The sequence below is a fragment of the Saccostrea echinata genome, unplaced genomic scaffold, assembly GCF_033153115.1.
Source record: "Saccostrea echinata isolate AGI-Se365-2 ecotype Australia unplaced genomic scaffold, CSIRO_AGI_Sech_v1 ptg000027l, whole genome shotgun sequence".
Classification (NCBI taxonomy): domain Eukaryota; kingdom Metazoa; phylum Mollusca; class Bivalvia; order Ostreida; family Ostreidae; genus Saccostrea; species Saccostrea echinata.
In genome coordinates, this window is record NW_026889776.1 from 6,166,227 (window position 1) to 6,222,190 (window position 55,964).

Genomic DNA, 55,964 nt, shown 5'->3' on the forward strand with positions numbered 1-55,964 from the left:
GTAAAATTTTGCAAAACTGGGTCAAACTCCTAGGTCAAGGTCAAAAGGCCATAGTTGTTGATATCCAAAGAAAGGTTTTGTCACAAGAAATACACATGTGAAATATAAAATTCATAGCTCCAACCAATCAAAAGTAATGGGCTAGGTTAAAGTTTTTGCGGACAAACAGACAGCTTGACAGACAGACGGACGGACAGGGCAAAACTATATACCCCCGAATCTTCGATACGGGGGATAAAAAATTATTGACTTTTATTTTAAAGGAATTTTATTATGTTATATAGTATTCTTATTTCACATAACCCCCCCCCTCTCTCTCTCTCTCTCTCCGTGCGTATGTGTGGGATGCTGTGTGTGGGTGAGGGAGAGGTGTGAGGGTGAGGGTGTGCGTGTGTGTGTGTGCAATAGACAGATACACATATTAAAAAAATAATACATAATATAACCGAAAATCGCTACATTTTCTATAACTCTCCCTTAAGGATTTATTTAATTTCTTCCTTGCATGACACGCATTTTTTTTGATGTATTAAAATGTGTCCTGGTGTTTTCATTTAATAAAGGAGATGAATACTATCTAAAGTTAAGTCTTTCATAAGTAGGAAAAAGAAGACAATAACCATTGCGTGTATATATCATTCTGTTCAACATCGTTTTTGTAAGTATATAAAACTTATACAAGGAACCCTTGTTTGGCACAAAGAGTACAATTTATCTACCGCAAAAGGTAATATATCATTATGTTATCCTGAATAAAATTAAAATTTTATTTAATTTGATTTGAAATTTATAAAACTCGTTCTTGTTAATACTGCTAACATGTTCTATTTAATGATTATGAAAAAAAAAATCAATGTATGTGTCCTGAGTATCGGATAAAAATACATGTACACAATTATGAAATATTTTTGGTGCTACATTTGTCTTCCCTTTCTTAAATTGAAAAATCAAAGTACTGTAAGTATTGATAGACCGTGGCATGACTGATTTGTTTGTTTAACGTCCCTCTCGAGAATTTTTTACTCATATTGAGACATCACTATTGCCGTTGGTGGGCTGCAAATTGAGATCTATATTCAGCACTCCAGGCCATTTAGTAGTGAGGGATCTTTTTCTGACCAGCACTTACTGCAACACGGGACCTCGGTTTAACTGTCGTCACGTCCCGCAGTGGGATTCGAACGTAAGGACCGACTCCTTCATGTTCGTGACTCTAGAACAAACGCTAACCACTGCGCGACTCGCATTGAATGAGATAAAATATTATAAGAATCTGTAAAATGATATGATTGAAATTATGAAAGTTTATTGTAAATTTTCACGATACATGTTTTTAATAAGTAAATTTAATAAACAAATGTATATTTCCGAAGTATAATGAGGACATGTATTAATTGGAGTTGTTAATTTATTTAATTTTCTACATTAGGTTTATTATAAAATAAGGATTGAATACAAAAAAAAAAAACTCACCCGAAATGCCAGAAACAAAACTTCGATCATTTCAGTTTTTTCCTATATGTACTATTGTGGTGTACAGTCATAATTGCAAATTTAAAAATGAAAACATATTTGAGGCTGATGGACAGATTGAAATTATATATTCAAATAATAAATTTTGGGAAGTTTTAGTATTCTTCCCCATAATTTAATGCTTAAAACGTGTCAAAACCAGTTTATCCTAAATGTTAAATCATAAGGCAATCAAGGATCCTAATATACTCATGCAGTAACCGTACATTTTTATTCTAAGATGCATGTTTTTACAAAAAATGTGTAATGAAATCGTGGTGTTTTGAAGCTAGAAATTTTGACTTTATAATTTCAAACCTTTACTCAGTGATCAATAATCAAATTTTGCACCTCCCCCTCCCCCGCACCCCCCCCCCCACACACACACACAAAAAAAAAAAGAAAATATAAACAATTTTTTCTTAACTTTGGAAAATTTTTTGAACTGTTGAATATAATTGAACCCACAATATTTTTAACAAAAAATTACTTTTCATAAAGCATATGGTAAAAAGGGAAATGATGAATCGCTTTTGGCCATGTACTGTAGATTGTGCGACAAAAATCATATGCTGAAAGATAATGAAATAGACTTTATCCTTGGAATCCCATCTTTGCAAAATTCCCTGGCTGTAATTTATGTAACATTTATAAAAGCTTGAAAGACTCCAGGAATTGTACAAAAGTCTTACTTCTTTGTTTGATATATACTGTTCGAAAAGAAAAAAAAGAAGAACAGAAAGACAAAATATTTGTCAGCCTCTATTTCTCCATCGTCTGAAGCCACGGTTCGGAGTCCGCATATACATGTAGTTCTCTTCAGAATGGGAGAAGATCGTATATTTTGGCCGTGGTTTGTGACGATGCTATTTCTCATACATAACTTTAATATGCACTGACCCTACTTATTGCTGCTAGTCATTGCGCAATACGAAATTTAATTTGTGAACACACGCAGGAGAAGACTGGCCTAAATTAAGCCCACTGAATCCGCAAGAAAATCCTAATATTTCATGCATTCGTGTATTTTAGTACCTTTTTCGTACACTTTTTAAAGGGTAAATTTTATTCGAGGCACGATAGAATTTTCAAATACAAATGAAATATATTGTTAACTTTTTCCGTCACAGTCTTTTTAATTATAACTTTGATAAATTAGCATTCGTTCAGTAGTTTTTGTGTCCGAGGTAATAAGGCAATGGTTTATTAATATTATTTTTTAGATAGAATCGTAATAAACTTTACAAATTTTATGGCATCGTATCTGTCTCCAACAACTCTTTTATTAACTGATTATCGATCAGATGTCGTGACTTTTTTTTTTCTTTCCGAAAATATATATATTTCAAATATATTATCGTCAACAGATATTAGAAATTCAAACAATCAAAAGACATCGTAAAATTACAGTTAACTTTAAAAGTTTTATTGTATAAAAATTCCACAAAACGTTTCAAATTAAACATTTATAAAACCAAGGAATGCGCAGTCCTCGAATCATATTGTACCGGTACTTTTGGATTTGGAGAAATTTGAAGATCGACGCTTTTCTAGCGTGGAGTATCCCATAATTAGGGAGTATCAAATTGAGAACGTCTCGTAATTACCGTTTGTCGCATACATGTAACTAAGAAACCACCGTGCGTGTATTTGATTTCAAAGTTAAAATTAGCTGCAATAATGTAGCCTTCTCCATTTTTTTTTTTTTGGGTGGGGGGAGGGGGAGGAGGGGGGGGGGAGAGAGAGAGGACTGCAACTCCTTAGGATCTGCATAATGGTGCAAGTGCGGGAGTGATTCACTACCGCACAGATTTCGGCTCTAATTATCAGTAAGTGGGTATTTGTTTAACATATCTCACCTGAACTCATAAAATGTAGTTATGCAGGACATGAATTGATCCAAAAATATACAGAACAATCCGTATATCGGTTATATTTCGTGTATGTCAACATCACAACTTGAATTTATCCGCCATGTTTACTGACCTTGATCGATTTTATTTTGGGACAACCAATGAGAATTTGGGATCTAGGGGAGCGGACCTGTATGGATTTCCCTTATTATAAGCATAAATCACTGTTTATGATAAAAATGCCACATGGAATGCTTTTATTTATCGATGATTAGTGATATCATACAACATTAACATTTATCAACACCGACATTTACATTATCAAGTGATTCTAAATTTCAAGAGCAAGTCTCAGTACATCACGCGAGAACTGTCATGGCTGCTGAGGTGAACGACTGGAAAACACGCAGATTTATTTTACTTGGTTTTCGCGCATAAAGGGCTATGATGTTGATAGTGAATAAAAATTCCGTCTTATTGGAAGTAAGTTGAATGCAAAAACAATTTATTTTGCCTGCATTCGCCCGTATCTAAAAAATATATTTGCACCAATACGGAGATGCAGTGGAATATTGTAGCCCTCTCCTGAAAATATCAGATTAAAAAAAAAATCGGAGAGGGGTACATTATTGCAGCAAAGTTAAAATGTGAAACCATTATTCTCAAATATTTTTCCCTTAATAGTCTGACTATTAATAAATATTGTTTAAATTTTACATTAACACAACGTTAAAAAAAGCCGTGTGACTTCTGTAGTTTGCATACGAATATACGAGTCGGTCTGTGTACGAGTTAGTTGTAGGTCGGCGTAATTTGATGAATATTCATGAAGCAAGAAATATCGATAACGGCAAATATCAGGAATTAAGCTTTGTGTCCATCGACAAAATGTCTTTGAAATAAATTGAGAGTATTTGTTAATTATGTGCATTTTATTTTCAAACATCAAAACAACCCTATTTTCATTATTTTGACTCTGCAAAAATCGCCGCTAGGGTCCCCGTGATTTTACACTGTTGTTATTTACAGCCCAAAAGCAGCAGCAATAGCCTGTGGCTATAAATAGTCACCGTCTAAAAATCAAACATTTAAATCTATTAAAATGCACATGGTTGCATGGTCAATACTGATTTATTGTAATTGTAAGGCAAAATCACTTGTGAACGATGATCCAGAATTTCTTACACGTGTATATTTTTAGTGAAATAATTGTCTTAAACTATATCTCTTTTGGTGCCGTAGGGGAACGGTGTCTGTGCAGACTAAAAAATAAATTTTTTTTATCGATTACGTTTGGATATGTGAATGTTTTATTGACATTTTCTTGATTGTGCAGCAAGGTCCACGAGCACTGTAGATGCAAATTACTTATTATTAATTTAGGTGTGACTCTCAGAATATCACCTATTTAAAAAAAAAATGATATTTGAGTTTTCTCTGGAGATAATCATTAAAGCCAATAAAGCTGGTGAAAAATTATGAAAAATTGTATGATAGAGTGCATACATCGTATTAAAATCTTTTTCCTTGCAATTGCTTCATTGCTAAAACTTTTTTCTCTTATGCAAAGGAACAATTTTAGCAAAGACACACTAATAATAAAAACTGTCAATGGTACATGTATATCAAACCTTATTTTTCTGTATCAGCAAATTATGAATTAAGTCCTAATTGATAAATAATAATGATACTGTAATTTGATTTTGACCTGACCCTTTTATAAAGTAAACAGATAACAGTTGAAGAAGTAGTAAGTATTAGAAATACTTCCCCGTCCCTGTCACACTTTTAGTCAGACAAGTAAGAGATAACAAAACAAGAAGAATCGTGATATGTAGTTTTAGCAATGTAGCAATCACAAAAGGAAGAAGCTAAAACACAGACCCCTTGAAGCACCAGACATTGGATAAGGTCCCTAGAAGGAGTAAGTATATACGTAAAAGGACAAAAAAATGCTCTTTCTAGATCAATGCAAGATAACAAATATTTCGAAGCAAGTTGATTAATTAATGTAAACTAAAAATTAATTCAAATTTACAAAGCATTATGAAAGATTTTAACTCCATCTATCTGAATAGATTTTTGATAATAAAGTATTACAAGGAATCTGAATTTTCTTCTTCTCTGTTGCACCTTTGGTTTTACTTTTGCTTGCTTTTTATATGCCTGGTGATTTCTTGTTACAAAGGTTTGATTTGTTTACATTCAAACTGTATTTTTTAAACTAATTATTGTGTAGGGATATTCCGTTATTTATCGATCATGACAAGGCGCACACGGCGGTTGAGAGCGGTCGGTAAGGGATGCTCACTCCTCCCTGGCACCTGATCCCACCTCTGTTTTTAGAGTCCGTGTTTGCTCTGCTCCCTATTTGTATTGTTTTAATTGAGTTTGAGCTTGAATATTGTTCGTTATCTCCACATTTCACTCAGCTACTTACGGTTTCAAACTTTTTATGTCAAAGTTGTCTTATCAAGTGATTAATCGGAATTGTAAGTATCAATGATTGATTTTGCTGGGTTTTTTTTTTTTTTGTTTTTTTGTTTTTTTGTCCCAAGCGAGAATTTTTCCCTCATATGTACCGTCAGGTGAAGAAATTCAAGATATGACCTATACACGTCAATTGGTCAGTGAAGGATTTTAATCGTGCCGACGCCTACCGTGACTTACATGTACGTTTTTAAGGTCGTATCCGAAAGACTCGTGACTATTACTTCTAATGCCGGGCGCTTGGTAAATGAACTTTCACTACTATTATAAGTCTCATGTTTTATGCAGCGCCGGAAACACTGAATGAATGAAATCCGGACCTCCCAACCACGAAGCAAACACTTTGCCACTGGGCTACCTCGACAGGTTGTAAGTATCAATGAAAACAGTGGACAAAAATGTACAATTGATACCTGTATTTCTAACAGAATTTGCTAATGAACATTTTCAATTACAAATCTCCGAGGAGTTTTTTATTATAAAAATACTGCTAAAAAAAAAAAGCACCAGTATACCAAGGTGTTTGGGGGGGGGGGGACCCACCTAAAATGATGGGTTGGTTCTGAAAACGATTACTGAAGTAAAAACTCCTGACTCCTGTGCAAATACAAATACAATATACAACCGTTTTTGCAAGAGAGGGTTTCAAGTTTGTTTTTTTTTTTTTATTTATAGATTTTATTTGTGCTTTCACATATACAGACTATACAATATATTAGTTAACATTCAATACATGCTTTCATTTCTACTTCCTGATACTTCATATTAAATACATTTTCTTTGTAGTAAATATATGCTGCATTTCAAAATCGAACTAAAATTATATATGACATATTGTACATTTATATGAATCTTCACTGTGAAAGCTTTATATGCAGAAATAAAATTAAAGAAAGAAAAAAGGGGGTGAAAGGGTGCAAAAAAGTGAAGGGGGGGGGAACAGTATTAAGTATTTTAACATTCTTGTACATCTGTATATAAACTTAAGAAAAATAAATACATTATATCATATCACAAATAGTTTTCCAATATTTTTCATATTCTGAAAATTTACGGTTTCTTAAAAGTATAACTTTTTCAACTAATATTCTATCAACAATATTTTTTATAGCATTGAGATGCTTAGTTTCGGCACATTTTTAAACCTACTAGCAAAAAGAAATTGTTTAACAGTAAATATTAATATATTTTGTAGTATAAACATGTTTTTGTTGTTGAATTTGCCAAAAAGTATATCCTTTCTATCAAAATTAATGGTAAAATGAAACTTATTTATAAACCATTCCTCAATGTGACACCATATTTTTTTTAACGCAGAAACACTCGAAAAATAAACGTTCAATCGTTTTGACATCTTGTTTACAAAAGGAACATACAGATGAATCAATTAGTTTGAGTTTATAAAGGTATTTATTTGTTGCGATAATCCTATGCGGAATTTGAAATTGCATCCACTGAAGTTTTGCTTCTTTTGTTACTGTAAAGGGAAGTTCAAATATTTTGTTCCAGTCTATATCGCCAAAAAAAATTCCATTATTTTCCCATTTTTCTAGTGCCTTAATTGCTTCCTTTTTCTTCTTAATGAGTATACTATACATGACTTTACAGCTTTTTGTACTTTTATAAAAAATATAAAGTGAATAAGGGATTAGTATTTTTTTTTCAGTATCAATACTTTTCAATATTTTTAAAACAGCTACTTTTAAACCTGCATATCCTACAAAATTTGTTTTTACATTAAGATTTGTGAGGTACTCAAGGCTTACAAATTTTCCTTCAGAGTCAAACAGATCTCTTACAAAAACAAAGCCTGCATCGAAATAACGTTTCAAAACTATGGATAATTCTTGGATTAAACCATATATTTTCATGAAGAATTTGCATATTATTTTGACCAGAGTCAATGATCTTTACTCAATTATAAGTAAAACCTCTTTCCAAAACTTGTTACTTATTTTATTAGACATATTAACAGTAAAGTTTAAACCTCCTACCCATAGAAATTCAACTTTCATTCCTAATTCTGATTCAAGAAGTTTTAATCATTTTGTATCTGAGTTAATCAGTCTTCGGATCCATGTTGATTTTAATGCACATAGAAAATCTACATATTCAATCATTTTCAACCCCCCCCCCCCCCACCTCCCCATTTCTATAATCTTGAATCATAACATTTTTCTTAACCTTATGAATTTTACTTCCCCATAAAAAGTAGTAAAGGTCTGTTGCAACCACTATTGAAATAACGACCACTATTGAAATAATTATTTCAATAGTGGTTGAGAGTGCATTTCAAAACTAAACACTGGTTGTAACCACTATTGAAATAACGTTCACTATTGAAATAATTATTTTAATAGTGGTTGAAAGTGCATTTCAAACCAAAAACTGGTTGAACCACTATTGAAATACCGTTCAATATTGAAATAATTATTTCAATAGTGGTCGTTATATCAATAGTGGTTGCAACAAAGGTCTTTCTCAAATTCGTCTAGGAGTTCCTTATAAGGGTTCGGAATAGTCAATATCAAATGGTTCATTTTTGGTAGAATCAGGGATTTAATCACTGCTAATCTAAGTTTAAAGTTTATTCCATTCAACTTCTATCGAGTCAATGTAACATGTAATGTGTAAAATGCTGCTAAAATAGTAAATTAGAAACCATAAATGATTAATAGAAGTGAACCTATTAAGGTATTTCAAACTGGAGTAATATTGATAAGTAAGTGTCTTCCTACAATTCTTGGGTTTGAAATTTCAAAAATAAAATAAAATAAAATAAAATAAAAAATAATAATTATAATAAAAAAAGAATAATAAATTTGAAATTTTGCATCTTTTTAAAACACTAGTTAATAATTCTACTTTCAACTCCAATACTGTATTGCACCATTGGGTCAGTTCGGGGTTATAAATGCTTTTGCTTCCAGTAGCAAATTTGTTAAGTTTTATTTTCCTCTTTTGAAAGCGTCACTTTTGGTATCATTTTAAACCGATAGTTACTTCCTCAAAACTACTTTTGATTTAACATTGACCATAGGACGGATCATATAAACTACTAAGAAACACTTCGAACGTAAAGTTTTTGGCGTAAGTTAACATTGGGTAAGAAAACAAATTACAGACATCGATAAATCTACAATATTTAAATACTTATGAATTAATAAAGGAATGGACTTTTTCTATGTCTAATTCCTTCGTTTCGAGATTTTTTATTGAGAAATGATATACACAGCAGTAAAGTTGTCGCACTGTTTAGGTTATCAATCCTGAGGATACAAAGGGGATTTGATCTTCCGAAACTGAAACACATGTATGTTAATATACGATTCAACAGAGCAACAAATATTTGAGTGTACTGAAAAAAGTTGCAAAGAAATATAGAGTGATATATTGTAATTGGGTTCCATGCTTTGTTTCTAGTATTATGCGCTATTACATGTACCACTAGAATTTTTAAAGTTATTAGTAAATCGGTTATAAATTACCTCCTCAGACTGTAGGAAATGTAGGAATTATTCACTTGCGTCTTTCATACAAATTGTTAGGCCATAATTTTTACAATGAATAGTGTACGGATTTTTTGTTCGCTTCCAAAATAATACCAGGGGTACACAGCGGGTGTGACCGGTCGACAATAAATACGTTTTCCTCCATGACACCTGATCCCACCTCTGTTTTCAGAAGTCTCTGTTGGCTCTGCTCATAATTTGTACATGTACTGTTCACAATTGACTTTTAACCATGACCACTGTTCGTTTTCTTTCCCATTTTAAAGCAATTCACATTTTAGTCTAACAAAAATATAATATTGGATCATTCTACTTCAAATTTTAATGAAGAAATAAAACTGAAATATATTCAATTTCTGGACATAGTCATACAAGTTTATATTTAGTTGATAAAAATAGAATATATTTAAAACATCTTCCTTTTACATATACAACTGTTGGAAAAACCATGGGGAAAAAAGCTTATATTTTTCCGTTCTTTGTGAAGGAAATATTTCGAAGGTATACATGTAATTATACATGAAATATCTATCGTATATTGCTTCCTAGTCCACATACAACAGGAAATTTACTTATTCCTTTCCATAAAAATTATTTATCCAAATTTTTTCACAAGTATATAATGGACGTTTTAACCGTTAGAAATGTTAAAAAGAAAAACTTCCTGTCACAGTTCTCATAAGATACAACTACATGTAATACCCAGATAAAAGGAAATAAATAATTGCTCTTTCTTTATAATCACAAGTCTGCGTATGATTTCAAGCAGGATGATTTATGCAGAATGCATTTTTTTATTTAAAAAAAATTCAAGGAATTAGGAGAGAAGCCGTCAACCCAAAAGTTCTCTTTAGGGCTTATCCTTCTCCGCCTGTTATCACCGACCAAATTTCAACCTAAATTATTGAATTTTACATATATATATATATATATATATATATATATATATATATATATATATATATATATATATATATATATATATATATATATATATATATATATAGTGATTTTTATAACGTCACAATCACATGCCTATTTAAAGTGAAGTCATTTTTTGAATTAACATAGAAATTTAAAATGTAAACAATGCAACTGTGTCCTGGCCCCTTTACATTAAAATAAAAAAAGAAAGAATAATAAGTATTTCAAGTATGATAATAGCGTTTTAACCATTGCATTTATTTCCAGTTTCTAGAAAGTAAGGCAAATAAATTTGACTGATTAGAAGATTTAGGATGAAGAAAGATGTGGACAGTGTGAAGACTTTTGGTAAATTAGTCGGATATATAACTGGACAGGGAGTGATGCTTGGTGCGTATGAAGCGGGTCCTCTTTTACAATCAAAATTTTGTTTAAATACTGATATTCTGTAGTTGCATTTAAAGTTTATAACAGACCCCTGCGTATCCACATAAAAGTATAGATGTAGCAATGTACTCTTAATGATTGAGTTTCTTCTTTGCAGACAAGTAAGATCTATAATAATGGCGTGTTCAAAATACAAGATAACAAAGCAAACATCTAATGGAGCAAGATTATGTTGTATATTAGCTAATCCATGCACGAACTTGGTTAGAGACATACTTCGATTCCATGTGTCAGAGATACAGTTTCCATTCCTCCTGGAATACCACAAGGATAAATTATGCACTTATCTAAATGTGACTCAAAAAAGGAAACTTTATCAAAATGACGTTGTTTTCATGGGTTTATATACAGAATTTGATCTTTGCTTACTTTACACATTTCTGCGCAATATCTGTAGAATAGTGCCACATAGAAATGGGTGGGGAACTCTCCCGAACAATCAGATAGATCTCTTTCTGCAAATATTGATCGCCTCAGAATAATTCGAAATTTGTATGTTGGCCATATGGACCGTATGTCGGTTACTGACATCGAATTTGAAAATGTTTGGAAAGAATTACTTTGTATAGTGGGAGAACTCTTCATCCACCGATAACAACATATACAGAGGCACTAAAGACACTTAATACTCAAACAATGGATCCCCAGCAGATGGAACATTACCTTTGTGAGGAGTTTGCTTATGTAACATGTAAGAGTTCTTTTTCTAAAGAAAGATTATATTGATATTTTAGCTACTGATACTATTTAAGTATTGTTTCCAAGATTTAAATATTAAGTAAAGATTGACATACAGATAGACAACGAGAGCATGATAGGAGAATGACCGACATTGAAGAAGAACAGGAGGAAACTAACAAATTATTCAAACGTCTAAGCAGTCGTCTAGGTAAGTATAATAGTAATATGTATAAGTATTAGAAATTAAAATTATTCTTTGTATGATTACAATATGTTTAATCGTTCATTTAATTTAAATAAAACTTTTACTGGAAGTGTGTATTTTAATCGTGAAGCAGCATTGCAAGATATAATTTGTCTGATTCCTTCTGTGAGACAGTATATTTTCCCTTTATGTGAAAAAAACTTTCACATCAAAATAACCTTGCTAAGTTACATCTCAGTATCTCCTCGCAATGTAATATAAATCAGATTTCTATTTCTTTTTAAAGTTTTACAACTTTTTCTCATTAAAAAAATAAAAGTATATATAATTGTTATAATGTTTTCTTAGCAGAATAATTGCTTGATCTTGTAGGAGATGAGAACTTTGCCATGGAGGGAATATACACATTAGGTTCATTTTTGCTTTATACTCAATTTCAAGCAAAAAAATACAAACCAGCAATTAAGATCATACAATTATGATCCCAAGTGGTCAATAATATAATATACTTGTTTATGTCTCACGTTAGTCATCAGCCATGGATTGAAAAAAAAATACATTTCTTTTTTATCACATGGCAATACTCAAAGATTCTTGGAGAAAAAAAAATGTATCTGCATTTTAAACAAGACCTGCTTAACCAACTGACATATATGTATAGCCTTTTTATCATTAACCAGCATTCACTGCAATCCCTTACGCTTCTGCAAATGCTTTGCGGGTGGACTACAAGAAAGACAGACGGAAAGGGGAACAATGGCTCGAATTAAAGAACAAAGATCTGATCAATTAGAACAAATTTATACACAAATATATTTCTCAAATAGTAAAAATAAGTTTTCTGTTTTAGTCAGCAGTGTAACAGTGTTAAAGGATCGTCAATTTTGGAAGACGTATATTAGAACCTCCGCTGTTTCGGGAGCAATTCAAAAGCTGATGAAACACGGAATAGTCATTCTGACTGGCGATAAAGTTGGCATTGGAAAGTCAACAACAGGGAAGCAAATTCTTCGTGAACTCTCATCAGAATCATCGGAATCTCCTCGAATCCCTGCCCTGATACACAATCCAGAGGAATGGAACAAAGTGGTAAATCCAAAAGGCCCTTTTGTTGTTTTCCTAGATGATTTCCTTGGAGTTTCAAATTTCGCGATTGATGCTGCAGATAATTGGAAAAATCATCTCGATATCATACTCGCCTCAGCACGGGAAGAAAATGTCTTTGCTGTTATTGCATTGAGAAAACATATTTTATATGAGGCCAGGCAACATTTTACGCAGGCAGAACTTTTCAGTCATAAATTTGAAATCAACCTATCAAATGAATTTCAACTCACATTGGAGGAAAAGCAAAGGATTGTGGAGTCCTTTGAACATAATTTTAAGTACCGGGCTGACGAGATATTTGGATCCCAATGTAAGGAATTAGAAAACAACTACAAACCAAATGACTTTGTCATTTTATCTGATATAGAAAAGAACATTATTGTGAGATCTAACCCATATTACGGATTTCCGGTGACCTGCTTCCAGTTCTTTACGAGACCTGAGTGTTTTAAGCAGGGTCCCAGCTTTTTCAGGCGACCAACTAAACCATTGCTTTCTGAAATCGAAAGCAAGCGCAAGTCCCAGTCTTTTAGGGAACAAGTAGATTATTGTGTTCTCTCGTATGTTCTTGTGAATGGAAATATCCATTCAGATAACATTGACAGAAATTTATTTCAAACAATATCTTCTAAACTAATGTTATCAAATGTCACGGATATTAATATAACTGATGCTATTGAAGATCTTAGTGGTTCTTTGTTAACTAAGGTTGAGGAAAGTAAAGTCTTCAAATTTTCCCACGAAACAATCCTAGAGACCGTATTGGTATCTTTCGGGAAACTAGCACCTGATATCGTGATAAAGAAGTGCCACAAAAGGAAGATTCATGAACTTATACGTACCCAGAATTAACAGGTAAAGGAAAATGAAATTGTTCTACAAATCCCGCGAAAAAACTACGAGGATTTGGCAGAACGCATGTTGCGAGGTGATGACGGTGATGGTGTAGAATCGGAAGCTTGGGAGGCAGCATTACAAATAGTATTCCATACTTCTTCATGTGATGCTGAGTTTGTTGCAGTCCTTCTAACTCGCAAACCCTCTGAAAGGTTTTTGTCTATCCTATCCTCCATTTGGACATCTTTGCCAATTACTTTAGAACACTCAAAAAAGGAACCAGTTCTCTTGAGTGAAATGCTACAACGTTACGGACCTCATCTTGAAACATCTATTAAATCTCAGGACCAACCCGCTGTGATGCCTCATTATTGTATTACTTATGAGGACATTCAGTATTTTTTAAGACGCTGTTTACTATTCAAACATCAGAATGAAAATTTTATTCTATTCATTGTGCAGTATCTTACGGAAAAGAAATCTCATCAAAAGGTATTTACGGATAATTGTGTATTTTCCGGTTGCTCTTTGACTTTTCTCCATTGCTGTGTTCTTCGAGGATGGGAAACAACAGTTGATATGATACTGAAGTCCCAGTCCCCAACAAAGACAGGGAATGGCTGGACATGTACTCATATGGCTGCTTTTGCCGGACGTCCGTCGTTGTTACGGAAGTTTGTTGCCATGGGTCAGAGTGTTTCTGAAAAGACTAAGCAAAACTATACAGGTTTACAAACAACTTTGTTAGGAATGAGATATGGCAATGAAGATATATGCTTTGCAGAAAACAAAAGCAGTCTGGTGCCCCTAATGGATATGCCAGATTTTCATATTTCTTTCCCCCCAAGTTCTGAATTCAAAAACGTTCTAGAATACGAGCTAAAAAACGAAAACGAAGTTAAAAGGGATGAAATAGCAGTACCACTTGACGAATTTGGAAATAACATCGTTCATTACTTAGTTATACATAACGATATAGATAATCTCGATGTTGTCCTCGGCCATAACAAAAGTATTGCATTCCATCGTAACGACACTGAGTTACCCTCTGCCTTACACCTAGCAGTGTATCTGGGTAGACCTGAACTAGTAAAGAAAATATGGGAGCTGGGAAGAAAACTGATCTGTCTCCAATGAAAACATTCGATAGTGGTAAAAAGCATTCTAGCAAAAGGATATGCTGTTCCTTCCAAACCTCTGGGGAAAATCAAAGATACTATTGGAGTGACGGCAAGAACGAAATACTAGACGTGAAAATAAGAGCTGCTCAGTTTGTTTTCGTATTATTTGGAAATGAAGATGACTTTAGAAAAGTAAACGATTTCTTACAAATTGAAGATATCTTTGTATCTATTCAAAACAACCTTATGTTTAGATCGAAAGCAGAATGAGAAGTCATATTATTGCCTGGTTCTGATATTGAACGATCTAATATAATAAAAGTTTCATTGCCTTTGTTGTTAATCATAAGCTGATATTTGTTTTGATAATTTTTATTTCGCCAAAGAAGGGAAGGAAAGAATTATCAATGTTAATTCAAGTGTTATTTACACATTTTTTGTGTGGTGCTCTTTTAAATAACAAGAGTAACTCTTAAGTCCACGTGTCAATGATTTTGTTTTAAAGTTGTAAACAGAGCAAAGCAACAACTTAAAATCGACTCATATACTATGTTTTGTGGTCCATTGATCACTAACTTTGAGTTGGAATTCATGAGTTGATGATTACAACTTATGCAACATAAAGATTTTTGCCATTTTATATCTCAAAGCAGTGACGAATGCAGTGACAAAAATATATACATGTAGCCCATTTTTTAAGATCTCATCGACAATTTTCTTGTCAAATGATACATTCGTATCGGTTTTAAAATAGTATAACATGCCAGTTTAGCTCGTGTATTTTGGGTCTCTTAATTTTCTTGAAATGGAGAAAAGCTTCCATTTTTAGCTATGCATAATTATGCTTTAAAATGGCATCATTTGTTGAATAAAAATAGGGGATCTTGTTGGTTAAAAAAAATGGTCGAAGAGCATATAAACTCACATCAAGTCAAACATGCATTTCTTCGAAAAAGAAATTCCCCGTTACCGCGTACTTGTGCAAGAAAAACAAGATCAAGAGAAACACATATGTAAAAATCTTTTTTTAATTTTTTATTCTTAAGTAGGCAAAACTCATTTTTCTAATTTCATATGCCATATGAGGTGATACATTTTTTTTCTATGCCTGGTTATTAAATATTTCAGCATTGTCCTTCATAGAGCTAAGTAATTGTCGAAATAGTAGAAGCGTAGCTCGATAAGCTAGGTGTAAGTGAGTATGTGTACTGGTTGCTTCTTCTTTCCGTTACTTCATTGAACGATGGAGAGAGTATGTGATATTGTGCGGTATAGAATATCGAATTAACAGTGGGCTCTTGTGTCGAAACAAAACTATCAAATGAGTCCAAAATAAATATTGAAGACACACTAAAGGTTGTAAATGCATTTGTTGCCAAGAACTGTGTTGTCTTCGTGTCAGTTGTAATTTCCGGCGACATTTGATGAGTTGAATAACGTACTTCAGACGGACTGATCGCTAATTCTGGAGAGCTAATCCAGTTAAAGTAAGTCTCTGGAAACCTTTCATTGTTGGAGGTCAAAGGGATGTTACTAACTCCTGAATGTGAATAAATGCTAGAAAAACTAATGATTCCAATTTTATCCGATTCCACAGAAGATAAAACAGGTCCATTTGGGTCCCTACATCTGACAATCACTGTTACCAATACAGACTCTCTGGAGCGTTGATTAGTTATCTTGACAATAAATTCATACTCTGTTGCTGTTAAAGCACCTTTTACTAACACTATTCCTCGTTCATTCACTCGGAAAGGAATCCGATCTGCATTAAATACTTCGAAGGTAAAATCTAGAGGATTCAAATATGGTGGCAGCAGTTTTAGAACATGATAGTTGATCGCAGTGTTAGTGAACAGTGCAGCTTTCACTAGCTTCCGTATATCTGGAATAAAATAAATCTGAAATGTTTCTGAAATTAAGTTAAATATCAAATTAATGACTGGGAAATGACGATTTAGGAGAGTTTGGCATTAAGTGTCTTAATAATAAGAGTTGTGTATTTTTGATAAAAATATATAGCATAGAATACCATGGCACAACTTGCAGTAAAACCAAACTTTATCATATTAAGCAAAATAAAAGTAGTAGAAAATTTCAGGTTTAATCTGGTGTGTTTAGACGGAAAATGAAAGTTAATGGCTTTTTTGGCCATCATTGCTGTTCTTTGGAGTTAAATGTTGCATCGAAAATTAGTCCTGATTTCATCTCAGTAAATCTATCTTGATCATACAGCGGCCGAATTTCGAGGTATCGGGTTGAAATCCATAAAAAATTGGAGAGCACCTTAACAAATAGCGTACAATCACCATCGATAATTATTACTATTATTAAACTCATAAATAATTTTAAAGCCTTGAAAATAAAGAAACTATACTAAAAGCATAAAAAGAATAAAATTTCTAGGTATGTTTGAATGTCGGCGAATTTGGAATACAGTGATCAATAAAGAAGTGTGCATTTTTATTAAGGCAAATCAATTCTACTTAAGCAAAAGCTACTATCATGAGCTTTTGATGATGTGTTTTTACTCCCCCCCCCCCCCCCTTGCTTACCAGGGCTATTACCTTGAGTTTGATATTAATAAAGAAACCTAATTAACATTTAGTATTATTTTTTGTGAATCAATATGCATTGTTTTCAAACAAGCAAGATAATTCAGTTCAACTTTGACATATTTCTAGAAATTTGCGAATACTCCAGTTACAAAACGTCGTCAATTTTTCTCCTAATTGGAAATGGATTTGCATGAAACTTTCTTTATCGCATAATATATTCATCATTCATTAGGAAAATGATATTATAGTGGAAAGCACGAATTTTGAGGTTATATGCAGGTGTCATATTAAACAGTATTTCGGTTGATTTCGGTTAATGTTCACGTCCAAACATGGCTGGCACAAAATCATTCCTAAATCTATCCTCCCAAATCAGGTATTTTTACCCTAGACTGATGAGAAAGGTGTGAGTTAAGTTATGATACACGAAGAATTATAGAATATTACTTTAGCTTGATGGAAATTGTAACTTGAATATGAAAAGAATACAATAAAATAGTAGTTCAACTATTGATAGATAATCTCAATCAGTATAAAGATTGGAAATCTGTCTGAGTAGTAAATACTTATTTGATTAAATGTTTGAATGGCCTACTTCTTATTTGTTTTTTTTTTTTAGATGCAGGCTTTTTATCTGAAAGATGAAGTATTTTTTGTAACTGAAAAATTGAAATATTTTTGAAATAGTATGCAAACACCAGGATTTAAATATTCTAAAAAATTGACTTACCCAACTCCATATCAAAATCTGGATCTGGTTTATTGTTATCACCAGGATCTGTTTCCTTCATTACATTCACTTTGAAAGATAAATAAATATTGAATGTTATTAAACATGCAAGGTCAAACATGCGAGGTCATATCAAATTTTTATATTTCATTTACTTTTATTATCAATATTTTTGAAGTTAAACCTTTTGCATATAAAGTATTAGTATTTTTTTTTTACCTGTATAAATTGTTACTAGCGTTATACCGACCGACAGACAGACGAGGGCCATACCGCACCCTATCAGAAGATACAGTTTAATCCTAGATCCTCCACTGTGATTCGTTGTTCCTTGCCCTTTATTTTGAGTAATAGCTGATGGTTCATAAAGGCGTTGACACGAAGCAGGTGTAAGATAAACGTCAGTGTCTTCAAAATACGAATGAATCAAGTATAAGGAACGTAGAGACGAGGATTGGGGCGGGGAGATGGGAGTGTTATGCCCCTCCCAATTTTTTTTTTTTTTTTTTTTTTTTTTTTTTTTTTGCCTAACGGTCTTGAATATTTTGACCTTTAGTTTTAAAATTGCCTACAAATTCCTTATCACAATAGAATTTTTGTGTTTCTTACATTTAATGTTTTATGTAGTATTACTAATTATATATTATAAATTAGGCAAAAAGTATATTGTAGTATTTGTAAAATGCTTTGAAGTGCGAAAAACTAGCACTTTCCCCGTCTAATCCTATAGAAAATGTACATATACCTGTATTTTGAGACGGTCCCTAAAACTCAGACGATAGATTTTCCCTAAACTTGGCATGTATATTGAAGTTAATTTAACTTACATTTGATATAGAATTAAAAACTTAAAATTTTCTGTTGTAGTTTTCACACAATAAAATCCCGGTTGACTCCTTTTAATTTCGTACCATTGGAAACGTGTGTATGTTTTCCGTCATGATCATCCGCTGGAATGACGTCATAGACACTTTCTATCTCAATATCGAGACCTTGTCTGGTCATTTCAATGTACTCAGAGTCGCTAGACTTGAATTCCATTTTCTCTGATGTCAGAGTAAATATTCTTTCCACACTAAAACAATAGTTAATTGCTAATTAGATAAATTTACTAATAAAAATTCAATTATTTAGTTAGAAGAAACAAAATTGAAATTTTCATAGGCCTAATATAGAAGAGATTTCCATTCATTGTATTTAATGACCTTCTAAATCATGAAAGATTTTTGTATAGCAATATTAAAATATTGGTGATGATATATAGATAATTATACCCAGGCTAAGGGTAAAAAGGTGATGACATTTAATGCAAAGGAATACATACACGTAGTCTAACGAATTCAAATATGAATATCCCGAATTCACAGTTTCAGACACATTCATAATATAAAAAAAAATCTGTATACGACTGTCAGATAAAAGAAGTTACAAGAAAAAAAAGCTTCAATTTTGTCTTGTTAAATTACATCTGATTCAGTGTCTCTCTCATAGTCTCTGGCAACTTTACAAATCAACCTTCTTCAATGCCTTTAAGGTAACTGACCAAACACTGACCCCGTGCAAAGCCCCAAACGAGACACACATGCTACATGTATACACTTATAGAAAAAGCGGAGCATCCCCTTGCAATGGGCGATCGCTAAGGCTTGTCACTCATTTTCAACATTTTTTTTAAATCAATATCTTAAGCCGTGTGTATGGCAATATACTGAATAAAGTTATACCTGAGTCTCATGATTTTTTTTTACACATTTATTTAGCTGTTTAATGTGAAACACGTGTAAATATGTGCCCAAAAGTCATATTTAGTCTAGTCAATTCTTTCGTTTGTTATTATATAACTAATGTTTAATCGTACATAAAATTTGATTGAAAATACGCAAGAGAGAAAATTCGAATTTTATCTTGAACTGCTTTACTGATCATCTCAACACTGGAATGAAATTACGTGATAGCGTGCAAATCTAAAGGGAAAAAGGAGAGAGAGAGAGAGAGAGAGAGAGAGAGAGAGAGAGAGAGAGAGAGAGAGATTTAAATGAAAAAATTAAACGAATACCTAAAAAATAAACAATTCAGTAAAATGAAATAAAAACTTGCCCTTCCTTTACAATGAAATAAACATCGAGGTGACAGCTTCCGGAAAAAGGGAACGGATACATATATTGTTGTTCGGATATATATATAGCTGTGTACTGGTACACGAAAAACATCTTGTCCACATGTACATGTTATTATTTGAAAAGGAACTGTGCTCATTAATAAGTCCTCAGTGCTCACATTCTCATTCATGCGGAAGTTACGACTAGAAAATGTTACTCACATGGAGTTATATTTTCAAATTTGCTGAATTTTTCACCGTTATTTCTTTTTAAAACATTTAAAGCATTAAAAAAGATTTCTAAACCTAGTTAGATCAGGGTTTTGAAAACCATCTGTAACTAAAAATGTTCAGCTTCAAATTACTTGTACTTCCTTTTGATTGTAACGCCCTTTTTAATTGAAAAAAAAAACAACAAATGGAGACTATATATTTTTTGATAACTTATGTTGCCTATCTCACAATATGAAGCATCAAAAATGTATGAATCCGCCGGACTTTTTCCCCCAGTTTGAACAATTTGATGCCATTTAAAAAAAAAAAAATACAGGATTTCTTCTTTTCTTACATTAATGGCAGAAAATTAATATAATTATTAAAATGAACAAGTAGAGCTTTTTCAAAAAGCTTACCGTCTTTAGCAACAACCTTAAACAGTAAACTGACCTAAACCTATCTGGCCGTATAATTCTTGAAAATTTCTTGGCTTTGTATTTCTTCATAGTTTTTTCTGACAAACCTTACCAAGTGAAAGTTAACAGATGCTCGACTGTCTCCGTAAACTTCAACACTGCTGCCGAGATCATTCGGCAAACCTCGGCTGATTCCGTCACCTTTGTGATATGTAGATGAGGCGAATCAGCCGAGGTGTTGCCGAGTTCTGCCGATATTAGAAAGACAGTGCAAAACAAAGGGGAAAAGAATACATACAAGCTGTTAAACTTGCATGCAATAAAGATCAATTCTGTTAACAATGAAAATATGGAAACTTTCTTTTTTGGTAATTGCTATTTAAAAACTAGCTAGCATGTTAATTACTGCCAATTTCCACTGTTCGTTTTGTCATATTTTTTTACGATTGAAAATCTTGAAAAATTGTTAAGTCGTACGAAAATTAGAGCATCAGAAAATTATCTCCCTTGTCTTGAACAGCATTTCAACCAATGAAATAATAGAAAATTTTCTCATCATGCAATTTCTACCAATCACAAAAGAGAGGAAGTGCATAGTCCGAAGACTGTAAAATACTTCAACTCTGTATACCGTCTTCCAAGGAAGACGGTAATTAATTTAAAAGTTACACAAGTAACATGATTTCAACCTCGGCTGGACCAGTTTACGGTTCTTGTATACACTACTTCGTATTATAATTGTATACGTACTATAGGCACCCCTTAAATTCATTCTTTTAAAATACGGCATGACTTCCATGTATGTAGCATTCACTTTTGGAATATTGTAAGGAATATCAACCTCAACTTTTGGAATATTGTAAGGAAAATCAACCTCAACTTTTGGAATATTGTAAGGAATATCAACCTCAACTTATTTGTATTTTATGTATAGTAATAGAGATATCTACACATTAATTATCAAAGTAGAACAATAATAAAGAATATCACAGGTCAATATGAAATACAATAAATAATGCAGCACAGAGTTAGTGTCCTTTCTGACATATTTTATCTTGTCACAGAAAAATCTGTAACAAGACTATTTTAATTGTCATACATCAATTTTTCATAAAAAATATTAAAATGTTTTTTTGTAAAGGGCACTATCAAAAAGAAGCTTTGCTACTAAGAGTCCATGTCCACCCGGGCACAGAATCTATACATGTATCCAATGGAAGCAGATTTTGCAAAAACGTCAAACAGTGCCAGATTTTGTCAGTGTTGAATTACAGCAGACAATTAAAATGGCGTCCTATCATCTTCAATAACTTCTTGTATTCGGGACTGACGAGATAGTCTGTTGTATCTGCAAAAGAAAACAAAAATTTCTTACTTGAGCATGTGGTTGATTTATATTTCTAAAAAAAATGAATTATATATAGAAATTTTCTACAGTAAAAGTCTCAGTATTTTCTTAGAATTACTTGTCCTTAAATAAAGAGAAGAAAAAAACCTTTTCTGTTAAGTACATTGCGACAAGATTGAATGAGTGCATTGATTGTATCTTTTGAAATAACAGAATACCTGTCGTTTTCATAAACATCTGTGCTTCCGGTGGAATTCCATGCCCGCTGCGTATCATCCGGTTCGTCTACTCTAAGATAAAGAATCATACTAAATGCTGATAGTGTATTAACAGGTGTGTTGCTATAATAGTTCTTCGTTAAAACAGAACTTTATGTCAGCTTTCTGAGTATTTTCACTTACATATAACCTAATGATGATTCATTTTCGAATGAACTATCATAACTTGACTGTCTGCCTCTCCAGCCATTATGCGCATGCTCAGTATGCCAGCGTGTCTGTGGATACGCCTCGTTGCTCACATAGCCTGGATTACAGAAACTCTCGAACCGTCCGTCCTTCTGAGGCATATCTATCACGGTTTCCTGATACTGTGCGTCTTGTGGGAAATATCTAATGGAGGCCACAGATTCCGTGCTCTTACCTAGATCATCTCTAGAGCTGAAATGTTAAAAGATTTTTGTCACGTTTTGAAATTTCTAAAAAATTAAACAATATATATATATATATATATATATATATATATATATATATATATATATATATATATATATATATATATATATATATATATATATATTATTACCGTTTTACTGTTTCAATGACTTAAAAACAGTCGATCATAGGTAATAAAACGTCCATAACTTAGGTTATCGCAGTAAAAATCACCATTTAATAGTGATATTGAGAATTCATAGGAGACAACTGTCGAAAAGCTTAACGGGTCGTAAAAATGGATGTATCAAACGTATTTTGACCTTAAATAAATAAACTTTACAGTATGGATTGTAATAACTATGACATCTACGCTATTTTTAAGGAAAATGGACGTACAATCTTATAACTATTCCAGTAGTTAATATCACGTAATAAAAATTTCACCATTTCAATGGCACCGTACGCCAATTCGAGTTAAATACTAAGTAGATTCTATGACTTAGTCATGCCTGATGATATCTTAAGAAATATTCATTTCTTGAAATTATTTTATAAGTAAAAAAAATCGTGTTCGGGGAATAAACGGTGGTTTTGAATGAGAACAGAACCCACGCAGAGGCAAAATAATGGACCCTTTATTCTTCCCGCCAGAGTTTAGGGGAAAAAATTAAATCCTTATTTGTGCTAAGTTGTTCATCTAAACGCAGCAAATTACATCGTCTTAACGGTCAATAATCCAGTTACAACTAATTCGTCATTTCACAGGTTTATTGGACCTATAAGTTCATATCCGTCTTTTGCGATTTTAAACACCACCAACTTCCACTCCCCCGCTTCGATTTTTTAATTTATGTTTTAACAAATAAAATCCGAAAATTTCAATGTACTTGATTCTGATCGGGATCGGCATTCAACTTACCATTTAGGTTAGTTTCCTGCGAAAAAGTAAAAAGAGTACAAGTAATAGCTTTTCAAAAAGCTTGCCTGACTAATCAATCAATACCTATGGAACGTATATTCAAGAGAGGTGCTAAACGTTTCCGTCATCAAGGAGCGACATAGTTGCGATACTTCATTACACAAGATGTACAATTGACTTTCATAAATGTGGAGTCATAACCAAATACTACAGATTAACGAATATCTAAGACATGCCACTTATTGGTCATTTATTAGTTAGCCCACGGGCTGACAAGTTACGTTGGGATGAAACTGCAAGTGCGCTAGCGTAGATTATAATCAAAGGCGGATCCGGCACGCCGGGCGTGCGCCCCCTCCCCCCCCCCAACCCCCTTCCCAACCCCCGTTTGAATTTTTTGTATGTAGAACTTATATGTTCATTTTCCTAAAATCAAGGGGAAAAAAACCTCTTATTTGTAAGAATTCGTCAGCTTCCGGGGTCTTCGCCCCCGAACCCCTATCAGGGCTTTGCCCTGGACCCTCTGGGGTTTCAATACAGCCCCCAGATCCCCTGCCTTTTACTGCGCCCTCCCGTTATGAAATTCCTGGATCTGCCACCGATAATTCTGGGAAAAATAGTTAGATGATTCGTTTAAAAGAAATTCATATTACATGTATTCTCTTACTAGAGGGCGCGCTTCTTCATGCACACTACCTGGTCAGTACGAAGTAAATTATGAACAGTTTTAACTGGGAAAGTTGTCTTGAAGTGTTTGAGACAAAAATGCTTCAATGCTGCCCTAGAAATCATGACCTGTACACTTTATATATAGCTAGCGCAAAACAAGATACTAATAACACCCCCCCCCCCTCCCCCGGACAAAACTCAGGCGATGATGTTCTTACCATATACATGTATTATAAATGAGTTTAAAAATACATCTTTATATACAGTTTTGAAATTGTTTAGTTTTTTCTTTTCAATCGATTTCAGGACCTTTCTCATATTTATAATAACGTGCTTTTATGAAATGAAAACCAGTAGAGATCATGATGTCTTCTTCATTTTACCGATTCTTTACTTAGAACCTTACAGGAGTGAAGACCATTCCTCTACGGGTACTGACCTACACTCTTGTCACTGTATTAAAAGGAAACCCTTGTTCATCACAAAGCATGAAGTAATATGCTACTCACTGACTTTCTAAGCTTTTTTAAAAACCTAACCTTGTAACGTATTGAAAATATTGAAAGAAAGGCTAGGTGGAAAACAGACTGAATCAAGAAGGGATATCCCATTCACTAGGTGGAGGGAGTTTGTTTATGATAAGTCTAGTCCACTTATGGATAAATAGTAAGAATAATCAGCAGATCCATTGCTTTAGTGTTGCCTGTCCATATTCAATGTGTTCTCTTAAAAAATGACTTAAAATTTACCGTCAATAAAAACTCTGGAGCTTAAGAATCATGTTAAAAGAATAAACTTCATTTATTTCCTTAGAAGTTATCACACCCATTCAATAGAACAACCCAAGAAAAAGGCGCGAAGATAATTTACATGTGACATTTGGCGCGAAATGATTGTGTCACCCCTTTCGTAGAAGGCAAATGGACTGATCCAGTAGTTTAGAAACGCAGAAAAAATGTTAGACGGACATGTCTGTACAAAGAATCGCAAAGAATAAACATGTGCAAGCAAAAAAACTGAAGGAATTTAACACTTCATTATTTTGCATCAGTTATATGATTCTTTCTTCTGCAAACTGTATTTGTTTAAATGCAGGTAACAAATTCCGATGTAAATCAGCTTGCATAAAATCTAGTTCATTAAGAATGATCGCTTAGTTTCGGATCCTTGAAAAATTAATCCTTATACTGCCTGACGCACGTGCCGTCAGGCAAAAAGCTTTATTGGTACTGGTATAATAAAAAACGGTAATAGCGAACCGTCAGGGACCGACAATTTTTATTGTTATAAACGTCATTCGCTACATCTGTTAACAATGCGTTTTAAAACCACGGGGAAAAACCACTTGGCTGTAAGCGGGAATTCGTTATAAACGTTGTCGTTATAATCGTGTATTAGTGAACATTATTCGGTAAATATGAGTCATGTTCTAAACCTTGCTAAAGCGCTACCTTTGTGCAAGTGGCCGTCGAAAAACACAGAGAATTCTTGCGATGAGGATGGCAAAGGAGAGTATGACAAGGACACCACAGCTCGCAAAGACAGCGATGTAGAGCTTTGTTGAATCAGGTACTCCATAAGTTATATCTGAAAAAAAATCAGTTGTTATGATGTAACTACCTGTTTTCCCCAATAAAACAAATGGAATAGTATAAACCCAAATAGCAGAATGTTTAGAAATAGCTGAGGCATATGATTGCAAAATCATAAAATGAAATAAAAGTTAGCTTCAAGTTTAAAAACAAAGATATTTAAAATGTCTGTAAAGCTACAATTTATCTGCAGTATTTACAGATTTTTGTTTAATTTTTTGTTATTTCATTTTAAATAATCATATCAAATAGAGATCACACCAGAACAGTGCGGTAGTCTATCGAGATCCCAGCTTCCAGACTCTAAGCATTTTGCAGCGTTTTTTCCAACTACGTGATAATCGCCTGGACAGGAAATTGTGACTTCCGCTCCAAAATATCGATCACGTGTGTTGAGTATGACATTCGGTGTTTCATGAGCCGTTTCAGTTTTTGGCAGGCTTAATAATGGTGGACATTCTGCTGAAAGACAGTGCACATTTTTTAAAAAAAAAAAAAAGTCGTTAAAAATCATGATAAGTTAAAACATGTTTCAAAAAATCTACTTAAAGTTTGTATTTGTATATTAATTATATGGTTACAATATGTAATGAGATGAATAATGGAACTAGGGGAATGTGAAGGCATGGATACATGTATGTGTAATATGTACAATTTTTATTCTTAATTGAAGAGAAGTTTACTCTTAGCCTTAAAGATAAATTTTCAATATACATATACTATCACTCACATATAAAATAGTGTTTAACTAAACAATAAGATTTTTTATGCCATGCCCCCGTAATCAAAGATTCGGGGTTATATAGTTTTTGCCCTGTCCGTCCGTCTGTCTGTCTGTTTGTCCTCAAAATCTTTAGCCTTTTCCATAACTTTTGAATTGTTGAAGCTATGGCTTTCATATTTCACATGTGTATTTCTTGTGACAAGACCTCCTTTTTGATACCAACTTATTTGACCTATGGACCTTGCTCTTGGAGTTTGACCCTATTTTGCAAAAAATTACCCAACTTTAACCTTTGCCATATCTTTAGAACAGTTGGTGTTAAGGCTTTCATTTTTCACCTGTGTATTCACCGTAACTAGACCTTTCCATGGGTGTAAATATTTTTGACCATTTGACCTTGGCCTTAGAGTTTGGCCAACTTTTAAAAAAGTATAACCTTGGTCATAACTTTTGAACAATTAGTACTAGGGCTTTCAAATCTCACAGGTATTTTTCTTGTGACAAAACCTTCATTAGGATACTTACAACTTTGACCTTGACCTTGGAGTTTGACCTACTTTTGAAAAACTTTAACTTTAGCCATAACTTCTGAACAGTTGATGCTAAGGCTTTTAGATTTGGCATGCGTATATCTTTTGACAGGGTCTTTCTCTGTGTACCATTAATTTTTGACCTTTGACATTGACCTTGGAGTTTGACCCACTTTTAGAAAACATTAACCTTGACCATATTTTTGAATGGTTGGTGCTTGGGCTTTCATATTTACCTGGGCTGCGTTCAAGATCGTAGCGGATAACCTAGCAGCTAGGTGGTAGATATCTATCTCTATTGAACGGACACCTAACCTAGCCGCAAAGTGTTAAATTTCGAATAAATATATATTATGAAAAACTTATTTTTGGAACAAAAAGAGTTTATTTCAAGATATGTATAATGTATACACATATATATGTATATATATGTATATGTATATAAGAAAATGTATACATAAATTTACATTTAATTCATTAATAAGTAAAAAAAACAATGTCCCTTTTTGTTAAAATCGTGTGCATTGCCAAGTTGTAATTAAGGAGGCCATCTTGGATTTGGTACTACATGTATCGTATTACATAAATATTTATGCTAGCTCTCCCTACCGAGCAGCTAGGCTCGCTCTCCGTTCAAGAGCGTAGCTTTACGTAGCTACATAGCAGCTACACTGTTGAACGCACCCCAGGTATATCCACTGACACAAGTCCTTTCTTTTGGTAACAACATGCATTTTTGATCTCTTGTAAGTGTTTTTTTTTTTTTTTTTAAGTTAACTTTCGCCTGAAGCTGCCATACGGGAGCATCAGTATTTCACAAACATATCTTTTTTTTATTGTTTGTTAGTGCAAAGAGTAATAGTTGCAGCAATTGCAGAGAAAAATTATAACTCCCTTCTTTACTGGTTGCAACCGTAAATCCTACATCAAAAAACAAAGAACGACATTTTCTTGCTTATATTTACGTCTGTATAAAGTAGATTTAAGTACGTAAAATATTATTTAATTAATCTGTAAGTCATGGTACATGTATGTTTCTTTGATAATAGAGCCCACTGGTTCAGAAATCTTTCATGCTGGTGGCTTTAAAACACAGGTTCTTACTAGCTTAGAGTTAATGGAAAGATTAAGGGAATTAAAATATCTAACTTTTGGTAACTGTTCATATCAATTTCTTGCTTAACCCTACAACTGCACCTTCCATTTAATGTAGTTTTGACTCTCTTTAAATTATTTTATACATGTAGACATGAATTTGATTAATAATTGCTCTTGGCTAAATGCATTGTATTGTTATCCTTTGCTGGGGCGGTATATGTATTGACAATTGTAAAAAAACTTCTGAAATACAGTCCTTTTGTTTTATTTTTTCCGTAAGCGCTATACTAACTATTGTATAACGAATTATTTTCGCTATTATCCAATTTTCACTTTATTTGCTTGCATTTTTAATCGCAGAAATGAATTCGAATAAAATCTAATAAAATTTTCATCATTGTGTACCGTACAGATTGCAAAGATAACTCTTCTTAACCGCTTGATAATCGCAAAATTAGGAATTAGCAAATTATTAAATAAAAGTGTTTTGGAATATTTTCGCAAAATATTGTGATACACGGGGAAAAAAAATTAAAAATGTATTTAATATTGGTTAATTAATCAACTTATTGATCACAATATTGGCTAATTATTTAACTTATTGATTAAATGCAATAAAGACATCCCCAAAAATATGCAAAAATATGCATATAAGAAAAGAGTTATGTAAATAAACATTTGTATTTATTAAAAAAAAAAAACAAGCAAAAGATTTTTGTAGCGTGACACATTTGGACCCTACCTAAGACACTCATGATTTAAGGATATTTTGATCAGCTCAACAGACAGTTTCCTTTCCCTTCAGCACTTTCCTCCCTGGCCAAGTTTGATCCATTCACCTACGACATCCTTGTTAATAACGTGTGGAAATAATCTAAAAGTAATAGAGAAACAGTTAATTGAGGTGCTGTGAACATTTCATGCTGCAAAATCAAACTAAAACATCGAATCAATTTATGCGAATGCTGTAAAACAACTGGACCCCACCCCCACCCCACCCCAAAAAAAAAAGGAAGAAGAAAATGGGAATTATATTAATAAAACTTGTTTATAGAATAAATACCCTTTGTAGTCAATAAGAACACAATATTTTTTTTCAATTTTTGTTAAACGTGCAGTTTTGCTATCAGTTGCTATCAAGCTTTGAAGTCATATCTCAAAGCTCAATATAACCGGGAATTTAGATATTGATAGTTGTCCAACAATTGATTATTATTATTTTTCAAACAACTATCCAACAATTGATTATTATTATTTTTCAAACATTACTACCGATAAGTTTTTCCTTATGACCCAGTTGTGTGTCATGATTTTAACTCAACGTCATATTAAGTAAAAGTATATGTTCAATGCATAAAGATCTACATGCAGTGAAATCCTGTCTGAGCATTTGGGCTATCACAATGAAATCCTTGAATAAGATTGAGTCAAATTCAGACCCTTAGCAACGGGTTTAAAAGCTGTTGTTTTTTTTGGGGGGGGGGGGGGGGGCTCCCAAACAATCCTACAAGCAAATTATAATCATAACTGTCCAAATCCTGGAATTAATTTGCCAGTGCTCGACCTTACAGCAACAAAAAGTGGTGGTCCAACCAGCTAAATGAAAATTAACTTTGGCAAAATACATGTACTATACTCAGAAAAAAGCCCCCCCCCCCCGCCCCCACCCCCTTGTGTTCTACAGGCCTGAAATCAATTGTACATTTCTCTATATCCGTAAATGTGTCATCGTCGCAAGCCACGGGTTTTGTGTCCATTCTATTTCCACAAACCCGGTTTGTGGAAATAGAATGGACACAAAACCCGTGGCTTGCGACGATGTAAATGTGTATGATAATTTTTTGTTTTTCTTGAATCTTCTCTTCATCTCTCGGAGAAAACGGGGGGGGGGGGGGCTCAAATGTCATCACATGCTTTGGAAATGTCGAAAAATATTCAAATCAAGATACTTTGAGTTTAAGTTTACTATAATCTATAAGACATTCAGCCTTTTCTTATCTCACTTTCTCTTAATAGTTAAACAGGGTTTTTTTTCACAGTTCATAAGTTATTTTCATTTGAAAGGCTAACTTACTCATATATGTACGGTGCCACATTTAGACATGACAAATTCTAAACAGTAAATCAATGTCGTGTACAAATGTTTGTTTGTGGTACTATTTATGGGTAAATATGGTTTCCTCCGATTGACAGAAATGACTAAATCGCCCAAATTTTATGAGAAAAGCGGGCAATGGACCTTATACGGACGACTGAGATGTCTAGTCAGCGTAGTAATGCATAACATGAACGATTCCTTACCTAGAGAGACAGAGAGAGAGAGAGAGAGAGAGAGAGAGAGAGAGAGGAACAATAACAGCATAACTCTTAGATTTAGTTTATTTCTTTTTTTCTTGGTGAGCAAGCTTAAAACTAACAAGTTTGAATACTATTTGCCTTCCTTTATTTATTGATATGGGGGGAGGGGATGTCAATTTTATTACAATTTCTCGTTAAGACGTGTTTTGTAAGGAAATTTGAATTAATTATAAAAAAGAATATATATATATATATATATATATATATATATATATATATAGATATAGATATAGATATCATAAGAAAAAAGCTAACATACCAAATAGTGAAACGTTATTGTTAGTATGAATATAAGACGACAAACATCAACAATGCTTTTATTTACACCCTATAACAGTTAATAATATGTTAAGCTTGAAAGAAATTTATTTGAGAGAATCGGACAGTAAAAACTATTTCAAGGAGATATGCTATTATAAAGCGAAAAAGCCTTCACAGAATACAGGATGAATCCAGATTTCTACGGGAGAAAAGGAGAATGGGATGGGGTGGGGGGTGGGGGGGGGGGTTATATTCATGTAACAATGAAACTTAACAAGAATTTCCGTACAGGTACATTCGTCATAAGTGTCTGCATTGTGTACTTCCTCGTGAATGTAACACCTTCACACTGTTACCTGATGATCGACACAGGTATGTACCATAGATGACAGTCACAGGCTACAACAAATAACATGACAGTCAGAGACAGTGGATCTATCCAGAGGAGTATCGAGTGGTGTCAAATTCCTTGTAAATTGTCTTAAATTGTTGGAAATAATCATTCGTATACTTACGATGGACTTATAAATTATGGTTCACATCAAACTTAATATTTGATTAACTTCCGGATTCTACATGTACCTGTACATTTATATATTGCCGAAACATGTATCCAACACTATGAATTAATTGCATGTACTATCAAATCAATATAATAAGACTTAAATGATAATAATTAGATATTAGATTCAGAACACATTAACTAGTGAACTGGTATTAGTTTGTTGAGAATATTTACATATTGTACAATTTTTATAACTATTTGAAACATTTATATGGAGTGGCTTGAAATTCTTATTATATATATATATATATATATATATATATATATATATATATATATATATATATATAATATATATATATATATATATATATATATATATATACAGTGTATATATATATATATATATATATATATATATATATATATATATATATATATATATATATATATATATATATAAAATCGTATTTAGAATATTTGCAACTAGGATATCAGGTTATCCGTCTGGTGTAAAGTTTATACATGCAATAGAATCGTAAACAAATAACCAAGAAAATCGTCAAAAGTAATCTTTTTGGGAAGATGCCTAAAAAAATTGAATGTGAACATAGCGTGAGTCAATTTTTATAGTACATATATCATTTTTTTAATTCGGAAAATCGAGTGAAAGAGGGGGGGGGGGTTACCGTCTGTGCCATTCCCCACCCCACCCCATGTGACCCGAAATCATATTATTATGAAATAATAGTTGTACAGAAAGACTTGATAAGGCGCACTTGTTTTTAATGGCCTGTCATATTTTTTTTCTTTGTACTGTTAGCCAAGATATACAAGATTTTTGTGGAGAAAAAATCTTAGCTTATGAATTAACAACAGCGGACTTTCGACACTGTCAAATTCTGACAGAAGAGAAATGAGTGAATTAATAGAATGCGAGAAATGGACGATGTGATGCGTACTTAGCTTTGACAAAACCGATTTAGTATGAAAAATTACACATTATAACATGATCCGCCCCCCGGCAAAAGTCTTTCATCATCGCCTGTTAACGGTACTTAACAAAAATTATATTTACCAACGTGTACATCCAGGTAGTGTACGTTGAAATACAAGTTTTGGTAATAAAAACTTTCAATGCATTCACTTGAGTTCTGTTTCATTTTTTTCTTCTATATATGTTTCTCTTCATTTAATTTTTACACATAAAAATGTATCAGACGCACAATTAATGTACATTATGAAGTATGATCCTAGACATGCAGTTAAATTTATAGCGCATATGTGTAATCTAAGTGTAATCTGTGGATGTCTTGTCGTGAAACAGCATAAAACGTTCTCTGACAAATGGATTTAATTTTCCATTCCTACAATGACCTGTGCATGACTTGTTAGTGGGGAAAATCTCTTACAGAATAAATTCATGATCATGTAGGTATATCTGAAGAAATACTGAAAAAAAATCTGAAAAAAAACCTACCATATACTTTGAATAAGTACAAAAACTACCATGACACACATGTGATTCAATGCACATTTATAACACAGTCCATGAGTACTTTAGGAAAGAGGGACATGGAAGAAGAGATTTTCAGCCAATTAATTACATGTATATTATCAAAGAGGAAGTTGTTTTCAAGTTGTTTTTTTTATACGTTACAAAATTATCTGTAAAATGCGATATATAATTATATATATATAAAAAACATTTAAGTAGCTATATGGAACAATACATCCATATAGTATTTATTAAAATGGATAATTCAATTAGCATAATATTTCATAAAGAAATATAAGATAATATACCTTCAATACGTCAAAAAATGGCATAAAATTAAAAAAAAAAAGGAACATGCAATAAAAAAAGGAAAAGAATAGAATTCATTTACAATATTAATTCTTTGATATATGATATGAACGTTTCTTACTTACTTGAAATAAGGAAATTAAGCAAATTCCTTAAAATATAGATTGATCCGCAGACCAATACACACGTGTTAACAGTCCTGTTTTTACACACTATTTGTGTTCGACCCCCGGCTACTTCACACTTGTCAACCTTTCACTGTGAGAGAACCAGTCAAACCAACAGACCGTGACGTGTTCCGTGTCAACAATATCACGGTTTATTGATTATTCATAAATTTCCTTTCACATACATGTTAATAATGTAATTAAGCTAATTATTCTATGATAGGTAATTACAGTACATTTACGCAGGATTAATTAGTGAAAGATATTTACATGGACTTTTTTTCTTACCTTTTTCATTAAAAAATACTTTCCCGGTAAAACAAAGCAAACTTTCAAATTAAAATAAAAATTAAACACAATGTATATCAAAATGATTATCTGTTTCATAAAAATAATTGAAAGATCATTTATTTATCATGAGAGAATTATCATAAAAAGAAAAGATCGTATAACACAGTTACTGTAATTGTCGCTTTCAGTCAAAAACAGGCTATTTTGAAATTCTTTTTTTTATTTTAAATGTATGGGTTATAAAAGATTTCTCTTATTTCAAAGTCAGTAAGAAAATCATAAATAAAATAAAACATTGAATGATTAAACAAGTTACTTATGGCCATAACGCTTACCTGGGTTACAGGTACCAACAGCTGAGTCACCTGCCTTTTTCTTCTTCAACAGAATCCCCCCAACCCCCAACCCCGTCTTTAAACCTAGGAAAATTTTCACCCCATTTTGTGACTCTGGCTCAAAGAAGTCAAGACTTGACTCGAATCATCAGAAGATGGAATGATTTTATCTGTCTATATGATTTATCTGGGTTTTTTTTCGTTTCTAGAGAAGAAGCATTTTGAAAGATTTTTTCCCTGTATATATAATTTTGTTTCATTATATATACGGACAAACAGACGGACCAAGAGATACAATGTAATAACAAGTCTGACTAATACCAGTTTTTGAAAAAATGTGCTTACAATGACAAACGTACAAAATATAAATATAAAAATGTGCACAAAGCCATTTTGGGTGAAAAAAAAAATCATTTAAAAACTATAAACATATGAGAAAGATATACAAATACATTAATATTTTGTAATAAATGCTGTGCAACGATTTTAACTTTGCATTATTAGTGTATTAATATTTGTCAAAATTTGTTTAAATTAGTTACATAAAATATACATGTACAGTAGTTTGTGCGATGTTTAAGAGTAGTCTGAGTTACACTCACCATGAATATTTTTGAATTATTTTCACGTGTGCTTGAAAAAACTTATTAAAAATATACTCTCAATTTCAATTCATGTTACATTCTATGAGTTCGAGGAAAAAAAGAAATCCTAAAGGAACAATCTACATATTAACATAATCCTTGTCTGTGGCATTGTAATCATCTTGTTGTTGTTCCAGTTCAATATCTTGAAGGCAAAGTAAAGTAACCTCATGGCATGCTCTGTATTCCTTCTACAAAGGATAATTTTTGATTCATGAAATTTGATTTAATTTTAAAAGACTGAAATTTAAACAGAACACTTACATGAATTTTCAGGTAAACTGTTAAAAAAAGAGCATATTTTTTTTTCATGAGAATGGTCAATGAAACAGGATGCCTTTTTAGCACTGGATTTAATTGCATCCAAAATATCTCAAAATCTAGAAAAAATGTTGCATTTTTATATATTTTTTTATACCTCAGTTTGATCATAAAACCCTAACAATAAATAATTTAACAAAAATAAATAAATAAATAAATAAAAAGTAAAAAAAAATAGAAAAAGGATGATAGCTTTGGCGGAAAATAATGTGCAACTCAGAAACGTCATTTCAAAAGTTGTCGTTCCTTTGTTCTACGCAGAACGGGAAGCGTAATAAATACCTTTCAAGTGAACATATGCATATAATATACTTCGATAAAATTTTAAATTCTTATAATGTACAGTATAACATAAAACTGATAATTGTGGAAAAAAAAAAATAAAATAAAATAAAAATACCAGAGATGAAATCATTTCCGCTTTACGTCTCTGTAACTGCCGGACTATAGTAAATATGTCAACTTCATTGTCCTGTTGTAGTTGTTGTATGGCGTTATACACAGCACAAAAAATTCCACATCCGGTTGCGCCATCTCTGTTAATTTGAAGCAAATATTTCTTACTAATCTGTCTAAACTCGTAATAATATGATAGACACACATATACAGTCACGCATGATTGCAGGAAAGCATTTTGTTTGGGGGATAAGTGACTTAAAAAACAAGTGTTTACTTAGTTTGCCTTACTTTGACAGAACTGTTATCGGCGTGTGTTCACTTCCTTTACTGACATCCATTCTGATATATTTGATGACGTCAGATAGGGCTCTGAGATCGGACGGGAGAAGGTCGAGTATAGTCCAGCTCAGAAGTTCATACACATTTACTGCCATCCATTCAGTTTGCTGTTCAGATAATCATTACATGTTATACGAAAACCAACATCTTCTGGACTATGTAAGTTTCAATAATACTGTAATGTAAATGATGTTACTAAGTTTGAATTTGGCGCCTTTAGTTGGCAAGTTACGTTGGCTTCCGCTCTGAGAGTATATAAGCGTCATACCGCTAGCGTCAGCACATTCAGTGTTAGTTTGGCCTCGGAAGAGGAAGGTTGTGATACAAAGGTTTATAGGTAAGCCGACAGTTTCCCATAAGAGAACGTGGATCAAGTATCCTTACTCTCGTGGGGACAGCTCGACTAGTCCTCGGTGGACATAGTGTATTTTAATTAGTGTTTATAAATAAAAGTACTGAGTAGCTGACTACTCATTTGTTGAGAATTCATTTCATAACGTCTTGGAAGACAGGTTTTACTCATCTGTTGAGTAACATTTTAAGTCGTATAATTTTGTATATAGGTTTGTAAATCTTAGTTAATATTTTTGATAGTGATTTTATTAGTGATTGGTTAGTTAAGTAATTAAGGGTAATCATTTTTATCTTACACGAGAGAAACTCGTATCGCCTTATTTGTACATTTTGCAGGCGATTATTTTTGTACATACGTTCGCCGTATCTGTATATTTTGGCAGGCGAGCTATTTAATCATAAGTATAAGTATTATTTTTTGAGTCTCGGTCTCAGTTTAGTAACTGAAGGAACCATACATCAGAAGAGAACACGTTACAATACGACCCTGTAAGTTTTAAGAATGTTTTTGAATGATCTCATTCTTCTATGCTTTTTCTTGTTAATCTCTCCCTTGTAAGAACACATGACCCTTCATTTAAGCAGTTTTAAATCCCCTTGCCTAAGGATTCTCTGTCTAAAGTTTTGATGAAAATTGAGCACGGGGGATTGGGGGTTGTTAGACGTCGAAAATTATTAAAAACTACAGAAGAATGGTCAGATGGAAAGAAATACGGACGCTCTAAATAAAAACAACTCACACTGAACTTAAAAACACCTCAGAAGAGCTAAAATTGCAAAAATTGCCGCGCAACCCTTGTCAAATTCGTTTCATTAAAACCCCGTATCAAATTATTCGTGCAGATAGTATTTTATTGTGCAAGCTGGAAAAAGCATTGTATTTTAATGTACCTCATTATTCCTAATTTTCATTTTACTTCTCCGAAGATTTACAGAAATTCTAAGTGTTTCCTCTTGTTGAACTGTATACGGACCTAAATCTGTTTTCTGCTGGGTCAATAATTCTGCACACTGTAAAGATTGTTTAATGTGGAAAAAAATCAACTTTTGGAGCGATTATTAGTTATAATATTTAAACTGTTTAAAGGTGTATATACGAACTCTTACCAAAGGTATTTCCGTCATTGGATTTATAAACACCAAAATGCTGGACCCATGTTCAACCAGAAGTCTTATCAGATCGATAGGGTGTTTTGTTTTGGGGTATTGAGCGGCTATTAGCATCTTATTCTCCAAGAAAGTCTGCAATACACAGAGTAATTATGTAATGATACATTATGTCATTGAATAGTGGCTTATCTATTGACATTGTTATTAAAAATTTGATATAGCCCTTCCATCCCATCTTAGATCATAGCAATTGGTGATAGTTTTTATTTCAGGGTTTTATTACATCACATCTTTATGAAGTAGAGACCATTTTATAGTTTTGTGAAATCTCTGTAAACTTTGAATTTGAAGCCGTGTAAATACATTAGGGACACTAAAGGGAGAGAGAAGAAAGGTTTTTGAGGAAAACAATGCATTAATGGAACCTACTTTGAAATAATATGTTATTATATATTTTGAGATATGATGCAAAAGTGACAATTTTGACACGGGGAGACAGAGAACAGTACAAGTGTATGATATTTGATACCGATAACAATGTTGCATTATAATAATCCACTGTGTCGTCCTCTGATGGCGTCTGGACAGCCCTGTACTTGTCGACTTGTAAAAATAATATTAGATACATTCTCAAGGGCAGTCATAGCAAGCACAACAAAACAAACAAACAAACAAAAATACCAAAATTAAAGCAAACAGCAAAACAAACAAATTAATCAACAAAAAGCAAATAAATAGAAAGTACATAAGCTTACTCGGCAAAACATTTTGTTTCAAAAGAAGTTCTCCGTTGTCTATTCCAGCTTTGTTCTCGTCCTCATCAATTTTCTTTTTTATTGAAATCAGTTCCTAAAGCATAAGTTGAACAAAATTCATGCACCCAAGGCAGCACTGTTCAATGTTTTACTTCATGAAATGGAAGTCAGGTTCATGATAAACATAGAACATTATCTGCTTAAAAATTCGTAAAGTCATCAAGAAAGATGTAGCCCATATATTTTTCTACTTGATATTTTTCTTTATCCGATAAACGTATTTCAAAAATCCATTTTTTTTTCTTATTCTGTAGGGCAGTTACTGCTTATGAAGCAAAATACTAGTATGCTATTGATGAGTCATTTATAAATCAATAGATTTTTTTAATTTATTTTTTTATATTGATAAAAGTATAACTTTAATTTCACCGATCAGTAATGCACGTTCATTTTTGGTCTAAAATCCAGACCTATAATTTTGAAGGAATGGCTACATGTAGGTGAATTTACTTACATTAAATTGTGATGTAATCCAGAATGAAGATTCTTCATTTTGTTGGTCAATATTTTGAACTTTTGCCACAAATACCGCCTTACTCATAACAACACTGCATCCTTGGAAAGATTCCAACAATGCAATGTGAAGACAAATGTACTGGTCCTGCAAAAGATAATTATATTAAAACATTTTTCAAAGAAAGGCAATTAAAGGTACTCCCTTAATAAAACTTTACTGTAGTTACTATAGTAAATACTTTGATTTACTATGAAACTTAACTTTAGGACTTTTTTGAGATGTATGCCTAAAATCTCTAAAATTCAACAATAATGAGATAAAATTTGGAAATGATATGTGAATATACATGTACAAGTAATATTTCCAAATTAATATGAAAATGTGCTTGTATAATAGGAGAACATAAAATATAACAGTCTGAAATCCATAGTAAAAACTTTGATTTACTAAAGTTAAAAACTTTGATTTACTAAAGTTAAAAACTTTGATTTACTAAAGTTAAAAACTTTGATTTACAATAGTAAACTACAGTATTTTTTGCTAGGATCTGATTAAATCATGGCTCTTCTCAGAGACACAGAGGAAAGGCCAAAAGACAAAGCGATTCTTTGTATCGAAAGGTTCTTCATTTGACTAAAAAAGTTGCCTGATTAAAATCTATCGCATGTTCATAAAAAGAGTGTGTGTGTGTGTGTGTGTGGGGGGGGGGGGGGGGTTAACTCGGAAACAGTTGTCGAAGCAGATAGACAAAGATCGCACAATGCTTAAAATAATTTCGATTTCGTACTTGTTATAAAGAAAAAAAAAGCTTATAGAAGATGTAGAGATAATACACACAACGTTCTGAACCATGTTCATCCTATCCTCCCTCATTTTACTGACGTATTCTGCAACGTTAATGACACCGGTGTTCAGGCCTTGTTGATGGAGAGCATCCAGTGCAATAAAGGTTCCCGATCGACCAATACCAGCGCTACAGCAAAAATGTTCTTCATTTTATTCCTCAAACGTCTCATTTTACATACAGTAAAGGTAAGATTACAATAAACCTAAATTTTGGGAAAAAGAGGATATACAGGTGTAAAGACTTGTCAATGGAAAAATGAATGCATACACAAATGAATAACATTATTCACATTTAATTTTATACACTTCTCTATAAAGCAGACTGAATATGATCAGTCAATAGACTTTTAGTAGATTTTCAATTCTGCATAGATGTATTTTGTACCAGATTTCTGCAAAATGTTCGAAGTAACAGTTGACATATAATTTCAGACAAAAACTTAAAAATGCTTTCATTTTTATCTAAAATGTAACATAAATATCAATTTTTTTTTTTCATAGACAAAGTAGAACATACCTACAATGAACCAGTAGAGGCCATTTTATATTGGCTTTTTCTAGGGCCCTCCTCACGTGTTTATGGAAGAGAACCAGACTAATAGGATCAGGGACGCCGTGATCTGGCCACTGGGTATAATGGAACTGGGTCACCTTACGGGATGTATCAGACTGCTTTAAAAAGTAAATTGTAATACTGAGAGTTTTGAAAACCTAACATAGAGGAAACAGTTTTTTAATTGGAGAAATTTGATATAAATCAAATTTTAATTGTTTTGATAGAACTTTTTTCGAAAAGAATTTTCTACCAAACAATGTCACGTGATGGCCAAAAACCTGGCCCCGGGATCATGAAACTGACTTAGACTTTAGTCAAAATTTCAATCGTCCACAAAATGTTTATTTCTTGTGAACTGAAACTCTTAATCTTCATGCAACAGCAGTTTATTGATGCAAATTAAAAAGCATTTTCATGTTGGAAAGCATGATTTCTCAATTATTTCAGCCAATATACTTTTTATGACTTAAGCTTATGATATTCCATGATCATGAGGCCTGATATGCTAATTTTATTTTCTTGACGTGACATTTAGGTTATGACATTATACATTCTTTGCACATTTTTCTTGATCTGAATTCTATTTATTATATAGTGCTTTATTCTTGCAGAACCTGTATGTACCTGTGACTTGTAAATTCTGAAGCTCCTGATGATGTAATTGGCATATTGTTTCTCGTTGACAAAGTGAACTCTGATCTGCCCATGTAAAGCGTCAATCCCGCGCTCTGGCCAGTATTTCTCACATTTTTTCTAAAACGATTCAATAATCTCAAAACTAATATCTTGAAAATTTCATAATGCCAGCTTGTCGTACATTTCTCGTTCGAAAAGGCATTTATGCGGCAATGAAGAAAAAAAGAAGATTTTTCAATGAATTATTCAATTTCTCTTTACCTTTTTGCCTTCAACAAGATTTGTAAGCATGACAATCACTGAAACGTTTTCTTGATAAACCATTGCCCAGAAGTCATCAATAGTGTTCTTTTTAGGTCCTTAAATAAAGATTTATCTCTCGTTAGTTGTAATTGTAATATATTATAAGTTTATCATATCCTTTCTATGAAATAAAAAAGTTTGTTTTTTTTTTTTTGGGGGGGGGGTGATTTTGTTTGATTTCTGGTAAAAAGATAAATTAAGAGATAAATTAATAAATTAAATGAAAGTTATATGCAGTTAAAAAGTGTTTTGTCAAATTAAACTTTTGAAATAACATACCGGTATGTGAACTCATCCATATTTTGAAAAAAAATTAAATTAAACGGAATAAACAATATTTGCTAAAAGGTTCTACGATATACCTTGTGATGCAATGTAGGTTTTTTCATTGTTTACATTCTAAAAAATAAACAATCATGATCTTTTAATATTATTTTTTTAAACATTCAAAAATCTCTAGAAACATGCAGTCACACGAATTGATTCTCTAGCTTGTAACACAAGTAAATAGTTGTAGAATTTACCTGTATGTAATTTGCATGTATATAGTCGTCTTGTGTATCTCTTAAGGAGATCCTTGAGTGATCATCTAACAAAATACATAATTAATTATTATTAAGTGGGATTTAATAACATTTAAAGTATGTGACCAAATTGATTCATTTTTTATCGTAAAATCAATAATCACATTTATTTATATTATTTCTTATATGAGGTTCAAGATTAATGTCATATTGTCTTACAGGGATATACGCTTTTGAAACGGTTCTTTTCTAGATGTCGCTCTTCTTTTCCTATGGTACATGAAATACCAATTTGTTCCCCATACGGTATAGCCTTGTAAAGCATGCAATATTATATTGTAAGAAATTTCACAAAATATTAAGTAATTCTAATTTAATTTTGAAATGTACTTTAACTTACCTTGTATTCACTTTGAAATATATTGTAATTATCTTTAGATTTTTGAGCGACGACTTTAGAGATTTCTGCTACAGAAAAGCTTATTGATGTATTACTGTTGATTATTTCATCACTGCGTTCAAAGGACTCTGTATTCGATAGATTTTCGTAAGAAGTAGGTGAATGGTTTGCAGCTGAAATAATATGGATAACATTTACTTTCATTGGAAAGTTAGCTGTTATGTTTTTTTCCTTATTATTAATGTTTTCCTGGATTTTAGTTATTGCAAAACCTGTTTAATAGGTTGAGATCTTATAATTTATATGGTGAAATATGGAGATAACGAACAGTATTCAAGCTCAAAGTCCATTAAAACAATACAAATCGGGAGTAGAGCAACACGGACCTCCAAAAACATCAGACGTGAGATCAGGTGCCATGGAGGAGTTAGCTTCCCCTCCGACTGGTAAAACCTGCCGTGTGCTCCTTGTCATGATCGGTAAACAACGGAAAATTCCGTCGTCAATTCAGTGTGTAAATAATGGCCTAACAATTAGTATGAAAAATGTCAGTAAGCATATGATAGATTGTATTTGCTGACAAGGTCATTGTATCGACCATAGAAGTTACAAAATGATGACTATAAACGACGCTGTCGACATTCTTGTTTCATCAACTATTTTATCAATAACTTACCTCGTTTTAGAAATGAACATGCTCTTGCGTATCGATTCAACTTAGTGATATACACCCCATATGCAGGTGATAAGAGTATATTGCTGCATAAGTAAAGGAAGTTGACAAAAAGATTTGTTGTTATATTACCATTAACGTCTTTTTCTAGTAAAATATTTAAATATGAAACAGATGTATCAGACTATGTGGTATCTTTTATTTCAAGCTCTCTGGGATATATCGTGTAGACATATGTATTGAAATAACCATTGTTAATTGTTAATACGTCGTCGATAAATCTAAATGTCGAGTGAAAGTCACAGCAAGGGATTTCTTTTTCTCATGTATAAGATATGGAATAAATTTTGCTTTATATGATATAACCTTTGAATCTTCAATTAATGCACATATCTGACATTTTACATCTTCATGTGGCCATATTTCTTACTTTTCTTTTGTCATACTCACAATTGAGTGATTACTTGAAAACTTACCTAGTGTGCTGTAATTGATATCTTGATTCATGTCTTCAACAGGACCTTTTTGTCGAAATCTGTAAAAGAACATATTTTGTAAAGCTTCAACCGAAACAAGAGGTTCTAGAACAAAAATACTCCTATGATAGAATCAGATGACTATTCCATTCCGACAAATTTTTGTGATCCTAAGCAAATGTTTACTACACATATTTTTTCCTGTCGTGCTTTAATTTCTGGTACATATATGAAGTTTACGAATATAAAAATGTAAAAATGAATAACTTTCTCTCCTTTCTTGAAGTCACAATAATATTGTTATGCCAAATAATATAAACAAAAATGAATGTAAACTACAAAGAGACGCTTGTATAAATGTCTTCTATGCATGTATGTCTTTATGAATAGGGTGTTTCTGTAGATTTCCTTATTTAAAGATTTTAGAAATATTATAAAAATGCAACCCATTTTGCATTCGCATATTATCATATGGGTTTATCGAGTTATCCTGAATGTTAAAGGCAAAGATAGCAAAAAAGTGATCAATCTCATTAATCCAGTAAAAGACTAAACGTTAAATGGGAAAACATGGACCCCTGGAAATGACAGAAGTGGGATTAGGTAGCTAGGAGGAGTAAGCTTTTCCTGTATATCGGTAACACCCGCCGTGAGCCCTATCTATTGTTCAGGTAGACGGAATACTCCTCAGTCAAATTTAGTATAAAAGCAACGACCTAACAAATGGTATGAATCATGTCAGACAAAATACGACCGAACGATATGTTGTATTTACTTATTATGTTGTTAAAACAACCGTAGTACTTGAGATAAGCTGACCTTAAACGAGGTTGTTGAAATCTTTGTAACATCAACATATTTGTATATAGCTTTCTTCGATTTAAAAATTGATAATTTCAGATCATAGTCTTGCGTTTCAATCAAGCTGAGAGACATAAGCACCATAAACAGGTGATGCTGGGATATTACAACATTACTATATGAAAATGAAGCTGACACTGGAAAAGCTGAAGTCATCCCGTTATCGTGCCTGATATGAAGGATTTTAATTGTGCATGTCGTGACATGGGGCCTCGGTTTAAAGTTCTAATCCGACAGACCCGCAACTTTCACTTAAAAGTGACGAACACTTGGAAAAGGAAAAGTTGCTACCTATTTTTTATCGCCTTAGGTCGGGGTTTAAACCTACGATTTCCCGATCACGAAGCCAGAGCTCTAACGACTGAGCTACCATGACGGTTGACATATGAATGATAAAACGTTGTTAATATGTCTAAATGATGAGTTTAGGGCTGCTTCTCATGAAGAAGCATTAAAATAGATTTTGGCTTCAGAGGAATATAGAAAAAGGTCGACTAATAAAGGAGCACAAGTAGTTCCAGTTGGAATTCCAACAGATATGTGAGCTCTACTGTATAATTTTCATATTAAGCTGGCTTAACCGTTCTTGACAATAAATATTTATTATATGTAATATTTTTTTTTACCATCACCAGTCACGGTAGCCTAGTGGTAGGGGATTTGCTTCCTGATCGGGGGCCTGGGTTCGACTCTCGTTTGTCAAAACTAAGACGTAAAACATATGCAGTTCCTTCGCCAAGCTCCTGGGATTAGAACTGAAATCGACGGGTATTTATGATCACACTATTAAAGCAGATGTCCCGTGTCGCGGTAAGCGTTGGCACGATAAAGATTCCTCACTACTCAATGGCCCTGAGTGCCGAGTTTTAGTCTAAAATTAAAGCCTTTAACCGGTATATCTAGACGTCTCTATATTTGTGAAAAATCTCGAGTGGGAGATAAAACAGCATACAACTAAACAGTCTTCACTATCATATCTGCTATTTTCTTCCCTCAGCTTTATGTTGTTTTTTTTCATCTGATGATGAATGTTCACAATTTGGTTGAAACAGACGTAGTATAACTGAGGACAAAGTTAAAACAAATTGCTAATTTAACGCAGGAGAGTCAAGCGGGCGAACAACACGTGGACAGATAATTTAAAAATATCAGTAAGAAAGGCTTACTTGCAGCCTTTTCTTAAACAGGTAAATAAGGTAAATAAAACACAATATATGAATTAAAGCATCTATTTGAACATACGATAAAAATAAATATATATATATTTTTTAAATTGACATTGTCTTTTAAGCGTTTGCCTATGTTGTACATGTATAAAAAGGTCAAGTTAAGTTCTCACCTGCCTTTCTGCTAAATATTGCAAAGATGAAGCTTGTTTAAAATTTTCCTTCTAAATACTAAATATATCTACCTTTTACTTTTGTAAAAGAGTAAAAGTAAACCGATGATGATGAACAACACAGATGCTGAGATAATGGCGCCAATCACTGCAGGTACGTTTGATAAAAAGTTTCCCTTATCTGGCCGATCTAAATCAGAAGTTGCTATGTTCGAGAAAAAAAGAAAAGAAAAACGTTTCAGAAATATCAGTTATTATCAATTTTAGTACAATCTTTGATAGCGATTTGTTTCAATACACATCTCCCCTATAATAAAAAAAAAATTAGCTTAATACACTGTATATATAAGTAATATTCATATCAAGTATAAATTACTTTACTTGCTTTGAATTTTTTTTCACTTACTCTAAAACTGATAAATATTAACATATTGTTCATTGAAGAAATTATTAATCGCTGGCTGTTGAGAGGCGATTGAACTAAAGTTAAATCTGGCAGTTTATAAATATTGTATTAAAAATAAAGAAAATGAAATAATTACAATTGAGTCTATATTTCTATACAAGCCTATTTTTATTTTCTATCAGAAGGTTCATGTTCCACGTTTGTATCAAATAATAACATGTAATCGCTATTTAATAAAAGTGCGTGGATATCATGAAGTTTTATAAACTACACCAGGATATACACTACATGTAACTACTCTCTACGTGATCAGGAGGTCGTGAGTTCGAATCTCGGCCGCAACTGACCTAAGTCGATAAAAAATGGGTAGCAACTGTTCCTTCGCTATGCGCTCGGCACTTTGAAGTGAAAGTTGCGGGTCCTTCGGATGAGACCTTAAAAACCGAGGCCCCGTGTCACAGTAGGCGTTCGCACGATAAAGATCCCTCACTGCTCAATGGCTCTGAGTGCTGAGTAAAGGTCAAAGTATGAAGCCCTTCACCGGTATATGGTGACGTCTCTATATGAGTGAAAAATTTTCGAATGGGGCGTAAAAACAACATACATCGTACACTAAGTATATTTGCGGACAATGAGTCTTGTATGAAAGCGTTATATTTTACAGTAAAAATATCTAAAGCGTTCTCTTTTTTTCAGTAGCATAATCATAAATTAACATTTTATTTATGTTTTATATATGTATAATGTCAGTCGTCAAAATTAATATTTCTGCGTCTGACTTCGAAACATCAATAGATAATGTGGAACGATTTCATGTATAATATTTTCTTTCAAATTAATGTTGGCTACATCAACTGTGAAATCACTTATTTTGTTAGTGGTAATTTTCATTATTTTCGAGGTATTTGAGAGATCCACGAATTCGTGTCCACCACGAAATGATAAATTTCCTATTCATAACTACTCAACACAATCCAAAACCACAAAATCAAATTTCCCCGACTCATTATTTTTTCGTCAAACCTCGAAAAATTTACCTCACGAAATTAAGTGATTTTACAGTAATTACTTTATTCATCTTTTTTTACATACATTCATTACACTGATTTCCCTTCCATCCATTATTGCATCCATTAGTACAGGATCCATTAACATGGTGACAGGCATCACCATCAAGACAGTTTTGACTGCAATTGTACATACATTCCTGACCATAGGTATTATTAGCACAACCTGAAAATTACAGTGGATTTTATATGGACATTTCTTTTAGATTGACCATTTTGTTTTATTTGCAATGACAAACGCTTTATAAAAAAGTAAGTTGTTAATAAGCTTGAAATAAAACTAAACTTGTGGAATAAATGCTTACTCTAATTGTTGCTACCAATTCTACTGTCGTCCGCGTGGCACAGTGGTTAGAGCGTCTGCTCTAGAGTCGCGAGGTAAGGAGTTGATCCTTACGTCGCGGGTTCGAATCCCACTGTGAGACGTGGAGAACGGTCCTTCAGATGAGACCGTATAAACCGAGGTCCCGTGTCGCAGTAGGTGCTGGCACGAAAAAGATCCCTCACTGCTCAATGGCCGTAAGTGCCGAGTATAGGACAAAATTTGCGGCTCTCCACCAGCAAGTGGTGGCGTCTCCATATGAGTGAAAAATTCTCGAGAGGGACGTTAAACAACATACAAACAAACAAACAAAAAACCAATTCTACTGATTCTTGAATTCATAGCGAATCAAAGGTTTTTCCCTACTCCAGAAATTAAAATGATAGACAACTGCAGACAAGTATTACCAACTTTGATTAGAAAATAATTAAACAATATTACGATTTCTCGTTACAAATAAAATGATGTAAAAAAAATTACATGATGAAATCATATTAAAAGTAAACGTATTTTTAAAAGCATACTCTTCGTGCAATTTTCCCCGATAAATCCTGCCAGGCATTTACACTCCCCGGTCACGTGATAACATGTTTGGTTTTCAGTACACTTCCCAGTGCAATTCTCAGAACAATTGTAACCATAAAACCCCTCGGAACATTTATCTGAAGAAAAAAAATTAGTATGTAATAAAAAATAACAAATCCAATTGAATATTGAAGAAATTGTTTCATTTACAAATTCTTTTCAATGTGGAATTCATTACGATGTATCATGTGTATATCATGTATCATGCGTATATCATGTATCATGCGTGTATCATGTATCGTGTGTATCATGTATCGTGATATAATTCTATAGAATTCAGAATTCTAAAATATTATCCTCTTTTCTTTTTCATGCACTAAATTTTTTTTTAGTTTATCAATAATTTTTTTAAGTTAGTAAATGATATATTTCTACTTTTGTCTTTGTCAACCAGCTAAAATTATTAACTATTTTCAAGGAAAAAAATCTGAATTTTAAAAAAAAATATTGGTATGCACTTTGAAACATTTTTGCCATGTATTTGTGTTTTATTGAAAATTGACAGCTTTTATAAAATTATCTTTACATTTTTTGAGGTTTTAGAAAAGAACTTATATTCCAGAATATGGTATAGAAATGTCATCTTGTTTTCTCTACTTGCCACAGTTTTCTCCTCCATATCCTGGCAAACAATCCTCACAACTTGATCCGTTAAAGTTTTTACCACATTGTGTACATCCTTTAACAATATCACATACATTACAGGAACCGCAATCGGTACAATTTTCACCAAATTTATTTACTTCACAACCTGTAATGAAATTTAGTGGAAAAAGAAGGACACCGCAAAGCCGGGCATCTCCTAGCAAAAAGAAAAAATCGATCGCAATATGAATCATCATTCCACAGGCAAGTCTTTGCTTAACACTGTTTTTATAATAAATTATTTTGACAAGATAAATTAATTAGTAAATAGGATAAAAGAACCAAAACAATTTCCTTTTACTCAATCAAATTTTATTGAAGAGCTTTATCACAAACTGCAGAACCTTAACAGACGTGATGCACAGTAAAAGACAAGAAACAAAAATGGACTTTTACACATAGAACTCAGTTAAGCTAAATAAAAGTCAAATTTAATTCCCTTATCATTATCCCCTGGCAACGGAGTTGGAGGGGATATATTAACGCGCGTGTGAGAATGTCATAGTATGGGAGAGTTCCTGGGTAACGAAAATACTCCTCAAAAAGTTCACATAAAGAAAAAAAATCTTTATTGAGGATTATTCCATTGACTAGGTCTCCCTCTAGTTCCGCTAGATTCTGCGGCTGGAAAAGCCTGTCTCACTCTCCGGTGTATTTCATCCCATACATGCTTCCTAGGGTTGATGTGGGGATGACAAGGAAGCTAACCGAAATTGTGTTTGTGCCTTGCCGACAATATTAAGCCTTCAGTGCATAACTTCTCCTTTCATGCGTTCCACACTCCTCAGTTTGTTCCGTAAAGTTTGGTCAGTGAAAAGACAGACTTCCATAAATTTTCAAAGTGTGCCGTGTAGTTGCAGATGCAGTTAGGTTCCTTCAAACAACAATGAGTAATTCTTATGTATTAGTCATGTTGATGTGTCGTAACACTTCGTCTTGACCATGGAAGAAGGTATACACTTCCGTTCCGGTTCCAGTTAATTTCCGGAAAAACCCTAGGATGGTTTTGCGGTCTCTTTTAAAAATCTAGCGACTCTTTATAATTGTGAGGAATTCAAATAAGCTAACTTGGTCTTGGTCTTTTGCAAGCAAAAATACACAAATATAATGAATGAAAACGAACCACTCGTGAACTACATCCAGCTTGGGCAATGTCAACTTTTCTTGCACATTCTTGTGCGGACATTCGCCATATCTTATTCAATTTCTTTTTTGTTTTTCGTAAACAACGAAAGGTAGAGAACAAATGGAAGCAAACATTTGAACAAAACAAAAGGTCACTGTAGAGTTATTACACATTCGATTACATTTTTTTTGGCCTTGACTGGTAAACATTGCAAATTGCAGTCAAAATGTTAAGCTACTTACAAATTGACGTAAGCTTTTTAAAAACCAAAAAAGTAGGGACTTAGAAATTTTGACAAGTATATATATGTTTCTGATCAGACTTACCCTCAATCTCAACTTCACATATTTCCAGGTGAACATAAGGAGTATCCTCTTTCGTGGCATTTTCGTTGACAATCCAGACGTACTGCCCCACTCTGTGACAATCATGTTCGTTAATTTCAGGTAATGTTTCATTGCTGGGATCTCGGTAGCAAATTTGATTGTCATTCCATGCATTGGAATCATTTGAGCTTGTGTTAGTAACCCTAATGTAGTAACCTTGCAGACTTAAGGTAGACACGTCAGCTATCGAAATAGTGTATGGTATATACATGTATGAAAAATTATTCAAACAATAATCAAAGCGTTTTGAAATGATTGCGTTATAAATTGAGACCATCTTGAAAAAAAAATCATATATAAATATTTGTTTGCCCTCTTCCAAACGACTGGCTAAAAATGGCCCGACCTCCAGGATAATTGTTTTTTTATTCATTCCGAAATTTTCTAATCCCGTCATTAACTATTTAATTGTATTAAAACATTCAGTTTTAACAGGTTTTGAAATTTCAGCATTGATTTAATAATGTCTTTGGAAAAAAAAAATTCGACCTACTTACCTACCCAATGTTTTTGATAATGAGTCTTGAGAGAGGAAACAAAGATTATTTCATAAATGGCCTGACATAAATGTTTTTAAATGTGATATTTGCATGTTCAAGAGTAAAGATTATAGTACAAATTAAGGTACGTGTATATTTGATGTTCTGAGAATGAGCTTTAATACATATGTATTTAGATTTCCAATAGTTTCTCTATGATAATTCTTTGATGTTCCGTTGTATTCTGATTTCTTGATAATTACAACTGAATGTAAATTTCACCAAGTGAAAGGTCAAGTGCCTAATATGCATGTCAATCTCTCGCGGCTGTCTTTCTGTCTGACGGCAGTGGGAGGGGACTAGGGAAATTAACATGTAATGCCTCGTGTATATTTAATTTATGAGACAGCGTTTTTATTCATATTTTCACTATTAATTCAAATGCAAATACAAATGTAAATATGAGAAACCACTGTCTAGTTTTTCGGGCATACCAGGGACATCAACGACAGCTGGAACGGGGTAATTTAACCTTAAGGGTTTCGCCCGTTATACAAATTCTCTCAAGTTCCAACTATCGTTGATGTCCTGGCATGCCCCAAAAAACTAGTCAGTGACTCCTTAAATGTAATGTACTTTTATTGTAAATCGATAAGAAATAACTCTGTCATTTTTGGATTAATTCTTTAAAATAATTACACTAGACAAAATTGCTAAGACACCACTTGTTATTCTTGTTCGTGAATTGAACATTTGCCTAATGGGTACTAGTTTATAAATAGCCATCTTTTCCAATACAGTGTGGTTAATAAAAGTCATGACAAGACCCTTAAAAGGCCAAAAACCAATTTCAGGATGGCTTTGTGCCTTTTTTTTGCCAAGAAATGAAGTTGTTGTTAACTAGCAGTAGAAGCAGTCACTCGGTTAAAAATCAAATAGTATACAACGATTGACTATCATATCGCCTAGTGGTTCTCCAGTGCTTGGTGTCCAAACCCAGTCAATCCTACTTCCGGTTGCTCCAATTTTGTGGAAAAATCTTGAAAATGTCGTTTGGTGCTAACTTAATACCGTGGTTATAAAGTAAATACTTTTTTTTATGTTTGTTAATCGAAATGCAAAAATTCCACTATATCGAGGAATAAAAAAAACTTTTTTTTCCCAAATTTCTCCAAAGGAACCACATGATGCAGACACCAAGTTGACTGCTTTTGTATGCTCTTCAAGGGTCTAACGCTGAATACTCTGTAACTTTTTCTGAGTTTAATTTCGTAAGTTCTACGGTCGATACAGTGACCTTGTCAGCAAATACAATCTATCATTAAGTCAAATGCTGACTGACGTTTTTCATGCTAATTGTTAGGCCATTATTTACACACTGAATTATGAATTGTCGACGGTTTTTCTTCTGTTATTTCCCGATCATGACAAGGAGCATACGGCGGGTGTAACAGGTCGGCAGGGGATGCTTACTCCTCCATGGCACCTATCCCACCTCTGATGTTTAAGAGGTCCATGTTTGCTCTTCTCCTGATTGTATTGTTTAATGGACTTTTGAGCTAGAACACTGTTCGTTATTTCCATATATTTCATTTAAAATAATACAAACATAGAGAAAACATAAAAAAGAAGTGGCACGGTTTTAATTTTTCTAGGAATTAGTTACGCTTCAGTTAACATTATTGTTTTTTATTAAGACATTAAAATGCCTCTTTATTTACTCATGTAACATAACTATATATCAAATAGATCATAAACATATTCGAAAGTAAAATATTTTTTGGTGGTGCTTTTGCAATTTTGTCTTGTGTATAACATTCAATACTAACTGTCATTTCTATAAAACAGTTTCACAGACTTTATGCTGTAGGAATCATTAAGCTTTATTCTGAGCCACGCAGTCTCCTCTTTGAAAAAAGTGCGAGAGCATGATCCTTCAAGAAGCTTAAGTTTGCTTGTTTGATTATCTATTGCGTTACTGGCGTTATAAAAATCACTGTATGTTGAACTGAGGCTCGCCACAGGAGTTCCTTTAAGCAGTAACTTATCTGTAAAAGAGCATAAAAGAAGAGTTTCTTTGTTATCTGAATAGTTATTTTATTCAGAATCGTATGATTGGTGGTTTTTTTTTTTTTCATCTAAAAATTTAAAAATATAGCATCATATGTATTGTTATGAAAGGTGCTGAATAAAGATTATTATTGGGTAAGAATGTGAATGGGTAAACACATAATCCAGAAAATATGAACTCCCAAAAATAGATGCCATAGTACTCTTTTCTTGCGCATTAATTCTCCGCACCAAAAAGCACATAAGGTTACAATTTTGATCCATTTTTTCTATTACTAGCCACTTCTTGGTGGTATTAAATCTTGAGCAACCGCCTGCATTTCTTTTTTGATTGGTCTTCTCCGTGTGGTCTTGGTCTTTTTCTTGCACATTTTCATTCTGACTGTCCTCCCAAAGTTAACGTACAATCATCGTTGTCTGTTTCCTACATTATGCCCTATGCAGTTTTCTCTTCCCCCTACGTCTTTACGATCTTATCCATTCCAAATGTTTATTTTTGATTGGTTTATAAAGTATTGTTGCTATCTGATCCTTACATGTTTTCCTAGGCACTGCATTTGAAATGCGCCTAGATGTTTTTCGTCTATTTTGTATTTTTGCATGGTTTGTATCCATACAGTAATATTGTCTCACCAAATTTGTATAAAACTGTACTTGTACTTTAGATCTCCTTTCCCTGTTTCTTCGTTGTTCCACTTTCTCCAATGTCTTTTGCTTTGTCTCAAGTAACTTCCTTGTCCACTATAAATTAGTAGATTGGTTTGCATACTATATTCAGCACTATTAAGTACTAAATAAAGAAGGCAGGGCCTAATTTATACGGGAAATTTATTTTGTGACATCCCGAAAAAAAAAATCATTCCTCACAATGCCATAAAATTAAATAAATTACGATTTTAAACTGTATAAACTTATGCATTAAACTATATGAAAAGTTACCATTGCATTTATTATTTTCAAATCTCATACAGCAAGTTATAAACAAATATCTGGTCGCAATACTAATGATATCTTCATGGTATATATCATATTGCAATGAGAGGTGGATCAAATAATTTTCTCACAGTGAAAAGTGCAGTTTATTATTAAAATGTTTAACAGACCATTAATACCGATGGAAGCTTTAATATTAAAGGAGAGAAGGTATTGAATGAATTCTACCGTGTTTTTGGGTACATGGTTGGCATGTTTTTCATCGAGATGCCTCGTTAAATCTTCTTTTTGCAAAGGATATGCACCTGCTTCATCTTGAAAGATTTTTTTTATATAGATAGAGGAAATGATCCCTAACTTGAAAAGTGATGCCTCTTTCTTGGAAAGTGCTGCTGCTTTCTTGAAATTCAAAGCATTACTTGATAAATACTTGGTAAAGACCATACATATTTCAACTTGAGCACTATTTCTTAAATATAAACTAATGCGAAGTCTATTCAAAACAGCAGCACATTCAAAAAATTAAAATATGCAGAAACAATGTATAGGTTATGCCCTTGCGATATTGAATACAAGGGATAATTACATGTACTCCTCCAAGGCACCTGATCTCACATAATGTTTTTAGAGGTCTTTGTTTGCTCTGCTCCCAATTCATATTGTTTCAATGGACTTTTGAGCATAATTACTGCTCGTTATGTCATATATCTTCAAATTTCCCTTTACTAAAAAAAATTAAGTTTTAGCACGTATTGATTTGTACAACTCCATATTCCGTTGATTTCTTCATGGTACACCTTAACAGTGCAGCGTACTTACTCTTATGATATTTCTATTCCTGTGTAATAATTCATCAGTAGTTTTTATTTAAATAAAATTTTGCATTTAACTTAAGTCTCTTCGTTTTGTTTTGTTTTGTTTCTTTTTTTGATTCTGTTGATATTTTACTGGTCTCATCACTTTGATCTTGAAACTTTGATTTTAAAGAAAAATGCCATCTGCAAAGTCTGTCTTAAATGATGATCTAAAGTCACAATTTAACACTCTTTTCCCCTTTGACATTCTTTTCCTTATCACCACTCTTTTTCAAGGAATACAAGGAACCCAGAAAAACAACCTAAATCCTACTTGCTCTTTTCTTATTTCTCTATCCATTTCTTTCCTTATTCAGTAAATAACCCTGCACTTTGCAAAACAATGGTAGAAGGGTCCTAGCATGTCAACTGTCGCAGTCCCTTGCGCTTTCTTGAATAATTTTACAGTCACTGTGTCTCTTATTTTCAGATCTTGTATATATTTCAGCGTTTGTTCCATTGCCTGCTCTCAGTGGCTAAGGTCTTTGATTTACTCGTCTTATTTCATCTTCCTGTATAAATGTCCTTCTTTTAATCTTCAACTTTATATCTTTCAATAAATCGGTCTTCGGTTAATCGGGTATTGGTGGTTCAAATCTCACAGAAATTTTTGACACATCTTCCCTTCCTATCCTCCTCTGTTTTCAAAATTTCTTATTTATCTTTCACTCCTACAGCTTGTCTCCTTTTTGTGTCGTCTGCAGAGCAAAGGACATTTAGGGAATCACTTTACCTAGCGTCTGTATGTCACAACTTATAGCATGAGAACTGTTAGTGGTATGGATTTAATATTTTGCACATATATTGCTTGTCATTAAGGCTTTTGTAAAATACCAGGTATTTCATCTCGTGACCCGTGAACTTGACCTTTGACCGACTTTTCAAAATTATTTGTAGAGTCAATATACAAATTATTTCTGACATTTAAGAGGTAAGTCGGTGCTTATTAGCAGGTGTACTGTTTTCGTAAAATATTATAAAAACTAAATCCTAGAGAGACAGTCCTATTAACCTTTGACCTCCTTTGCAAAAAATACTTCGAACCGTTGATATAAAACTGTTTCTTTGAATGTTGAGAAGCAGAGATTCGAAACTGTATAATACAGTTACCACACAATCTGATATTAGAATACAGTGACAATATATCGGGATTGTATATCAAAATGAAACACATTTCACATAAAATTATTGACCGACAATTGCAGTATAAAAACAACTTAAATCTCCTTCTAGTCACAAATGTAGAGGATTGATGGGTACTGGTTATTTTTTTCTAAATTTCTAAGTTCCTTGGAACCCTCTAGTTTAAGCACTAAGTATCTTTGTGATGATGTACAGGTTTATATTTCTATATCAGCATCATTTTCTGCATTTGTAGATTATTTCTGTATCTACTTTTTCTTATCAAGCACTTCTCTTCACTTCTGTCTTCCTTTTTGTAATCCTCTTTTAGCCTCTCTTTCAGTTTGTCTGATTTTGCACTCTTTAACTCTTCCATGTTGTTTCCCTTTCCACATTGCCACAATGTGCCCTGTTTAATCTATTATTCACCATAATCATTGACATTCCTATGATGTCCTTCGCATTTCCCCCATGAATGTCGACCATACTACTCGGTAATAATTTTTTATAATTATTAAAAATGCAATCCAGGTAAGGTAGATAAAACATGTCAATATCAAAATCATGCTAAATTTCATATCGAAGAACATTTAAAATTCACATGATAGAAGTAAATTAATGTCATCCACTTGCTCGAACTACTTAACTGTTTTGGGTTTTTTTTTCCAAAATTGTATTTCATTTTTAGAGTTATTTTCAAAATGTTTCCGACATGTTCTCTCTGGGTATACTTTTTTGTAGAAAAATTACAAGGTCTCTATGAAAGTCCTTCTTCATAAAGTACGAGGGGTTATCAAAATGTTCGTGGACTGATGCGATAAAATTAATACTATGTAGTCGTTGATTACAAAATTAATTGGGAACATAAAACAACAAAAGTTGAAGAAGTGTTGAAAATTTCAGCTTGATATGTTGATTATTTGCCAAATTATCATTAAATAAAAAATGC

General features: G+C 32.8%; 2 protein-coding genes across 4 annotated transcripts; both read right to left on the reverse strand.

Moving 5' to 3' along the window:
* Window positions 1–21,702: 21,702 nt before the first annotated feature.
* On the reverse strand, window positions 21,703–33,353 carry LOC133193337 (uncharacterized). 3 transcript variants are annotated; one of them, XM_061329279.1, is made up of 7 exons: window positions 33,300–33,353; window positions 28,986–29,117; window positions 26,153–26,353; window positions 25,751–25,886; window positions 22,457–22,714; window positions 22,274–22,345; window positions 21,703–22,055 (listed from the first exon to the last, which is right to left on the reverse strand). In XM_061329279.1, the coding sequence occupies exons 2-7, from the start codon at window positions 28,996–28,998 to the stop codon at window positions 21,989–21,991; spliced, it is 747 nt and encodes a 248-aa protein (XP_061185263.1). In that variant the 5' UTR covers window positions 28,999–29,117; window positions 33,300–33,353; the 3' UTR covers window positions 21,703–21,988. The 3 variants fall into 3 exon arrangements, with proteins under 3 accessions (XP_061185263.1, XP_061185264.1, XP_061185262.1); XM_061329280.1 differs by lacking the exon at window positions 33,300–33,353 and adding an exon at window positions 31,152–31,400 and having other exon boundaries at window positions 26,153–26,350; XM_061329278.1 differs by lacking the exon at window positions 33,300–33,353 and adding an exon at window positions 31,152–31,400.
* Window positions 33,354–34,444: 1,091 nt separating this feature from the next.
* Window positions 34,445–49,768, reverse strand: LOC133193141 (receptor-type tyrosine-protein phosphatase alpha-like). Its single transcript, XM_061329110.1, has 22 exons — window positions 49,498–49,768; window positions 48,002–48,151; window positions 47,340–47,477; window positions 46,519–46,659; window positions 45,093–45,225; window positions 42,821–42,879; window positions 41,672–41,844; window positions 41,491–41,584; window positions 41,272–41,336; window positions 41,110–41,146; window positions 40,706–40,803; window positions 40,433–40,561; window positions 39,770–39,924; window positions 39,244–39,379; window positions 38,404–38,550; window positions 37,890–37,983; window positions 37,664–37,737; window positions 37,132–37,266; window positions 36,916–37,035; window positions 35,620–35,777; window positions 35,333–35,468; window positions 34,445–34,802 (listed from the first exon to the last, which is right to left on the reverse strand). Exons 1-22 carry the CDS (start codon window positions 49,766–49,768, stop codon window positions 34,692–34,694), a joined length of 2,754 nt encoding a protein of 917 aa, XP_061185094.1. The 3' UTR covers window positions 34,445–34,691.
* Window positions 49,769–55,964: the final 6,196 nt, after the last annotated feature.

What these genes read in the sequence shown, in the direction of transcription:
- LOC133193337 (XM_061329279.1), bottom strand. An exon ending in TAGACTACCGCACTGTTCTG is followed by an intron (nt 25,887 to 26,152) that starts GTGTGATCTCTA and finishes ATTTTTTTTCAG; the next exon opens with ATATAACTTATGGAGTACCT. An exon ending in CGACGGCCACTTGCACAAAG is followed by an intron (nt 22,715 to 25,750) that starts GTAGCGCTTTAG and finishes TTAACATTTCAG; the next exon opens with CTCTAGAGATGATCTAGGTA.
- LOC133193141 (XM_061329110.1), bottom strand. Translation starts at nt 49,768, where the DNA reads ATGTATATACCATACACTATTTCGATAGCTGACGTGTCTACCTTAAGT. An exon ending in CGGGGAAAATTGCACGAAGA is followed by an intron (nt 46,660 to 47,339) that starts GTATGCTTTTAA and finishes TGTAATTTTCAG; the next exon opens with GTTGTGCTAATAATACCTAT. An exon ending in ATAATGCAACATTGTTATCG is followed by an intron (nt 37,267 to 37,663) that starts GTATCAAATATC and finishes TGTGTATTGCAG; the next exon opens with ACTTTCTTGGAGAATAAGAT.